General features: G+C 32.5%; 5 protein-coding genes across 9 annotated transcripts; 3 read left to right on the forward strand and 2 right to left on the reverse strand.

Annotated features, from left to right (window-relative positions):
- The first annotated feature begins 2,785 nt into the window (after window positions 1-2,785).
- On the forward strand, window positions 2,786-9,598 carry LOC7475636 (uncharacterized). Of its 3 annotated transcripts, none has more exons than XM_024586661.2 (10): window positions 2,786-3,151; window positions 3,503-3,810; window positions 4,045-4,279; window positions 4,651-4,820; window positions 5,689-5,831; window positions 6,033-6,210; window positions 6,303-6,882; window positions 7,234-7,346; window positions 8,690-8,933; window positions 9,108-9,598. In XM_024586661.2, exons 2-10 carry the CDS (start codon window positions 3,614-3,616, stop codon window positions 9,333-9,335), a joined length of 2,088 nt encoding a protein of 695 aa, XP_024442429.1. In that variant the 5' UTR covers window positions 2,786-3,151; window positions 3,503-3,613; the 3' UTR covers window positions 9,336-9,598. The 3 variants fall into 3 exon arrangements, with proteins under 3 accessions (XP_024442429.1, XP_002322059.1, XP_024442431.1); XM_002322023.4 differs by having other exon boundaries at window positions 3,597-3,810; XM_024586663.2 differs by having other exon boundaries at window positions 2,786-2,991; window positions 3,597-3,810.
- Window positions 9,599-10,732: 1,134 nt separating this feature from the next.
- Window positions 10,733-11,663, reverse strand: LOC7453876 (VQ motif-containing protein 20). Its single transcript, XM_002321440.4, has one exon. It carries the CDS (start codon window positions 11,507-11,509, stop codon window positions 10,907-10,909), a length of 603 nt encoding a protein of 200 aa, XP_002321476.1. The 5' UTR covers window positions 11,510-11,663; the 3' UTR covers window positions 10,733-10,906.
- Window positions 11,664-13,760: 2,097 nt separating this feature from the next.
- On the forward strand, window positions 13,761-24,050 carry LOC7475635 (uncharacterized). 3 transcript variants are annotated; one of them, XM_052447477.1, is made up of 14 exons: window positions 13,761-14,212; window positions 14,784-14,858; window positions 14,950-15,057; window positions 15,621-15,731; window positions 15,836-15,925; window positions 18,370-18,495; window positions 19,488-19,631; window positions 19,943-20,362; window positions 21,077-21,211; window positions 21,798-22,016; window positions 22,148-22,420; window positions 22,817-22,954; window positions 23,046-23,348; window positions 23,683-24,050. In XM_052447477.1, the coding sequence occupies exons 1-14, from the start codon at window positions 14,021-14,023 to the stop codon at window positions 23,902-23,904; spliced, it is 2,556 nt and encodes an 851-aa protein (XP_052303437.1). In that variant the 5' UTR covers window positions 13,761-14,020; the 3' UTR covers window positions 23,905-24,050. The 3 variants fall into 3 exon arrangements, with proteins under 3 accessions (XP_052303437.1, XP_002322058.3, XP_024442512.2); XM_002322022.4 differs by having other exon boundaries at window positions 13,762-14,212; window positions 15,699-15,731; XM_024586744.2 differs by lacking the exons at window positions 13,761-14,212; window positions 14,784-14,858 and having other exon boundaries at window positions 15,699-15,731; window positions 15,836-15,917.
- A 13,115-nt stretch (window positions 24,051-37,165) lies between these two features.
- LOC7453875 (NAC domain-containing protein 92) lies at window positions 37,166-39,892 on the reverse strand. The gene is made up of 3 exons (XM_002321439.4): window positions 39,624-39,892; window positions 38,170-38,435; window positions 37,166-38,050 (listed from the first exon to the last, which is right to left on the reverse strand). The coding sequence occupies exons 1-3, from the start codon at window positions 39,781-39,783 to the stop codon at window positions 37,511-37,513; spliced, it is 966 nt and encodes a 321-aa protein (XP_002321475.3). The 5' UTR covers window positions 39,784-39,892; the 3' UTR covers window positions 37,166-37,510.
- An 18,227-nt stretch (window positions 39,893-58,119) lies between these two features.
- On the forward strand, window positions 58,120-61,501 carry LOC7453874 (uncharacterized). Its single transcript, XM_024586543.2, has 6 exons — window positions 58,120-58,333; window positions 58,427-58,869; window positions 58,988-59,332; window positions 59,444-59,818; window positions 60,327-60,544; window positions 60,657-61,501. Exons 1-6 carry the CDS (start codon window positions 58,191-58,193, stop codon window positions 60,900-60,902), a joined length of 1,770 nt encoding a protein of 589 aa, XP_024442311.2. The 5' UTR covers window positions 58,120-58,190; the 3' UTR covers window positions 60,903-61,501.
- Window positions 61,502-72,089: the final 10,588 nt, after the last annotated feature.

The raw sequence follows: 72,089 nt of genomic DNA on the forward strand, positions 1-72,089 counted from the left end.
CTTACCCTTGAATCTCTAATAAAATCAGTACACCTGAGTTTCTTAGCGACCCTGAACCAAATAACTAAGTGACGACTTCAACAACCCCCCGACGCCACGCGTCCACATGCGACATGCAAAATATTAGAAGCTAGATAAAAAACAACTAAAGTTAAGCAAGCTGAAAACTAACAAGAAAATAAAGGATATAACATGATTTTGGAGCCTAGATTTGATACCAATTGATATGGACATCTTGATCACATGGTCAAACAAACTCCAACGAAGTAGATGAAAACCCAAAAAGCTAAAAATCAAGTTTGATAGAACTCTGACTTAGAGGTAATCTTGTACCTAAGTGCCAAAGGTATTGGAAAAAGACTTGGAACTAGAGATAACCTTGTATCTAAAAGCCTTAAGTATGTGAATGATGCCACAAAACTAGTTAATCTTTGATAAGTTAGTGTATAATTTTTGTCCCTGCAAAGAAATATTGTTTTATCACAAACAAACAAAAGAAAAACTCATGTTTATTCTTCAACTTGCTACCTAAATTTGCAACTAAAAAAACATAATATCACTGTTATTAAACCCGGCCCGGGACCCGGTGGCTGGACCGGTCCGGGTTTAACAAAAGACCGGCTGTGGCAACAGCCCGGCCAAACCCGGGCGACCCGGTGGGTTAACCCGGGCGAACCCGGACGAGACCCGATTTTTTTTTTTTTTTTCTCCTTCTTTCAAATGTGGGATTTGAAACACATTAGTATATATACTCTATGTTCCCAAGAAAAAAGTCATGTTTTTTCAATGTGGGATAAAAAACCTTTTGGTTTAAATACTTCAACTTAAAAGGATAACATAATATTTTTTCAATGTGGGGTTTGAAACCCTTTCATATATATATACACTATGTTCCCATGAAAAAAACCATGTCTTTTCAATGTGGGATAAAAAACTTTTTGGTTTAAATACTTCAACTTAAAAGGATAACATAGTATTTTTTCAATGTGGGGTTTGAAGCCCTTTCATATATATATATACACTATGTTCCCATGAAAAAAAACCATGTCTTTTCAATGTGGGATAAAAAACCTTTTGGTTTAAATACTTCAACTTAAAAAGATAACATAGTATCTTTTCAATGTGGGGTTTGAAGCCCTTTCATATATATACTCCATGTTCCCATGAAAAAAGTTATGTTTTTTCAATGTGGGATTCGAAACCCATTAGTATATATACTCTATGTTTCCAAGGAAAAAGTTATGTTTTTTCAATGTGGGATAAAAAACTTTTTTAGTTTAAATACTTTAACTTAAAAGCTTAACATAATATCTTTTTAATGTGGGATAAAAAACTTTTTAAAATATTCTTTTAAACTTCATAATATGTATAATCTATATTTACATGGATTTTTTCATATGAAATATTAAAACTTTATTTTTTTTTTATTTTTTCCGGGTTAATCCGGGTTGACCCCTGAAACCCGGGACCCGGCCCCTTGGCCGGGTCAACCCCCGGGCCGGGTTTAATAACTATGCATAATATAGTCTCTTCTAACTAGCTCTAATGAATCTCTTTTATGTTGCAAGCTAATGAGCCTAAACTAGTAATCAAGTAACATAAGTTCAATAATAAAATAAACACCTAAATAATGTCTAATGGGCCAGAACATACCCAAATTAAAAATAATTATTCAATATTCAATAAATAAACAAAATAGGATAATAATAACAAAGTCTTTATACTAAAATTCCTCTATGTAGTCCGAACTCTAATTTTTGTATATTCTTAGAAGATTTCAGTCATAACTTCAAATACATCGTTCTCTCTTGTCTGGGTGAATTATTGGGCCTACCATTTATAGTAAAAAAACTTTCGATGTCTAGTTTCCAAGTCAACTTGAAAATCAAGAAAAGTCCTCTTGTAGCTCCAGATATGTCCCAAATAGTACACGAAGGTCTAGTCTGTTAGATTCAAGATTTGTCTAGTAACTTCAACCCTGTAAAATAATATGTTCTCGAATTCCATTTGACCTGAAAGTTTACTACAATATAGTTCCATGTATCTAGTATCTCCTTGTAAAATTCTAGCTTGATCTAATGTACGGTTTGATAGATATGTTTGATCTCATAAAATTGAGAAGCAGACCTTTTAAGTCCAAATTCAGACTTGAATTGATTTATATTATAAGAAAAATCAAGTTTGGGACCAAAATTAATTTTTTTCTTTAATTTTGGAAACTGAAGGGACTCAATATCTATAATTTGTAAAGCATAGGGACTATAATAAACATTTTATCCAAATTTTTTAAAGCTACTCATTCCCTGCATGCTTTGTTTTTTACTTTGATTCCTAACATTTCAATCTCACCCTCTACCAACAAATTGACTTATAATTTGGTTTCATAAAAAAAAAATATTATGAATAGTTCATTCGCATCAAATGAGGGGATCCACATTACATTTTGCAGGGTGAATCCCCAAGGATTTTAATTTTTTAGTTAATACTTGGAAAATTTACATATACTTGTAAAATTAAATTATAGTTAATGACAATCTTCAAAAATATATCCATTATATATTTGATAAAAGTTCTTTTTATAGTTTTTAATATGATGATAAAATTATAATATTTAATATATAAGAGTATTTTGTTATTAAATTGAATATAATAATAAACTTGTAAGCAATTTATATCTTTTTATTATTATTTTAAGTGATATTTAAAATTTAGAATGTACATAATTTTTCTAAACATAAAATTAAATAAATAGAAGGTTGGATGTAATTTCCCTGGTGCCAATCAATCTTATGGATAGGTATGGTGGCGTGAACTGAGCACCACTGAGTTCGCGAGATTCTTTTCACCGCATCTCTCTTTCTCATATAAATAACATTCATTCTTTTCTCTTTTTTCACCCCTCCCCTCTCTCTCTTCCCCCTTCTTTCTGATAAACCCCAAATCAAGATAGAATCATTTCTAACAATAAACCACCCAATGTTGAACTAAAAGGTGCTTATCTTCTTTGCTTTTCCTTTTCTGCTTGTCAAATTTAATTTTGTTATAAGTCTGCATTGTCGGTCAAATGGGTTCTTGTAGAATGGTTCCTTGAACTTAATCCGAGGTGGGCTTGTGGAATTCTTGTCGATTTTTAGAGAATTTGATCGTCAAGGTACAGTTTCTTTTTGCTGTGGTATTGTTCTTCTTCATTTTATTGAGATAAAGATTGTGGTACATCCATTTTAGCACAAGTGTTGTAAGAATTGATATAATCCCTAGTTAAATATGAGATTTTGAGTTAAGGTCAAGGGTGTGGTTTGGTCTGGTGATTAATTGAAGAATGGTTTTTGGGTTAGGTTGTTGGTGAATTTAGTATCTGGGTTTTGACGATAATAGTCTGTGTTGGGCTTTTGACGAGCTGTTCAGATTAGATTGCACAACTAGGAATTTGTATTTTGGAAACTGGATTTGGATAGAGTTGAATGAGTAATAAGTAGTTTTGCTAAGTGTTTTGTCTCAATAGGTATATGTGCTGATTGGAAGGATTTTGGTGGAATGTTTATGGGATGAGATGACTTTGATGGGCTACTGGCTATATTTTCTCTTTGATCATACAGTTAGGTGAAGATCAGAGATGGCTAGCCCTACGGCAAGCAAAACTAGAAGTGTGCTTGAGGGTTTATTAAGAGAAGGATCATTTAAATGGCTACTTGGAAAGGGAAGTTCCTTTAATGAAGAATTTGAGGAGATGGAAAGGTCTCCATCAGCTGGCAGGAATTGGATAGCTGAGCTCTCTCCACTTGCTAATGTGGTTGTTCGTAGATGCTCAAAGTAAGTTGTGCTACTCTTTTTGTGTTCTTGCTTGTTCTTTTCCCATGCTGTAGTTTCTGTGCAAATTATGATTCAGTTGATTTGGGAACTTTCTATATAGTTTGACTTTCTATATGACCATCTTGTAGGCTGGTGTTCCCTTTTCACTTAGACAGTCTGATTGCTAACTCAAAGTATATGAATTTCCTTTCTACTGCAATTTTCATCTCCTTATGGTCAAGGGCTATGATGCAGAATCCTTGGCATTTCTGCTTGTGAACTTCAAGAAAGCTTCAATGCAGAGGCTTCTGATTCCTTAAAGCATCTTTCCTGTTATGCGAGGAACTTTTTGGAATACTGTTGCTTCAGAGCACTGGCTTTATCAACTCAAGTAACTGGTCATCTAGCTGATAAAAAGTTCCGACGGTTGACATATGACATGATGCTAGCTTGGACGACTCCAGCAGCTGCTAGCCAACCATTGCTCAATGTAAAATTCTCCACTTAATCATGCTGACCTTATTCATTTGTATGTCACTAGATGTCCAAAAGAACATCAAGTTTTTTTTTTTTTACAACTAAGCTGTTTTTCACAATTTTGGCATGGAGATTCACACTTGCTCCCTTCTTGCACGGATATTGTAGAAGGTTTAGAAGAATCCAATGTTGAATTCCAAACATACTCCCACTCCCCCATCCCTCTCAGCTCATGCATGCATGTTGGTCTTTGTGTGCTTGTTACTAGTATCTGCATTTTACCCTGTCCTTTTGAATGTTTTGGCTAATATGGAGCAATTTTATGTAGAAAGTTTATGGCACCTTACTGTTGATTTGTTAACTGTGGATGTTATTTCCTTTTAGGTAGATGAGGACTTAACAGTTGGTCTAGAGGCCTTCTCTCGAATAGCTCCAGCAGTTCCAATCATTGCCCATGTGGTTATCAGTGAAAATCTTTTTGATGTGCTTACTAAGGCAACTGATGGCCGGCTTCAATTCTCCATCTATGACAAGTACCTAAGTGGACTAGAAAGGTAACTTTTCTGTTCCTTAACTGATGGGATGTATAGTACATCGTTTCCAACAAGATCCTTTGTCTGCTTTTAGTTTGTCATGCAGTACGAGCACCTGTCATTTTATGATGTAGTTGCCCAACCAACAAATGCTGAAGTACTTTTGTTTCTCTATATTTATTAAGTTTCTTACTTTTTAGGTTTGCCTAGAATGCTCCTTTTTTTCTCATTTATTATTTTCTGTCTGCTTTCTTCCCAAGAACTGAATTTTTTTCATGTACTTATTGTTTGTTAAATCACACAGGAAGAGACTATATCGCAAAATACATCACAAAGAAACAATATGGATTATCAAGAAAGCATACAGCCTTTCTCACAACCCTACCACAAAAATTATGTCTAAGGAAGGTCACATAAATATCTCACATATCCATTACCACATAGTGAAACATAAAGCTAGATCAGCTAGCAAATATTCTTATTAGTTGCATTTTGCATAGAGCTTTTAATAGTATGTCAGGCTTGTTTTGAGTTGATGCCTTTTTTCTTCCTTGATGTTTTTTTCTCGTTATCCTATCAATCTATAGAATATATCAGGTTGGATCTTGTTAGGTGTTGCCATAAAAGCTGACTGAATGATGTGACTAAGATGATGTTTCATTCAGAAATGGCTGTACAGTTTTATTTTTGTTTCCTTTTTGACAACCCGCAATATGTTCTCTTTAAATTATACCTGATTGTAAAGATCATAATATTTCATGTAAAGATTGTGCAATTTACAGTGGCAATTTTTATGTTCAGTAGGATCAATATCTTTTTACACCTGTAATGTTATGTTGTGTAGGCACATGCATCCAGGATTTATATTTTATGTTTATATTCTCTACAGGGCAATAAAAAAGATGAAGACTCAATCAGATTCATCACTCCTTTCTACACTGCGATTGTCAAGAAGAGAGAAGATTCTGGAAGTAGATGGAACAGTGACAACCCAACCAGTTCTTGAACATGTTGGAATATCTACATGGCCAGGTAGGTTCATTGTATAAGTGATTCGGTAAATTCATTGTATTTGTTCCCTTCTCTTTGGGAAAAGGAAATCAAGGTAAGGTGTAACATACATTCAAAAGAGGTTATGATATAGACAGATGATAAAATTTCCCCCTACTTCTGATAACTATATGCTGTGCAATATTTGCCTAATTTCTTCTATTTACTGTCATGTGCATACAGGTCGTCTAACTCTCACTGACCATGCACTGTACTTTGAAGCTCTCCGTGTGGTATCCTATGACAAGCCAAAAATATATGATTTGTCAGATGACCTAAAACAGATTATTAAACCTGAATTGACTGGGCCATGGGGTACTCGTCTTTTTGACAAGGCAGTCTTCTATAAATCTATTTCCTTGTAAGGCATGATTCGTGTTTGTTTTCCTTTCCATTGATGAAACATATGTTTTGGACTTTATTAGCATTAACCTCTAATTGTTTCTCATGTAGATCAGAGCCAGCTGTCATTGAGTTTCCTGAGCTTAAAGGCCATACTCGTCGTGATTACTGGTTGGCAATTATTCGGGAAATTTTATACGTTCACAGATTTATAAAAAAGTTCAAGATCTCTGGAGTTGAACGGGATGAAGCTCTTTCAAAGGCTGTGCTTGGAATTCTGCGACTTCAAGCAATTCAAGAAATTAGTGCTGTAAATTCTGTTTGCTGTGAAACTCTTCTCATGTTTAATCTTTGTGATCAACTTCCTGGTGGAGATTTGATACTGGAAACCCTGGCAAACATGTCCTCCATAAGGGAACTAGATCGGACTAACAATTATAAGGCTGGAGGTGGGATGTATTCAATCTCTTCCTTGGCCATGGTTTCCAATTTAGGGTTTGTGCTAGGAACAAGTTCAAGTGATCTTAATGAGGCTGGGCTTGTTGTTGGTGAGATAGCTGTGGGAGAGATGAGTTCATTGGAGAAGGTGGTTAAGGAATCTCAAAACAGCTACAAAAAAACTGTGCTAGCACAAGAAACAGTTAATGGAGTTAAAGTAGATGGCATTGATACCAATCTGGCAGTAATGAAGGTGATGCTAGTTATAGTACTAAGTAACTCTGAGTTTCAATTTTACCAAGCACATTTGCTTCCTTGTTCCATCTGCCTCTATTCCTTTCCATCATCAATGTCATGGTAAAACATTAGAATGACTGGAAATGGAGATGTTTGCTGACAAGGCTAAGAACTATAAATTATCCTAGAGGAATTAGTAACGGCTTTTTTGTGCCTGAATTCTTTCTGCTGTTTACATTATTTGAAATAAAGTTGCCAAGAATATATTGAGTTTTTTTGTGTGACAACAGGCCATTTTCTTAAGCTCTTTTATATAGTACCTTCAATAATCTTTCTAATATTCCTTGTAAACATCTGGTGTTCGCAGGAGTTACTTCTCCCTGTTATGGAAGTTGGGAAGTGGCTTATTTCCTTGATACACTGGGATGACCCTATGAAGTCTTTGGTGTTCTGTTTGGTTCTCACTTATGTCATTTGGAGGTAAGACATTAATTACATTATTGCTTACTGTTGGGCTTGAGTATAAATGTATGATTATTCAGAGACTATAATGATGCAAAATCATCAAGTTATCCTAATAGTAGTGGAGTTTTTGTTTATCGACACTGCTGTGTAGTTCATATAAATGGCTTAAGGATTAAACATGGATGGAAATCACTGGTTATATTTAAATGCGATAAAGGGTGCATTTGATATTTTAATTTCTTTGGCAGTGCTCTCTTTAGACGATCAAAGCTATGAATGGAATATGTAGTATGTTGAATTCCTTGCTGGATTACCTAGAATTAAGAAATCTAGCCTGCCCCTTATTTGCCTGTCCTTTGGGCTCTAAACCAAATTATGCCTTTTCATTTGCTTTGTACAGTAAGTAGGTTGGGATGATAGTTCTCTTCAATCTTCAAAAAAAAAAAAAAAACAATCCACTTCTTTTTCTCTTTTCTTGATTTGCGAAGACCTCAAATGCATTAACCTAGCTTGAAAGTTTAGGTTCTTTATCTTAATTTACCTTCACTACTAGTTTTCATCATAAAAAACAAATGAAACAAAATCGTGTTAAAGAACAAACTTTTCATGGTCAACTGTATTAGAAACCGAATCAAAACAATAATTTTATGTGATTTCCAAATACTTCCAACCTGCCCCAGTTTAGCTGTTGGGGACTGGGATTTTGTTAGGATGGAAACATGAATTGCACAGTTACTGACATCATCTTGTGTGTGAAATGGTTTATTCATGGATGCATTCTGTGCACCAACAGAAGATTGAATTGCATAATGGGGTTTTTTTTTTTGAAATACAGATTTGGTAGCCATTTCAAATTTGCCTTCCATGAGATTTGAATATGATGGTCATGTCAGAACTCTATCTTTTTTTCCCACTAGAGGTTTTTTCATATGTAAATAATGAATGGTGGGACTCTGGTTATTGCATTCAGAAAGAGCATTCATTAGCTTTCTCCCATGGATTCCTATTTGATTTCATAGCCCCTCGAAGCCACTTTGAGAAATGTGCTAAACTTATTTATGGGTGAATCTTTCTAAAATATCAGCTAGTTATTTATCTAATCATATATATCAAAATGTTTCTGGATTAATAGGAAGCATATTTGATCTTGGATGAAAACCTAGGTGCAATTATGCAAATTTCTTTTTGAGAGGTATATATATATAAGGGTATATACATTCACAGTTGTTGAAAGAGAGTGTCACAGAGGAGGAAGTTCCTGAAAGGGGGAGAGATTTCTCTGTAGGATGCTGATTTCTCTACAATGTTACGGAGACAGTTTTTTCCTTTAACAAGTACTTACTGGATCTGCATTTTAGGGGATGGCTGAGCTATGCCTTTGGATTGATGACCATCTTTCTTGCTATCTTTATGGTGCTCACACGATTTTGTAACCAAGGAAGGCCTGTTGATAAACTCAAGGTAGTAGCACCTCCACCAATGAACACGGTGGAGCAGCTTTTAGCTGTTCAGAATGCTATTTCTCAAGCTGAACAGTTCATCCAGGATGGAAACATTATCCTCCTCAAGTTTCGTGCCTTGCTGTTGTCCATTTTCCCACAGGTTACTCTCTATCACTCTCCTTGCGGGCCAGCATGTCTTATCTTTTCTAATTTTAACCTTCTTCATATGTCATAAATCATAAGTGCATTAGGAGTATAATTACACGTCATTTCTCCATGTTCTATTCAAATTACTCAACTGCATGCTGCTTTTGGGTGTTTATGTAATTACAAGGCAAGCGAGAAATTTGCGTTCACTCTCCTGTGTGTTGCTTTGATCGTGGTTTTCGTACCTAGCAAGTACATTACTCTGTTGATCTTTTTGGAGACATTTACAAGATATTCACCTCCAAGGAAAGCAAGCACAGAAAGATGGACAAGGAGATTAAGAGAGTGGTGGTTCAGTATACCGGCAGCTCCTGTTGTTCTTGAAAGAGAAAAGGAAGACAAAAAGAAGAAGTAATGGTGTTCCCTTTTATACATGTACAGTTATGTTTCCACAGAATCATCTGTGCGAGTGTAAATCTCAACCACGGAAGAAGAATCATTATTAGGAAAACAAAGAGTTTAAAAAGTTCATGCTTTACTACTACGTACAAGGACTTGTTTAGTTTCAATGAATGCGTGTTTGCTGGAAAATGGTTATTTTTCGGGGTTTCCATGTAAAGTGAATTATTTTATGTTCTTTATTAGTGTTTTAAAAAATGAATTGTGAAATATTTTTTATTGTTTGGTTGTGTTATGAAAAATAATTTATTAATATTTTATTTATTTTACTGTATGATAGATGTATGATAGATAATAAAGTTAGAGGATGAAATTGAAAGAAAATCTAATTTTATAAATTATTTTAAATAAAATAAATAACAATTAAAAGAATAGAGAGTAAGTATGATATATAAAAGAATAAGGATAAAATTTGATAAATAAAAAAATTCAATTAAGATAAAGATAAGAGAGAAAAAAATAAAAGAATGAAATTGAAAAAAAAATCAAAACGAAATATAAAGTAATTAAAAAATTAAAAACTAAATTTGATATAATAATAAATAACAAGATAGTTTTGAATTTTTCATGCTTTTTAGGAAGTTTTTCATGCTTTTTAGGAAGTGTTTTTTCGCTCAATCAAATTTTTCTTCGACTAAAAAGCATTTTTTATTTTGATTAACTTTTCTAATATTTTTTTTTGTTACAGTTTCTAATAATAAATAAATAAATAAAAAATAATTTCTAAAAAATTAAGCACTCTCCATAACCACATTAGTTTCATCATCTGGGCATCTTATTGTTCCTTTAGATTGAGTATAGAGCTAATTAAAGCTAAATCCAAAACTGGTTCCTAAATAATTTAGGAACACTTAGCTTAGCTAACTAAAAAAAACAAAGAATCTGAATTCGAATTACACTTGCATGGAGAAAAACAGCTGTTCTGAATCTTTGTCTTCTCAAAGAGTAGATGTATATATGTTCGATTCAGCAATATATGTATTATTTTCTAACTGTAATTCCCACTTTAATTACTTGAGGTGAAATCAACTGTACGTAAAACATTGAAACGGCACGCTTTCTTTTTGGAACTGTATGTAGCTGCCGTTATCCTCATTGAGCTGTCGTCATCTTTACATAATCCATAGCTTTGGTATAATTTAAATTTGAAACCAACGTAAGATTCTCGATATGGTTTTCTTTTGCAGACATGAACACACAAAATAATTACTACCTCATGCAAAAACATACAAAAGCAATGTTCAGTATTTTCCCTTGATGATGGAGCAGCTATATAATATATATATGGTAAAAAGGTTACAGGCATTAATTCTCAAGAACAATTAGCAAATCTCAACTACTTATACACAGAACAAAATGAACATCGTTTAACACTTTATTTCTGAAATTGAAAAAAAAAGAATGAATAGGTACGTATCAGAGCTTTTATTGACACTAAAACCAGAAGAAGAAAAAGATTCTGCCAAGAGACTGTCTTCTCTCCAAAATCAGAAGAAAGAAAACTAATAATACCCGCAGAATTACTCACTAGTCTTCACCTCCAAGGCAGAAGTTGGTGAGATCATATTTGGAGAAGGAAAGAAATAAAGGATCCGTAGTATAGTTATTATAGCATGGCTGGTTTGCGCATAGAAACTCAGCTAAATTAGGTGTAAAGATTGGAATATTAGTCATGTAATTAGGATGGCGAGGCATAAAACATTGTCCACGATCACCAATGCTCCCATAATTCTCATGATCAGTAATGGCTGAAGACGATTCATTATCATCGTTAATCTTAACCTTCTTGTTTTCCTCCTTCGCCACCACCCTATAACCATTTTCTTTCCTTACTTGAGGTGCCGACGGGTCAATATCCTCGGACTGCGATAAGCCCGTTAGTTTTTGCACCAATGCCATGAAATCCTTAGGGTTTGTGTGGATGATTTTGGGCGAGTGGGTGTAGATGATCACCGGATGGGGCTTGATGGGACCTGTAACAGCTAGCGAAGACGCGGAGGATGAAGATGACGACGGCGGTGATGGAAATGATTTTTTGATCATGTGAGAGTCCTTGTTGACTTTCAAGGGTGGTGGTGGGTACATATCCTTGGTCTTTGCTTTGTGATCATGGAGATTTGCTGGGCTCATAATCCCTTTTCTTTTTATCACTCTCTAGCTAGCTAGGACAAAGGGAGAGCCAGCTTTGAGGGGTGAACAAAGATAAATAAATTAATTATTTTGCACCTGAATTTGTGGTTTTGAGCGGTGGTGGTGGTGGTGGTGTTGTTGTTGTAGGGGAGGAGGTGGGGGCCAACAAATAAATATTATATATATATATATATATATAGACTGAGACAGAGCGCGTAATTTAGGAATGACAGGACGGGTATTATGGTGATGCCAAGTGGATGCGGGAAGGGTATTATGGTAAGTTTGAAATAGGCATGTGAAAAAGGAGTTAGTTGCCTGTTAAGGAGGATGTTAAAACGGGAGTGGTGATGTTAACACGTGTTCAGGCTACCGGATATTTCGGCAAATCTATATCTGTTTGTTGATTTCTAGGAAGCAAGGATTTCTCCTCATTTTTAAAATTTATTTTTATTTAATTTTATTATCATAAAATGGAAAATCTCTTTACAAAATTTGTATTTTTTTTATTTTCACACAACATGTCTTTTTTATTTATTAAAAAAAATGCTTTTTGTAATTAAAAAAACCAGGTAATTAAAATAAATATTTATAAGAATTCTAAAGAAAAGATGTATTTATTGAACAAACACTCTATTTTTTTTTACAAAAGAATATCTTTTTTTTTATTAGAAGCATATATAGTTTTTTAAATAAAAACTAATCATGAAATGTAAAACTCAACAAAAAAAAAAATCATGTTTTGATAATTTTTACACAAATGTATGAAACATTAAAAGAATAGTTAATTTTTAAAAATATATAAAAATATTTCACAATAAAATATAATATATATTATTCTAATTTAATATCCATGTAATTTTTTTTAAAAAAATTACATATTAGATTCATATATAATTATTCATAAAATAATTGCTAATACTATTATAAAAAACTCAAATTATATTTAGAAATTATGGTATAGTCATATGATGTATTTCTTGAAATATACTTTCTTTTGAGTCTAGTTTTTTCATCTTATGTATAGCTAAAAACAAACGATGAGTCATTTTCATAAGCTATCTCTGTAATTTTTTAATGATTTGAATCAAGGAGAAAAAAGTGTATTTCTTGAGCTAAAACTCCCTTTTCCTTATATATATATATATATATATATATATATATATATATATATATTATTTTGACAAAAGCATGTCTTTATTAGAATAATGGTATTTAAAATAAAAAATAATCATGATATGAAAAGCCAGTTTTAATAATAAAAAATCATATCTTAATAATCTTTGACCAATTAATTCAAGAAAACTATATAAAAATTCATAAAAATTAGAAGGATATAATATACTTTTATTAGTAAAATTTACGGGGACAGTAAAATATATCTCGTTGTTTTGTGTAATATGTGTTGGAATGAATTAAGGATAAGAAAGTGTTACAAATTTCTCTTACCTCTCTTTACATCATGAATATAATTAGTGAAAATATTGTTATTGAATTTGTAAAATACAGGATGTTACTGCCACATTTTTCTAATATATTAAAAATTAATTTAAAATTCTATTAGTAAAAATGCTAGTTCAATTTTATAAAGAATACATAAACAAAAATAATTGACTTTATTAACTTTTTTTTTTTATTAATGTGGATGTCCGGACCAGTTTGCGTGTACCTCAACTAATTTCACGAGTCCTGAAATTAATGACTATATAAAACTCTAGTAATTATCATATTAGTAATTATAGTACTTAAATTTAAAATTATATAAAAAATAAATCATTAAATCTCAAATTTTTATTGTTGAGCCACTAGAAAGTTGACTTTGATCATAAATAAGGATGATTTCTAACTGTCCAAATCGATATGAAGAATTAAGACACGTGGACCACGTTCACCAATAATAAATTCTTGATGGGTCCGACCGACCACTAAAGATCCGAACCATATACATTAATTAATTAGAGAAAGCAAAACTCAAATGATAAAAAAACTGAAATTTAAATTAGGACCGCCAAGTTTATCCTCATTTTATTTTTTTTATGAAAAAAATCATTGATCGATATATAAACAGGTATTTTTAATATGGAATAAAAATATAATTTTCAGGAGAAATTTGGGTGAGATTAGTATTAAATAAAAGAAAATGAGAACACAGCATTGGTAGTTGTTCGGACAAAATAAAACCGTTTGTTAACTTGTAAACAAAGTTCGTTAGCTTAGAGGAGTAAAAAAAAAAAAAAACGAACGCCTTTTCTTATTTTCTTGCTGACTTGTGGACCTTTCATGTTACTCTCTCTCCACTGGAAACACAAAGTCCAGTCTCTTCAAGTTCCCATCTTTAACCGTTAAAATTTCCTTCCAAGTGCTTTTTGAAGGTAACAATTCTCTCACACTTTCCAGGAAATTAATGGCCTTTTTGTTTCATGGGGATATACAGTTAACTATGGATCATGGTATATGAGGATATTATAAACAAGGAAAGTGAAGCTGTAGGTTTTGTATTTACTTAAAAAAATGGGAAGAAGAAAGGGTAGGGCCGGTTTCAAAGTTAAAGAGCTTTTGGAGTTCTTTAATCATCTCTTGGAGGAAAAGCCCTCCATTGCTTTCTTAATCCCCTTGCTTTTGGTTTGCTGGGGTATTGAGAAATGGGTTTTCTCTTTCTCCAATTGGGTTCCTCTTGTCGTCGCTATCTGGGCTACTTTTCAGGCAAGTCCTTCAATTCACTTTTCTCCCGTTTTAACTTGATTTTTGTTGGTCTTAAATGTCTATTTTGGATGGTGATGCAGTTTTGTCTGATTATTATTTTCTTTAGTTTAGATTTTATTTCATTTGTCATGAAACTTTTGTACTTGAAAAGTTTTATATGACGGGATGTTAAAATTGGGATATACTTTGTTGAATTCTTGAGGTCTCATGAATCTCTTATCCATTTATTTTCAAAAAAAGCTGCTGCATTTAGGTGTGATTTACTAGAGAAGGACAACTTTATCGAGTTGAAAATCTTTAAATGCAAGTACAGTTTATATTTTCTAAATTATGCACAGGCTTATCACTCTTCCCCCAGTGTAAACAAATGTTGTGATCACTGTTTATTGTTGCCCACCCTTTTCCTTTTTTCGGTTAGACTTTTAATCTAGCAGTGGTTCCTAGATTAACAACATTACTTGCATCACTTTTTAGATAAATATGGGTTGCCATTGCAGAGTTAGGTTCCCCTTGTTCTTTCAGCACAGCATGTGAAATGCGGTAAAATGAAATTATTGTTTTCCCTCTGTAGTATTGCAGTCATCAACAGAGACTTCTTGTGGAAGACCTAAACAAGAAGTGGAAGCGAGTTGTATTGAACACCTCGGTATCTCTTCTTTCTTTGTTCTCTTCTGTGATTACCCAAAATTTCGTGTTAACTAGGTTCAGTCTAATAATCTGTTCACATATTCGCATAGCCAATTACGCCATTGGAACACTGTGAGTGGATGAACAAGCTGTTGATGGAAATTTGGACCAGCTATATGAACCCAAAGCTTGCAACAAGATTCTCATCCATTGTTGAGGTAAGGATTTGTGGATCGTTTTTAATTGGCTTGTGTCATATAATCACTTTTACTGAAAATTTTCTATCCTATGCCAAGGTTTATTTGTTCATTATTGTCTGAACTCCAAGATGTCTGCTGGCTGTGTTTATATTTATGCCATCTAAATTTCCTCATGATCTTCTTGTTTAAAAGCTAAAAGAAAAGGCACATTCCAAATGTCTGCTCTTTGTGGGGTTTTGTGAATGACACAGTGGCAGGACTACAGTTGTGCAGTGGCTTTCTTATACCACAAGAAAATCATCTAGGAAAATGAAGCTGCAATAAAAGTGATTTCCCATCACACTCTTGTTTCCTAACTTACTAGAAAGGGGCTCCAGAACTCTGAATCATTCCCACTTTGTCATAATTTCTTGGGAATCGATCATAAGAATACATAATCATTTGAAAAATGGTGGTTGACTGATTTGGTATCACACTTCCATTTCTTTACTACTAGAAAGGGGGCCAAGGCATTGTTCCTACCTTTTGATATTTGTTTTTGCTATTTTTTGATCTAAATGAACTTTCTAGCATATATGAAGGTGTACTCATGCACACACTTGCGTGTATTTATGGTTCTTTGTGAGATCAAACAAAAAGTTAAACATTTTTCTTTGCAGAAACGTTTAAAACAACGTAGGTCGAAGCTCATCGTAAGTGATATACTTATTTTCTCCTCTATTAATTTCCATGAATATATAAGTTAAGATTAACATTATTGTACATGTTTCCTGAGAAAATATTACCCTTCATGTAGGAAAAAATTGAGTTGCAGGAATTTTCACTTGGTTCATGCCCACCTTATCTGGGTCCACATGGGACTTGTTGGTCAACTTCAGGTGATCAGGTTTGGTTCCATTTTCACTCTCTGAATTTTGTTTGCCATTTTATCCCTTCGTATAGCTTGGAAGATATCTACATATAATTTACCTAATGCTTGCTAATATTACCTTACAATTAAATGCTAATCAACAAGGTCAACCACTGTTTTTTTTCTGTTTATTGTCTTACAAGCAACCTTATGTTTCTGTGCCTTTCGAAAATTTCTGATGCATTTGGTGGATCCAGTTATTCATTTAGTGCAAAAGACAGTTGGAGTATGCAAGTGCTCGTGTTGAAATATTACATTAATGATGTTAAAGATTGGCCTATCGTATATGTTCTAGTAATCAACAGTGTGCATTTTGACATTGACTTTACTAAATATGTGGAATAGCAATAAAGTTCCAACAAGAAATACTGAAGTTCATAGCAAAGAATGACTTAGTATCACAATAGTTTACAAAATTTAAGTCTTTTGTGAAACTGCATGGAAAATGTCAATCTAGCTTATCTTAATTAGTTCATTATTGATTCACAGCAAAGAATGACTTGGTATCACAACAGTTTACAAAATCTAAGTCTTTTATGAAACTGCATGGAAAAAGTCAATCTAGCTTATCTTAATTAGTTTATTATTGAGCCTTTCATGAGTTGAATTTAGTTGTTCACTAGACAAGTTCATCAATACATTCCAACTAGACTTGTTACTATGAAACTCGTGCTAGTTCCAAACAACAAAAATGACCTCAAAGGAACCTTCAACAATCAAAGAGAAACAAAATTATGGAGTTTGTTAATTTGATTGCATCCTGAACCCATATTGGTATGAATTTGTAAAGAACATGCAATTGTCTCTTCTTCAGTACTCAATGATGCAAGTATAGGAATGGAAATTGCTTTAGAGATACGAGGAAAAGTTATTCCATCGGGGGCCTATGATTCAATGGGCATTGCATTTTGGTCTGCATTCTGTTCCACTTTGTTATGGACGTATGAGTTAGTGATTAAGCTAGACACGAGATGATGAGAAGTGAGAACCGGTGCTTGAAGTGACTAAGCAAAGAATGACTTAGTTTCACAACAGCTTACAAAAAGTTAAGTCTTTGATGAAACTACATGCAAAAAGTCAATCTAGCTTATCTTAAGTATTTCATTATTGAGCCTTTCATGAGTTGAATTCAGTTGTTTACTAGACAAGCTCATCAATACATTCCAACTAGACTTGTTACAATGAAACTTGTGCTAGTTCCAAACAACAAAAATGACCTCAAAGGATCCTTTAACAATCAAAGAGAAACCAAATTATGGAGTTTGTTAATTTGATTGCATCTTGAACCCATATTGGTATGAATTTGTAAAGAACATGCAATTGTCTCTACTTTAGCACTCACTGATGCAAGTATAGGAATGGAAATTGCTCTAGAGATACGAGGAAAAGTTATTCCATTGGGAGCCTACGTTTCATTTTGGTCTGCCTTTTATTCCACTTTGTTATGGATGTATGAGTTAGTGATTAAGCTAGGCACGAGATGATGAGAAGTGAGAACCGGTGCTCGAGGTGACTGATTGATGAAACTGCATGGAAAAAGTCAATCTAGCTTATCTTAAGTAGTTCATTATTGAGCCTTTCATGAGTTGAATTTAGTTGTTCACTAGACAAGCTCATCAATACATTCCAACTAGACTTGTTACTATGAAACTCATGCTAGTTCCAAACAACAAAAATGACCTCAAAGGATCCTTTAATGAGCACAGAGAAACCAAATTATGGAGTTTGTTAATTTGATTGCTTCCTGAACCCATATTGGTATGAATTTTTAAAGATCATGCAATTCCCTCTGCTTGCAATTGCTCAGAAGATGCAAGCTAAAGTTATTCCATTGGGAGCCTATGATTCAATGGGCATTGCATTTTGGTCTGCCTTCTCTTCCACTTTGTTATGGACATTTGAGTTAATGATTAAGTTAGGCACAAGATGATGAGAAGTGAGAATTGGGGCTCAAGGTGATTGAGTCTGATGTAATTAAGGTGGCTGATGAGCCAATTGCCAAATGAAAATTCAATCATCTGACTTCTAGGGTGTTTGACATTTAAGCTGAAACTGCTTTTCGTCAAAATTTGAATTTTTTTTGCGTTAAATTTATTTTTTTAGTGTTTTTGGATCGTTTTAATGTGTTGATGTCAAAAATAAATTTTTTTTTAAAAAATAGTATTTTAATGTATTTCCAAGTGAAAAGTAACTTGAAAAACAAAATCTATCATACTCCCAAACACTCTCTTAGAACAATGACTGAGCATTTCTGTTGAAATGTAAGGTGTTTAATGAAGAAAGAAAGGGGAAAGTTAAAGCACAATATATAGGTTATATAGATTGTTCCAGTGATTTTTCTAACTTGATGTGTTATTCCCCCCTTCAAACAGTAATTTTTTCTCATATTTTGACGTTGCATTTTTTATGCATTTTGACAGCGAATTATGAATTTGGGTTTCGATTGGGACACCAGTGACATGAGCATTTTGTTGCTGGCTAAGCTGGCAAAACCATTAATGGGAACTGCTCGAATTGTTATAAACAGCCTCCACATCAAGGGTGAGGTATGTAAAATCATTTATGTTTTCTGCACTCTAAATAATTTTGTGTTGGCACTGGTTGATTGATCAAAATGTATATGGCTAATGGCTTGATTTTATGTGTTCCTCATGGATATCGACACCAGAAAATGAGTGAAAGAGAACCATCAAGTATCTTTTACGTGACCTTCCCTCTTTTGTTTGGCTGGATCAGTTATTTGTACGTAATAGTTTTTTTTTCCCCTTTGGTACACTCTCTCTCTCTCTCTCACACACACACACAAAAAAAGAAGAAGCAAACACACACATGGCGGGAAGCATTTCAATATTAACATCCAAAAGTAAGTTTATAAGTTGGTAATGATGGTCACATTCTCTCAGCCCTATGATTTTTTGTTACATCATTTCCTATGTTAGCCTATAGCTCCTTTATATGCCACCATAAACATTCCATGATCTCATTCCTGGGGAACAATTTGTAAGTTTGTGCCCCAATTCTTTCTCACTCTTTTCCTCTCCTCTGCTTCATACTCTTCTTCCTTTCTCCCTCTTCCTTTCCAACCACTTTAAAATTCGAAGCTCTAAGTAGTTTTGAAGTGCTTCTAGTAATTGTAAAAAATGCTTCTTCTCAACACATCCATATCCTTGAGATCTTCCACTCCTTGCTTATTGCTTGGGATTTATCTGCAAAATTTCGCAAAGATCTGAAAATTCATTGCTGTGGGAGATGAACATTTGGAAATGCATTTTCTATACTGTTTACAATGTGGAGCTACTCAAGGGAGAGGATATAGGTTCTGTACTTGGGAGATATGCAAGCATGGAATACTTTTTTCAAACATTTTTTTATTAATATCGTTGTAATCCTATTTGGGACTGTCAATTTTTGTTGTGCATTTAATTTCTTGTTTCTTAGGCGAGCTATTCCTAAATTTTGGATTTTATTTGGCTTTCAAGTGCATCAGTTTTTTCCTTTTGAGGTTGCTTTTTAATCTCTCATCTTTTTTTTTTAACAGCTTCTCTTGATGCCAGTTCTGGATGGGAGAGCAGTTTTGTACTCATTTGTGTCAACTCCTGAAGTAAGAATAGGAGTTGCTTTTGGAAGTGGAGGAAGCCAGTCACTACCTGCCACAGAGCTGCCCGGCGTTTCTTCTTGGCTGGTGTTTTTTATTTTTTATTTTTTATTTTTTAACTTATTGTATTCACATGAATAGGTAGTAAATTTTATATTATTTCTGTTTTCATTATTATTACATGGAATTTTCTTGCCTCTATTCTAGCCTCTTGAATTAAGTATTTAGAATTCATCATGTTTCTTTTTAGCTACCTTACGACATGTACGGTATTTAGTAGTTCATAATGATGAATCTTGCTGTACTTCCTTAATTGTGTTTGTTCTATTCTGCCTCTATTCTAGTTCTTCCAGTACTATTGGTCTTATAAGTGTTCTTCTTTTTCTTTAAAATTTCAGGTCAAGGTTTTAACTGACACCTTAGTTAAGACAATGGTTGAGCCTCACCGTCGTTGTTACTGTTTACCAGCAGTAGATTTAAGGAAAAAGGCTGTTGGTGGAATTGTATATGTGTCAGTCATCTCAGCTAGAAAACTTTCTAGAAGTAACCTGAGAGGAAGCCCACCAAGAAGGGAACAAAGTCATTCGTTAAATGGTAGTTTGGTAGAGCATTTTGATGATGAAGATCTGCGAACATTTGTGGAGGTCGAACTTGGACAGTTAACAAGGAGAACAGAAGTGAGACTAGGCTCAAGCCCTAGATGGGATTCAACATTTAACATGGTCTTACATGAAGATACAGGAACTCTTCGATTACATCTTTACAACTGCCCACCCAACAGTGTGAAGTATGATTATCTAGCAAGTTGTGAGATCAAGGTACATGCTGACTCTTATTTTGTGTAAATTATAGAGCAACAGGTCACTTTCATTGGGTTTACTTATTGTGTGAGTTTCAGCCTTTTGTCACATGTTTTAAACATTAGCCAAAAGTTGGCGTACAACATGCAATTATTTTTTGTTATCGTTGTAGGAGATTGAGGTTTTCAAATGAGGGGAGGTTTTTTATTTCTTAATTAGTTAAACCATCATAAGCACCCTATATTGGTCATCACAGGATATTTTTCTGAATTTTTCATGAATAATTTCATCGCAAAAACTTAGGAGCTTAAATCGTATTGTTCTTTATTAAATTACCACTAAACTTTAATTGATTGATTTTATTTGTCATTGAGTGATTTTTTTAATACACATATTATGTAAATTTGTAAACTACATCATTCATGCCTTGTAGATTGTAATGCACGAAGTCAAAAGACTGCAATGTTAAAATGCGTTGCCATTGCAGCCAAGTCTCCTAAAAGAAAGACTTAACATTTTCAAGCATTATATATATCTCCAAAAATGAAACAAAAGCAGAGCCAAGTTTCAGAAATAAACGTGACTCTAAAATCATGGATGCAACAAGAGTGTGTGCTTTTGACTTGTATTGCCTGCAATTTGTTCATCTAGACATCCCTGATTTTTTTTCTTCAGAAAAATTTCTGTGTTCCAATTAATTTAGCATCTTTTTTTCTTGGTTTGTACAAGCAGATGAAGTATGCTGCAGATGATTCAACAGCGTTTTGGGCAATTGGACCTGACTCTGGTGTAATTGCCAAACATGCTGAGTTTTGTGGAAACGAAGTTGAAATGGTGGTTCCATTTGAGGGAGTTACTTCAGGAGAGGTAGCACATGAAAATTTTTAGTGTGACTAGTTACTTGTTTTTGAGTTGCTGTGTTGTATCGATATATTTCTCTTGTTGTGCGTAATAGAAGCTAGTTATGATGGAGTATTAAAGCCTTGACTAGCCTTAGGTCATCTTTTGTTGCATCAATTGTAAAATTTTTACTGCGACTAGTTACTTGTTTTTGAGTTGCTGTGTTGTATCGATATATTTCTCTTGTTGTGCGTAACAGAAGCTAGTTATGATGGAGTATTAAAGCCTTGACTAGCCTTAGGTCATCTTTTGTTGCATCAATTGTAAAATTTCAGCTGCTGTAGATACTAGTTTGAATCCGATAAAATCAAATGTGGTTGATTTTGTTTCCTTTTGATGGAGTTCTAGACTAAATTGAGATACAACTTTGCACCCGCACAAGCATAGACTACTGTTGGTTTCAAATTTTGAGTATTTGATAACATGCAGTTTTTTTTAAACTTTCACTGTGTTATATATGCAATTGATGTCAAGCAACTCATTCCAACTTGTGTCAGTAGAGGATTAAATGACGATAACTAAGCCATTTCTCTTGTTTATATGCATGTGGCAGTTGACTGTCAAGCTTGTAGTAAAAGAATGGCAGTTCTCTGATGGTTCCCTTAGCTTGAACAAGTTCAATGTTAGCTCTCTGAAGTCGATGTATGGATCATCAAATCTTCTTTCAAGAACAGGAAGGAAGATTAATGTGGCTATCATGGAGGGAAAAGATCTGATTTCAAAAGAAAGATCTGGAAAGTGTGATCCATATGTTAAACTGCAGTATGGAAAGGTAGGATTCTAGGTTCTTCATATATGGTGAATTTGAACCTGAAGTGGACCCATATGTATGGGAAACTACATAAATGCTTCATGTGAGTATTTATGTTTGATTCTGATCATGCTTCTAACCTATCTCCTCAGGTCCTACAGAAAACACGGACTGCACACAATTCTAATCCTTTCTGGAATCAAAAGTTCGAATTTGATGAGATAGTAGATGACGGATGCCTTAAGATTAAATGCTACAGCGAAGAAATCTTTGGAGATGAAAACATTGGTAGTGCACGAGTAAATTTAGAAGGTTTGCTGGAGGGATCAATCCGGGACATATGGGTTCCCCTTGAAAGAGTGAATTCAGGAGAATTAAGGCTTCAAATAGAAGCAGTCAGAGTCAATGACTCTGAAGGATCACGGGTATGATTATATCATATTTAAGGTTTAACAATACTGTATTTCCTGTAGTTTACTAAAAAGCATTTTGAAAATCAAAAAGCCATTTCATGGCATTAAAAATTAAGGCAGTCACCTGACCATAATAATGTTTGAAAGATGCAAAAGCTATTTCATCTGGACATGTGAAGGTGTGTTGACCTGCAGACATGTAAAACATATTAGGCTGGCTTGCTTGCTTGCTTCACTGATGTATATCAGTCTTTGAAGTTCAGATTTGTTCATAACCAGCTTGTTTTTAAGAGTGCAAACAAGCTGTAGTATTACCAAGCTATTACGAACAGCATGTTGTCAGCGATCTAATGTTCTGAAATCCTTATAGCTAATGATATTGTTTTTTTGTTCCTCGAATATGCTTAGGGTTCTGTCTCAGGTTCATTCAATGGTTGGATTGAACTTATCCTTGTTGAAGCAAAAGATCTTATTGCTGCTGATCTTAGAGGGACAAGTGATCCATATGTGAGGGTACAGTATGGAAGCTTGAAGAAGAGAACAAAGGTATGTGGTCTGGTTTATGCCCTGCTGTTGCTTCTGTTGGATGCTACAACACTACAATCACTTACCTACCGTGCCTTGTATTGCTTTTCAGGTTATGTACAAAACTCTGAATCCTCAATGGAATCAGACCTTGGAGTTCCCTGATGATGGCAGTCCCTTAGAGTTGCATGTGAAAGACTATAATGCCTTGCTTCCAACCTATAGTATAGGTGATTGTGTTGTAGAGTATCAGGGATTGCCTCCAAACCAGACGTCTGACAAGTGGATACCTCTCCAAGGAGTAACAAGGGGAGAGATCCACGTTCGGATAACTAGGAAAGTTCCAGAACTACAAACAAGAAGCAGTTTGGAGGCTGATGCATCTTTAACCAAATCACACCAAATTTCTAACCAGGTGATGATAATGTGTTACAGGATGATAATCATGTACACCACACCACCTCTAGACCAATCAATTTGACATTCTCAAGCTCTTTATTTTGTATAATCACTGATGCTGTTTCTAAATTTAAGCTTTCTACAGGATCCCTTTAAGCTAGTGACCAATATTTAACGATGCCATGTGATTATCTCTTTCTTTGCAACACATTGAGTTCTTTTCAGTCCATACTTTTATTTTTGCTCTTTTTATTGGATCCATGATGAAATCTTATCTGATTATTATGTTTTTCATGAATTAACATATGCTTTCAAGTCTGAAGTTGTTTCTTTGAATGGGTTTTGACCAGATGAAACAATCGATGATCAAGTTGCAGTCTTTGATTGAGGATGGCAACCTGGATGGTCTCTCGACAGCCTTGAGCGAGATGCAAAGCCTAGAGGACATACAAGAAGAGTACACGGTACAGCTCGAGACTGAGCAAATGCTTCTTCTTAACAAGATAAAGCAGCTTGGTCAGGAAATTATGAGCTCATCATCTTCCTTGAGCACAAGATCTTCTGGATTTTGATGAGCCATGTTAGTTTACTGGCTACTCATAATTAATTACACCTTAGTATTAGAGGGGGGGCCAACCCTATAATTGTATATTATGTGAAGCTTATAAACTCAGATCAGGAGTATCAAGTAAAGAAATCGGGCCTTCATGTTTCACAATACTCATGCCATTCCTCGTGTTAGATTTTATTATAAAAACAATTATTTTTTAAAATATTATTTTTTATTTTTTTAAATTTATTTTTAACATAATTACATTAAATGATCTAAACTCAATAAAAATAATAATAATTTGAAGCACAAAAAAAAAAAAAAACTTTTAAATTTTTTCGAACACTTTAAAAACACAAAAATAATATTGTCAAAATCAAAATTGCAAATGAGTGACAATATTAACTGTGCATTTCAAATGAGTTTGCTGGAAGAAGTATTTTTGAAGCTTAGACGAAATGGTTACTCTAAAATTCATTTATTTTTATTGACTAGAAGGTGTACTCAAACATCAACCCAGAACCTGAATTGCTTTTTGACCTTCATATACAGCAATGTTTTCTAAACAGTTGAAATGAAAAAAAAAAATCAGTCAAAGTTAAGACAATAACAGTTCATCATCATCTTATTCAATTCCACTAAGTTTTTGATGGGGCTCGGTGGAATATGTTTTTAAAAATCTCTCAAATAAAAAAAGTATATTTAAACTTGGTTAAAAACCTCTTGAATAAAAAATATATATTTAATCTTAGTTAACAGTTAAAATATGATTTGGAGTTAACTAAGATGACATGATTTTCGAAAGAATAATAAGAAAAAAAAACACCAAACCATATTCCTTTTTAATAATTTTCAAAAGAGAAGAAGAAAGTATTTTAACTGATTCAAGCCCAAGACATCCCTACAATGTAGTTTTTGTCCAAAATGTTACCAAGTTTCAAGACCTATGTCACATTTCACCTAAGAGAAAAAATACCTGCAGAATTCCGACAACAAAAAATCTTACCATAACTGTCTTCTCTTTCAACCTTCTAGCTGAAAAACACAATAAAAATCTCTTTAGTTCAACCTCTAGACATTCTCACCTTCCAAACAAAAACCTCTTCGGATAACACATGAAACACAAACTTGTAGAAGAAACATCATAAAATGCCCTTCACAACTGCAAAATTAACAAAATCACAACTATGAACTAAAACCCCTACATTTCAATCCCTAAAAAAACCCTTCACTATTTCAATTTCATTTTAACATATAACTAACCGAATCCCTAAAATCCAACAAAAAAAACCCTAATTGGATCTTCAAATGAGACCATTTTGTTAGGATACTGGCATGCAAATCCGATAAGACAAAAGACAAGGGACATGATAAAATGAGGAATGAGACACACAAGAATTTACGTAGTTCACCTAAATTTGGCTACATCCACAAGTAAGTATAGAAGGATTATACTAAGTAATGTGAGAATTACAACATCTCTCTATTAATAGGAGAACAATTGGGAATCTCTCTATTAATAGGAGAAAATACCTCATTTACTCTATGAGATTAGTAAAGGAGAGCAAGGATGGACGACTTACAATGCTTATTGAAGAAATAAATAAACTTATTGTTAACTTAAGAGCTATATCCTAATGCTAAAAAGATACGAAACATTTACATGGTGTTGAACATTTAAAAGAATTGGAAACTAATTTACTTGAGATGGATACTTCAATGAATGAAATTCCACTTGACTCATATCCTAAGAAAGATGACATCATTGATTGTGATCTTAATGATGTCATTGTTGAATGTAGGCTATTAATGCTTCCTTTTAAGAAGCTATAATAAAATATAAATAGACCTGCTAGTAATTCAAAGATGTCAAATTCTAAAACTAAGAGTAGGAAGGCTAAAAATTTGTTGGTTTCTGATGACTTATTGGAGAAAGTGAAGGGCAATAACTTAGTGAATAAAAAGTATGAGATGTGATTAAATTACTTCATGGAGTTCTCTGACAACGTATTTAGAGTTGTTATGGATAATTACATGAATGATGATGGTGATACTGACATTGCTCACCATGATCATGTATTTGGTGAGTTAGCCGAGAGGAGAGAAAAAAAATAAACAGACCATTGTGAAGAAAAAATTAGTGTTGAGGGAAAAACAAAAAAAAACATGAGAGATTTTATGCAAGTGATAGGGTTATAAATAATGCTTTTTTATACTAACAAGCCTATATAAAAAAATGTTGTTGATTCTTTATTGCATGATTATTTGAACATATTGCCCATTAATGGTGTTTTTATTGTTGATTTGAAGACTAATCCTTTTGAGAAAAAGAAGAATGATGAGAATCAACAAGTAATATCAAAGGATCCATTAGAGATATTAATTAGGCCTATTAAAATTATAAAACTAATAATATCAAAGATGAATTTAATGGTTTAAGTCAAGATGTTTGGGTTAAAAAGATGCAAATTTGCCAAAAATAAACTTTCATGTATGTTTTGGGCCATATCTCAAGCTAAAGGTACAATTTTTTTGTGATTTCAATTGGTTTGAAAACTAGACATATTAAGCTTTTTCATTCATATATGGTAAGCTCAGTAACTCATTCATATGAAAAAGAACGACGTGTTTGAAGTCAAACTTGAAATCTACCAGTAAACAAGGGAAGTTAGAAAAAGATTGTTTTCCATATTATTTGTAGATTCTTACAAGGAAATGATTTAATTACATGTTGAATCCTTATTTTCAAGGATTTCTTACTTTCCAAGAAGATCAATTAGGAAACAATTTTTATTTTGTAAAGATTCTTTAAGCACTAACAATCGTTATTTTATAAGGACAATAAAAACAGTTTTGATCTTATTTTTTCTAATGTATATTCTTACATAAATAACCATAACTTTTAATCCAACCATTGAATCAGGTTAAAATCTTTTCCAAAAGAGTTTAAAAGCCTTTTTTTTATAGGGTTGAAATTTTATAGAAATCAAAGATTCAAAAAGCATTGTGATAAAGCGTAGAAGCTGCTGTGCAAGAATTGCATTATTTCCCTAATTGATTATTTTTCCTATTCAATTTAGAACTCTTTTGTTATTCTTTTAGCCTTATTTAATATGTTTTACGTAGTATAAATAAAGTTATTTACTTTGTATTTAGTTTTTTTTTAACATAGTTGATTTTATTTCAAAATAATATTATATATGTGTGAAGTTGCTCATACTCTTAGTTCCTCGTCAAACTCTTTAGGACTTATCAAATATTAATTTTCTTTATGGTGTTCTTCCTTGTACTTTTAGCTCTTGATTCTCTATAATCAATGGGACGAGGTCTTTCATCCAGTAACTTTGGTTCCTTGGTTAAGGTAATAATTGGGTTATGATTTTTTATCAATCTGATTTTAGTTTTCTTAGGTTATTTCTATTTTGTTTATGGTTTCAAGGGTTCTTAGCCTCCAGACTCGCATCACCTTGTTTTCACCACCTTCATTGTAGAGAGAGCATTCTGTAGTTGCGGTAGGTACATGAAGAGTTAAGATTAGTTGAATTAATCTATTAGTTAAATAATAGTTTTTTTTTTTTATCTCTTAGAAGCTTTCATTACTCTATTCAACTAAGAAAAAGTAAATAATTAATGAAACTTTGGATTTTTTGGTACATCAAGGTCATAATGTTATAATTGAAACTTCAAATGAAGTTTCTCTTGCTCACTAAAATCTTTAGGATAAAGCTTTTTAGCCAAATTGCATACATCATCAACTTTGAATGAGATATAAGAATTTTAAGGATATAATGCTGAACTTAAAATATAAAGCTTAATTGTTTGATCACAAAATTTATTAACTCTTACAATTGAAAATCAATTGCAGCTATAAATATATCAATTTTGAGAAGATGTTCTAAAGTTGTGAGAAATTCACTTTTATGAGGAAACCTGTCATAAGCTCTTGTATATTGTGCTTTAAAATTAAGAATATCAATATCATTCTATACACAAAATACTTTGACACTCTGAAGTAAAGGTTCCCATCCATCATCTTATAATTTTTAGCGTATATTGTTGAGGAGATCTCAACATTTATCTTATACTATTTCAAACCTCATTTGAGAACGAGGATAAACCGTGTTCCACGGCATGATGATGGTGGTGAAGTGCATTCAAGTGAGAACTTGTCAATATTCTCCAATCCTAGATGACCCATACCTAAAAATGCCGTGAGGGGAAGATATTTGTTTGAAATAGAGTTCAGACAAGCACACAATTATGTCCTATTTAACTGTGATGAGCTGAGACCTTTTATTAAGTAAGTAGATGTTCGACTTAAACTTTGTCAAGAGTGTACTATTTATGTTTTATGATACCATACACTCATATAATTTGGAACAACCTTGCAGGCAACATCGACGATACTTACTGTCCAATAACTCACAGCTGACCGAATCCCAGATCTTTCAATTACAAGATGAACAATTTGCCACATGGTTTAGAACACATGTAAGTCCTATCACAAACTCATTATCTCTTGCAATGTAATTAATTGTAGTCAATGTTATATAATATCCGTTTATTGATTATTGTTGTATTTAATTTACAAGCTAGGTTTATCAAATGGGAGGTAGTGCTGCTATTTCACTGTCTTTACTATGTCTGGGCCCTGAAAGAAAAGTCAAGTGCTATAATGGGTATTTTGTCAATGGATATGTCTTTCATACTGAAGAATACGGGCATGGAAGAAAGACATACAACAACGGTGTTTGTATTAAGGGATTGACTTCTAGTGAGTTTGAAGTTGACTACTACGGTAAATTGAAAGAGGTCATCGAACTACAATATCATAGCGAGCAAAATAGAGTGTTTTTATTCAAATGCTATTTGTATGACACAACTGACAGAGCAATCAGAGTAGATCCTCACTATGGTCTCGTTGAAATCAACTCAAAAGCTAGACACCGCAACATAAACGACGTCTTTGTTTTCGCAAAGCAATGTTAACAAGTTTATTACACATACACCCCTTCCTTTAGAAAGGACCGATCAAGAGTTGATTGGTTATCCGTTTTAAAAACAAAACCCAAGGGTCGTGTCGAGGTTGTTCAGGATGAGAACGAAGACACAAGTGTGATAGATGAAGTCTTTCAAGCTAGTCAGTTGGTTGAACCATACCGAGTTGCTCCGTCGATTGACTTAGAAGAAAATTTGAATTTTCGTGTTTTCAACGATAGTCTTGTTAATGTTGACGCAGAGGAGTTGAATGTTGTTCTGAGCTCTACTAGTGGAAAAAAGAATGTTGTTGAAGAAGATGATAACGAAATTGAAGAGTGCGATGAAGCTGATTATAACAATTCAATAGAGGACGAAGATGAAAATTTCGACTAACTAAACATGTTATAAAGCCTTATTTTATAATGTAATAATTTGAAACATGAAATATTTATTCTTCTTTAATGGTCAGCCCTTGTTATTGTGTTGTGTGTGCTGTAAGATTGCAATTCAAGATTTTTTGACAGGGTTACATAAAAAAATAAGAAAAATTTACCGTTTCACCGACGGGTATACCGACGGACTATAACCCGTCGGTATTTCACAGAGAGTTGCAAAAAAATTACGGGATTGTGCCACAATTACCAATGGATTTGCCGACGGACTATAACCCGTCGGTATTTCACAAAGAGTTGCAAAAAAATTACGGGATTGTGCCACATTCACCGACAGGTTTACCGACGGAGTTACCGACGTACAATACCGGCGGAATCACCGACGGATTTACGTACATCACGAAGCGCACGCATGTCTGACACGTGTTCGTCTGCACAAATACCGACGGAGTTACCGACGTCCAATACTGACAGAATCACCGACGGCTTTACGCACATCTCGAAGCACACGCATGTGTGACACGTATCCGTCTGCACGAATACCGACGGATCGAAAAGTTTGGCGGGATTTTCGAACTTTTTTTGGTGCGCATTTCAATTAATTTCTGACGGAATTACCGACAACAATTAATTTCCGTCGGTAATACCGTCGGAAAAATTGCTATATATAACCCCCCATCCCCCCACTTGGTTCATTTTCTTCTCTGCTTCCGTTTCTCTTCTCCTCTTCTCCATTTCTCTTCTTCTCTCGTTTATATTTAGCTTTTAGAAGGGATTTTATTGTTTTGGTGGTAGTTTTAAAAGGTATGTATTCTTTTTTCTCTATCTTTGTATTTTTTTTTATTTTAATTATGATTATTTTTTTTGGTGTTCTTTGTTTTGTGTATTATTTGTAGATAAAATCTTAAATTCAACACACTATTAAGGTAAGCATTTTTTATTCCCAAATTTATTTTGAATTGATATAGTGTTTTTTAGTTTTGTGTATTGTTTGTTTTGTGTTTATGTTGTTTTGTGTAGTGTTTTTTAGTTTTTTAATTTTATTTATTAATTTTATGATATTATTGTTTGTATTGCTATAATTGTTATTGTTGAATTTATGTTAAAAATGTTAATTTATATATATAATTGTTATTGTTGAATTTATGTTAAAAATGTTAATTTATATATATAGAGTTACATTTAATTAGTTTATCTTAATTTAGGATATTATTGTTTGTATTGCTATAATTGTTATTGTTGAATTTATGTTAAAAATGTTAATTTATATATATAATTGTTATTGTTGAATTTATGTTAAAAATGTTAATTTATATATATAGAGTTACATTTAATTAGTTTATCTTAATTTAGGATATTATTGTTTGTATTGCTATAATTGTTATTGTTGAATTTATGTTAAAAATGTTAATTTATATATATAGAATTACATTTAATTAGTTTATCTTAATTTAGGATATTATTGTTTCCATGTCATTGTTATTGCTTGTTATTACATTTTTATATTTATGTGTACACGTTAATTTCTATTTTGAGGTCCATTAGGGTCGATCGTGTTAGGAATGATATTGATTTAGTTATCTTTTGCTTTTGACCATGTAATTATTTATAAATTAAGAGTCTTGTCTCCTAAAACTTGAAATGTAATATTAATCCGTAAATTTGAATGTATGACTTTAATCTAATGTTTGTAACTCTAAGTACCAATTTAACAATGAATGTTCATAGTTGAAATTGATTCTTTTACTTGAATATCATTATATGATGTTATTGAATAAAATGTTGTGTTGATGATGATGAGTTGGGTTGAGATCCAGGATGATTGGATCGGGATGTGAAATAAAATTGGAAGTATAATATGATTTTGTCGATAACTTGGGACCCCCCAGTATAGGGGAGACTGTCAATTTTTTTTTAAAATAATCGAAGTTAATTATGTAATTATTCGTATAAATTTGTGTAGATGCGTAGAATGAAATCTACAGCACGTCGTCAGAAGACGGTTGCAGCTAGTTCTTCTAGCAGCGAGGAGGACGTATCCTTAGGTGCTGATCACGGCGAGGAATCTACGCCAACTTGTGATGCTGCCTCTTCTAGCGCGGTTTCACAGCACATAAGCGGTGTGCCTTCACAGCGGGGTCAATTCACTCGCAAGTACCAGGCACAATGGAAGGATGACCTCTCAATGTAAGTTTGTTTAGGTTTTAGTTTTTTTTTTATATACTTATAACATAATTTATGAACAACTAATTAATATTACTACTTGTATTTAATTTCAGGTTCACAAACATTGAGGCTGCAAGGACTATAACATTGGCGTTTAAATCGTCGATGGAGATTCCATTGTTTCAATGGAGCCAGGTTTCCAGACATCCTGAGTGGAAACCTAATATCGATGCATGGTTTAAGCGATTTCAGGTCAGTGTTAATTTTTAATTTCCAGCTTATTTTTAATAAATGATTTTTATAATTTTATATCTTGTACTATTTTTATTTTATATGAATTATTTATATACACAGAACAAATTTGAGTGGGATAGGGCGGACAACAATGTTGTGAGGAGGGTATGGGAGAATCACGCGGCAACTAGGTAACATCGAAAATAATATTTATTTTTGTTTTATAATTTTATGTTTTAAATTCTAATTTGTTACTATGGAAGTAGGTTGCGTGATTTTTGGTATGACACCAAAAAAAAATCAAAAAGACATGCGAGGGATAACGGTCTTGAAGGATGGAATGAGGTGGCGGTTTGGCAGGAATTCAAACCGCCATTCATCTCGGGGGAAATATGGACGACATATATTGAGCACGTGACCTCAGAGCGGTTCTCACGGCGCTCACAGTCCGGCGCCGACAACCGAAACCGGCAAATTCATGGTTCGGTGACCACGCACACTGGCGGATCCGTCCCTTTCAGCGCACATGCAAAGCAGATGGTAAGATTAATTTTAATGAAATATATCGTTAATTAATTTGTCGTTCCTTATAATATATTTAACTTTCAACCTATTTTTTCCTTACAGGCTGCGTCTCTTAGACGTGAACCGAGTCCAATGGAGCTGTTTGTAAAGACGCATGTGCGGAGTCAAGACCGCCAAAAGGGGGTGCAGCAGTTCCTGGACAACCGTGCTCAGCACTTCGTGGTATGTTCGTTCATTCATTTTATTTTGTAAGTTATTATTTTCTTGAATTGTATCTTGAATTGCATTTGATGATTTTTTTACCGACGGAATTTTCAGGAGACCTATAATAGCCGGTTGAGGGAGAGATATGGGGACAATTCGTCGACCCATCCAGATTTCGATCTAGATTTGTGGATGGAGGCGGGATCGTCTGGTGGACCTGATAAAAATCGGGTCTACGGGCTCTCCAACACTACGGCTGAAAACTTGCGTTCGGCTCGTAGTGTCTCAACTGTTGGAAGCTCTCCATCAGTATCGAACACCCAGTCTGAGGAGTTCATTGCGTTGAAACAACAATATCAACAACTCTCGACGAATTATGATGAGCTCCGTCAAATAGTCATGGAGATGAGATCAAAGATGGGTGACGATACTTGTGCAGCTTCTTTTTGGCCGTATGGTCCTGGGAACAACCAGCCTCCTCCTCCTCCTCCTCCTCCTCCAGCTCCGCCGCTATTCTAGTTTAATTTTGTTTTTTAAACACATTAAATTTGTAATGAATATTATTTAACATTACTTTTATATTTTTAATGTTTAATCCATTTTTATTTGTTTATTAAGGTTTTTTTACTATTAATAAATTATTTTTTTATATATTTTAAATATATACCGACCGATAATATCCGTCGGTATTTCACAGAGAGTTGCCAAACAATTACCAGCCATGCCATAATTACCGACGGAATATATCCGTCGGTGATTAAATACAAACGGATTTACCGACGGATACTGTCCGTCGGTATTTCACAGAGAGTTGCCAAACAATTACCAGCCATGCCATAATTACCGACGGAATATACGTTGGTACTTACTGTTGAAATTGCAGACGGATTTATTTCGTCGGTAATGTTCCCGCGGGAAACTTTTTTTTGGCGCGCGCGTATCCGTCTGTAAGACCGTCGGTGTTCCGTCGGTGGGTGTTTTTTTTATTTGCGACAGACTTAGCGATGGAAATGGAAGTTACTGACGACTGGTATACCGACGGACGTGTTCCATCGGTGAGGCCGTCGGTAATTATTTCACCGACGGATTTCATTGCTGTCACCGACGGAATTAGTCTGTTGGTAAAACTGGTTAATGGTGTAGTGATTGAATACATGATAATTATCTTTCTAATTGGTATTTTTAAACATTCAAGTAATTAAAACTCAAAGGAATTCAATTTTATATAATTCACAAAAATCCATCAAAACCTTAAATGCAAAGAAAATAAGAAATATAAAATTCCACACACCAAAAATTAAAATTATCTTAAATTCTTATTTGGTTGTGTATTTGTTAAGAAAATAGAAACTATAGTTTCCTCCCTTGATACAATTTTACAAATAAAAACAATTAAGCAAGTAAAAATCACAACTCTAATTGCTATCACGAGAGAAAAATAGAATATCGAGAGTTAGGATTTGTTTGAAGAATCAGAGAATGATTTTATTTTTTATTTTTATAATTTATACTGGAGAATTGGGCTAATTATATTTATTTACTTAAGAATGTTTTGGATCCAAAATCTTAATATACCTATTAGCTATTAGATTATGTTTTAAGTTAAAAGATTTTTTTTAGATGTGCTAATAGAAATTTTAAGAAATTACATAAAACATAATATATTTTGATTTAATTTGCGATTATCATTTCAAAAATTACTATATTTACATTATGAAGCACCAAAAATTCTTCAATATAAATTACATATAACAGATAAAATCCTAGGGGTGAATAAAAAACACTAAAAAACCGATTAAACCAAGAAAATCAAAAAAACAATAACAAAAAAAACCGAACAATGAAAAAAACTGATTAAACAGATTAAAATTTTGAAAAAACCGACCAGTTCGGTTCTGTTTCGGTTTTACACGTCTGAAACCGAAAAAACCGAACCGAACCGAACCCAAACCGGAAAAAAACCGGAAAAAACCAAGCCAAAACAAAAAAACCGAGCCGAACTGAAAAAACTGAGTCAAATCGATTTGAACCGGTTTTTGTCCAAAAAACAAACCGAACCGAACTGAAACCGGTCGGTTTGAACCGGTTTTAAGTTTTTTTTTTTTAAATTTCGGTTTGATTATTATTTTTTATAAAAACCAAACCAAATCGAAAATGATCACTCCTACCAAATCCTACTTGTAACAAACCGAATCCATCTAAGGCATTCTATCAAACGTCTTATAAGCATCATCAATTCACCACCCCTGTCATTCAAACAAAAGAAACTCTTCCGTATAATTAGAAACTCAAAAATTACCAAACTCGTTAGTGCAATGAAAAATCACCAAACTCTCAACAAAATCCAAAAGTGTTTTTAATCAATTGTAAGAGTGATCCGAGGAGACGATTTGTTGTTCACCAGAATTGAACCAGAACTCTTCTCAAATTTTGACCCTTTCTCTGTACCTATTTTCTTTGTAGTTTACGAAGCTTTAAATGCAACTCCACTCACATATGCCATCTTACTGTACTGGCGCTTATCCAACTCCTCAATTAGACAATTACCAAGTCAAGCTCAAAGAATAGACTCCTATGATTCAGACACTTCATCAAGAAATTGACCATTTGGATAACTGATAATCGTTTACAAGTTTTACTCTTCAAGACTGGTTCAAGATACGCAATCCAGATTGTATCAAAAGTCTTGCATATGCTTCAACTATCAAAGCATTATGCTTAGCCAAAACCATTACTAAGGCCATGAGCGAATTAGTTTCTCCCTTCCTACCACCCTCACCTCTAACAAACCTAGAAGGAAAAAAAGAAAGAATTACTGCAGCAACCAGTGGCAGAAGCTAACGATTGGCATCGTACGCATTGTCTGAGAGGAGGATAATGAATGCGTGTAAATGCATTTGTCAATGGTGATTGTTGTGGGTTTATGGTTTGAGATCGTGGTTGGTGAGAGAACATAGAGAATGGAAGGTGGCTGTTAGGCTTCGTGTCTAGGGGAAGAAGATGGGTGGAACAACCAGGGTAATATTTAATATACGAGATTAAAAGAGTATTTTAATCTTGAATAATAATAATAATTTTGTAAATAATTAAATAATTTTTTATTTTTTTTATAGGATGATGAAAAATGTTAGCACGTGTATAAAATTTAGAATGTAAAAGATAATTTTTTAAATTATAAGAGTAATTATAATTTTTGAATTGTAATCTAGTATGCATTGTATATATGGTTTAGTGTATAATATTTTAAGATATGATATTATATATTTAGTATCTTATTCTATAAAAAAAGGTTTTGATTAAATATATATACGAACACCAATTAATAACTTAATACAATTTAATTAAGTATCAATATTTATTAAAGGTGTAAATTGAAAAATATGCTCTTGTATTTATAATATTATTAAGTGAAAAATACATAATTAAAACCTAACAGAAGATTATTGGAATATTTTGTAATGAATAAAAGGAGGGAAAAATGCCCCTCATAGAAAATAATTAATCCCTCGAAAGTATTTATAAGAAATAGCTTCTAGTAGTGGAATTTTGTTTATGGGTTTCAAGGTGTGTATGTGTCAAAGATTGGCACCTTTACTTCCACACATGAAACTAAAAAATTAATAATAATGTTAATTGTATTTGACAAGAATTCAATTTAATTAAGAACAAATTTGTTATTTATTGTAGTTTTGTTTTAAGTTTTACAAATAAAATTGTTATCACATTAAACCAGCTAATTCTCCGATTTTTATTTGATATGCTATTTGGAAACGCGGTGCAAATCGTGTTTTTTTTTATATATAAAAATAATATTTTTTTGGTGTTTTTAGATTATTTTAATGCTCTGATATTAAAAATAATTTTTTAAAAATAAAAAAAATATTTTAATACATTTTTAAATAAAACACTTTAAAAAACAATCACAACTACATTTTCAAAAACCCTCCAATTCCCTCAGACCAGCTTAATTACACGTTACCAAGACTAAATTTAACCATTTTATATCTTTGAATTAAGCTGATAGTTAAGAAACTGTCTTCTCCTGAATGAATAACAGGTAGAGCGTTCATTATAGTTAAGAGATAAGGATAGAACCTATACGAATTCAAAGCAAGTATAACAGTAATGAAACTGTATCCCTTGTTTGCTTATATGATAGTCACTGAAGGCTTACATGGTCGTTAATTTCAAGATCCGTGAGATTAATCGAGATGCACGTAAGCTACTCGGATACCCACATTAAACTAAAAAAAGAAAATAAACTGTATCTTTAACAGCTATCACATGTCACGTTTCAGCTACTACAACAGCTGCTGGTTTCTTGGCCTTGGTTCCCATGCTCTCCTTTTTTCACTCTGCTATAGGGACATGTCCTCATATTTCGCATATGAACCTTATTGCTCTAACGGGATCCATTTATGTACAAAAGGCTTCATAGTTCTTATGTACGGTAATCGAAGCTGGCAGGTGAAAGTTACCACTGTTCTGAGAAAAAACATTTACTAAATTAAGACATGAATACATCCACGTTTCCACCTCTTCGTGCTTGTTTTGGAGTGTGGAAAGCACCCAAAACAATTCCAAACGCAATTCTTTGTGAAAGTTAGAATTTGATGATCCATCGATTAATTCATTAATTAGGGATTTCCGTAGTCCTAGATTGTTCAGCTTGCATGGCGCATGCATTTTTCTATGGACACTTTGATTATAATTTCCAATAATTGCATGAGAAAGAGGAATCGAATTATTTGATTGACAGAATAAAAGGATAAGGCAACAAGGTTTGCCTCTAAGAAGATGTTGGTGAAATATTAATTTACATTGAACATTTTCGAATAGATAGAAGTGTTCTGAAGTGGAACATGAGCATATAACAGTGACGAAGAACAAGGGATTTTCCCTCACTTCGACATTGAAGTAAAATTACTGCTGCACCAACTCGACACTTGAAAGTTAGGAAAACTTCCCCTACTTCACAAACATATAAGAAAGATTTCCAACGTGTACAATATCTGACTACAACATTATTCTAGGGTATGAGCTGTTTGTCCTGAGTCACAGTTTCAAATACCCCACTTGAAGATAAAAAAGGATAGATGTTAGTTAATTTTAACTTTAATTACAGCTTCACCAAATGGAGTCCAAATTGAATGGTTGCTCCTGCTGTGGCTGTGGCACTGAGTCTAAAACCTTAGAAGAAGAAGATGCTTGGAAATTTGAACCTAAATCAGTCCCAAACTCATGAACGATATTCCCATTTGTCAGAAACGAGTAATCAGTAGTTGTAGCTTCTCTTTGTTGATAACTCCTGAGTTGCAATGCCTTAAGCAACAAAGAATTCGTTGTAAGGTTTGAGCTTAGCAATCCTGGAGGCCATGAGAGTGAAGGGAGAGTTGTATGCGCTGCTTCTCTTGCTGCAGCCCAATTCATGTTCAAGTTCATATTTACATTGCTTTCGTTGTTGTATGTGTGCGCCGAAATATTACTGAACCCACTTGATGAATTGGCAATACGATTTAGGTTTGGTAACTCAATATCTCCATACTGATCATTGACAATTGAGTTTGTATCACATAGAGACCCTAGAGATTGCTGAGAGGATGGTTCCTGCTGCGGTTTTTTGACTGCTGTGCTCTTCTGAAATATCCTACAAACTACCCATTCCTCCTGTGACAATGAAACACCCAAGAAATTAGCTAGTCTTATAAAACACAAATAGAACATGGCATGGACTGGTAACAAAGCTGTAAGGATTGGTCAAATTATGCCAAGTATATATGCATTACCTTTGTGGACTTGAAAGGATGCCTGTTTTCTAGCCTGTACTCATGCATAACCCAGTTACTTTTCTCACCCCTCGGGGCTCTACCCTTGTAGAACACTAGGGTTTTCTTCATTCCTACCAGCACTCCTGCACGAAAGATTTCCCTGTCTTTCCCTGTGGTTTTCCAATAGCCTGCTTCAGTGGCTCTGTTGGTTCGAAGTCCAGTTGGGTATTTTCTGTCTCTCAAGCTAAAAAAGTACCATTCTTTCTCCCCCATTGATGCCTTGCCTGCACCATGTATACATGTTAATTTTGAATTATGAGGTGAAGCTGTTCAGAAAATAACACTTCAATTTCCTGGAAAAGAGAGATTAAATTTCTTTGTTGAAATGAAAATATAATATAAATATTTTCCTTTTTTTTGTGTTAACAATATAACTTGAAATGAAATAAAATTAATATTCTATAATTCCATTACCACATGTACACAATATTAAGATTAGTAATATAAATTAAATTCTTAGTTCTTATAAAAAAAAAATAGCTGTAATCTTGATATATTTCTCAACTTTTTCGTTGGAAAATGTTTTCTTCATTTTTAATAAAGGAACACATTTTCTATTTTTCATTGTAAAAAGGAAAACTTGAAAATGAAAGAAAAACTAAAAACAGAAAAAAATATATTTTCTTATTAGTTAACAGATCTTTGAGTTTTCTTCTGGATTCATCTGATTTCTCCACTACGAAACTACTTAATCAAAGAAAAAAGAAAGAGAGCAAAGAATATATAGTACTTATGTTTAGCTTGAATATGCATTGCCGTCAATGATCTCCTAATCGCTTATGGTTTATGAAAGTAGTCCTTAATCCGTAGCCTACTGGCATGTCTCCTCTATTTAATAAAGTTAATTTCAGGTTTGAATTCACAAAACAGTATACTTGTGAAAACGGAGTGAGAATTGAGTTGAGAAAAATCGAGAGGCATATATATATATATATATATATATATTCCACCTCCATTTTCATTTCTTTCTATGCAAAATAAACTAATTATCATTAGAAATACTTGTTAAAGCGTGTGTATCTTAATGAAATTTGGTTGGAAATAATTATTTGATGCTCGGAGTTTATAAAAAAAATTAATATTAAAAAGAAAACGACAGGAATTAATAAGGGATGGATTTTTAAAATTTATGCTTCTAAATTAAGTTATTTATCTCTTGAGAAAACGTGGGATATATTTTATTTTTCTTTTGTCCACGATATATTCTCCATTGATCATCAATTTTTGGAATGACAATAGCGAAACCATATATATATATCGGAGAATATTGATCAAAGTGCAAACACCTTAACCATTAATGGAGAACAGGAGGCAAAATTAAGCAGGAGAAAAAGTTTAAGAGAAAGATGACTTGATTCCAGACATGCAAGGAATAAAATAGCAATAATTATAAAGCAAGAACTAAGAAGTACCTGGGAGATCCCAGGGTTCACACTTATTGAGATCAACATCCACAACAGCTTTGGAGGTGAAGCTGATATCAGAAACCTTGCGAGTTAAATAACAAGTAATTAGCTCTTCATCTGTTGGATGGAACCTGAATCCAGGAGGAAGACTTTCCTCCATTTTCATTGCTGACACTGGCTAAAATTAAGCAGACAAGACAGTATTAAAAACCCCAGAGAGTACGGATGATGCTCGCAGACAAAGCCTTATAACATCAATAAGAACAAGAAGAGGGAGATGGTCCTTTTATAAATCATCCTTCAAGGAGAAGCACCAATGGGTAGTCCATTTTTTTATTTTCTTTTTTCAATCATGACAATACTGACAATGAAATCTTGATCTTCTTACGACAACTAATTCTCTAAAATGCCATTACGATGCATGGACTAGAAACTTGGTTTACCAAAACTGTCACTAGGGTTTTAAGGATATTACAAAAATACCATACATTTGTGGCATTGACGATGATGATGAGACAAAGAAGTGGGATATTTTTACGGCAAAATCTTGGTGCGAGAGGGGTTGAGCCTTGGTTACACCAGATTTGATTATATGTTTCTTCCATGAACTTACTTGTCCAACCACCTTCACCCATTTCTACCAACCCAACTCTAGTCCAATGAGAACATTAGGTCTTGATTTGATCACCACTATACCCATCAATATATTATTAACACTTGGCGGTTCTTGCATCATCTCTCTGTATGTTTGTGTGACATGAGAGTGTTTTAGTTTTTTTTTTTATTCGTAATATTATCGCCTAACATGTTTGATAGATATTAATTATGGAACTATAACTTTTCTAAATAAAATATATGACAAATAATTTTACCCCTTTTTATAAAACTTCATCTTCATTTATCTTAATGAAGATGGATATGGAGAGATTTTTACCTCCATATATGGAGATGAAGGTGGGGGCAGATAAAAAAAAACACCAAACTTATTCAAGAATGGAGGTGAATAGAGTATTCTCTAACTTGATAAACCTCCACACCTGAATTTATATTTATATATAATTTATTACATTTATAATTTTTTAATATATATGTAAAATCATTTTTTGATAAATATAAATGAAACTTTTTTGCATGTGTATTTTATTTATTGAAATTTATCATAAAAATGAATTTTGATCTTCAATTAAAGTAGGTATGAAGAATTGAAGATTGTGTGCAATATAAATGAAGGCATGAATGAAGATTAGGGGGGGTCTACAAAGATAAAGGCAGAAAGTAATGAACCTCCATTACCATCCCTAATAAGAGGATGATGTAATCAAACTAGAGAAATGTTACGTACATCTAATTTAAATCAGTTTAATCCCTTAACACTTTATAGTATTCAAGAAACTCATTTGTAATCACCATTTTATATTAATATAATAATAAAAACATTAAACATTATTCAAGATAACGTAGTTAATTACCATTAACCCATGTTTTTTCTTTGTATAACTTGTGAATTTTCAATTTTTATGTCCTCCTATGCATATATAAACACCTCTTCCTATAAAAACAATAAGGATTCTCGTGGTCTCAGGTTTGAGCCTTGTAGTTGCTAATATGATGACCACTGGAGGTTTACATGATCATTAACTTTAGGGTCTGTGGGATTAGTCGAGGTACATACAAGCTGACCCGGACATCTACGTTAATAATAATAATAAAAAATAAGGATCCTTGTGGATAAATCCAATATAGCTAACGTGAATTGTCGTGATTAATTAATTTGAAATCGTGAAAGGCTAGTGGCGACTATCCAAATAACGTGAATTATTTGGTGACTATCCAAATAGGGTAAAGATATATCCCAACAACTTAATTTTAAAATAAATTAAGTTAAGGTAGATTTTCTTTACCATCGAAATAATGATTGGCATATAAAAGTTCGGATGATGACACTATACATTAAGACTTTAATTAGTTGACTGCTTCAATTTAGTGTATAGTATTCTCGTAATTTAAATACATGTGGATGAAGGTTTCCAAGAGTGGTTAAAATGTTCACCAAACCTGGAGACTGTATCTTTGGTAAGAATTCCTGTTGGGTCTTAAATTTCTTTCATACTTGCCCGTTTGTCTTCGAAAACCTCGTGAATTTCAATCCTAACTAGAACTTCAATGTACTAACTTCATCTGTATATATGTTTTTTTTCTCTTGCATTTAAGCTTCTAGAACCCATGCGATGTACAGATTAAGAATAATTATCCATTCCTTTTATGCACTAATTTCATGTGAAGAAGGAAGAGCAGTTTAAAGAGGGTTTTCCTAGCTATAACCATAACGTACACAAGAAGAACTTTGATTATATCTCCAATAATAAATCCGCACGCCAGTTGTTTTAGAAATTCAATTCTTCTTCCATAGTGGGTTTTATGTCTAGTCTCCAATTTATCCCTATAGATTTAATTGCTTCCATTCTGTTTTTATACTTTAGTTCATTCTTTAATTTATCATTCTAGTCTATATTTACATATAAACTAACAAAAACACCCTCAGAAGAGAAATTTAAATCTAATCTAATTTATTAAAAAATTAACCTTGAAAAATATGAATTTTAATATTATATGACAAATCATATTTATTAAGTTAGGATATTTTTATATATCATTTTGTATAAAAATATATATGTATTATAAAAAATATATTTTAAATGATAATAATGATGATAATAATAATAATAATAAATTATAGTTTCACGAGTGGCCTGATTGGAAGAATGAAGTAAGAAGTCCACCAGGTTATGTTACCCTAAACATATGATCTGCCGAAGTGGAATTAAAACGGGCTTGTTTTTAGCAAAATTGGCTTTATGTTTTATACTTTTTTTCCTCCAGAAATGGACCCACACAGCTATGTGGGTGTTAGTTGGATCTAAATATTCTTTTTTTATTCGAATAATATTGATTTTATGATCTATCTAAATTGTCCCCAAATCTATTGTTATGTTATAAGAGATTAAGCATTAAAAGATTATCATAAAATATGACCCAAAAAAAAATTAATGGTAATCTTTATTAATCAAGTAAATTAAGATTTATATATCTCGGTGTTTTTTATGAAATAATTAAGTAATTAATCCATTTATGAAATAATTAAGTAATTTAGCATTAAAAGTAATTAATCCCCAACCTATTTTTGAAGATTAAAAGTACTAGCTTACACAATTATAAAAAAAAAACATGAGAATTACATTATGATGACCCAAAAGGAAATATAAATGTGAAATTTAAAGAAAATGAAACAATTCATTCCTAAAATTTATGGTATAACTTTTGATCTTTGGTTCTACGGAACTAAAAATATCTATGTTTTTCATGTATCTAATTGAAGACTACTCTGTACCCATAGCATTTCTATGATCAGACAAAGATTTGGTGTAATTAACTAAGGAACAAAAGGCATCAATCGAGACATTTCTATAGTTAACAAGAAGCCGCAGGTGATGACCCCACGTCTCAGCTTTTTGAAAGGCTTTTCATCTCATTAGAGGCAAAGAATACTCTCTTTTGCATTTAACAACACTATCAATTACTTCCAAAATCTCATGTATTTATTATATATTTCATCACCTAATTTCGGCCTCTTGTTTTTCAATAAATTCCAAAAAGTATATATATATATATATTTCGTAATTTTTTACCCTTTTGCCTATTTTTTTATATGTTTTCAGTTTTGATAAAAAAAATCAGAAATTAAAAAAATAAAGAAAGAGAGACTAAAAATGGTGAAGAGAGAAGAGGGGACGTGCCTACAACGTGGAAAGGAAAAAAGAAAAAAAGAAAAAAGAAGTACACTTGTGTAGGATGAAAGGGGGAAAGGAGAAAAAAAGAAAAGGAGACACAACCTTTCCCAACTCCATACTTGATGTTAATGGGAGAGATCACTGTGGTGGTTTTGAAACACTTAAGAGAGATATAACAATCTGTTTTATTTCAAAAACTACAAGCTTACATAAAATCATAAACTCTCAAACTCTCACCCTCTATTTCTCTCTACTATTTCTCTCTTTTATTTTCCACGCTCAATAACATAAACTTAGTTATCTATTTATACACAAAATAAAAGCATGAAAAATTAAAGTTTCATGTGTGAAAGATAATGGTAGATGGTAGTGTGAAAGTGATTAGTGGTTGTGGTTGGTGGCTGTCGGTCAATGGTTGGTGGCTGTCATCCTTAATCTTTTAGATTGAGTTAACTACAACAAATTCTCCTTTTAAACTCAATTGAGGGATGTCACTCCAAGCATGAACTTTAATCTAATAAAGCCTCTCCCTTTAATGACTTTATAAAGATATCTACAACTTTATCATTTGTTTTGCAAGATATCAGTTCAACTTTTTGTTCTTCACATGCTTTCGGATAAAGTGATGATGTATATCGATGTGTTTACTTCTTTCATGATACACTGGGTTCTTTTCTAATGCAATCACCGATCAATTATCAATATAAATCTCTATAGGATTTTCTTGAGGAATTCTCAAATGCTTCATCATATTCCTTCACCATATTAAATGGCTTACAATTGAGTTTACATCAACATACTTGACTTCACAACTTGATAAAGTTACTATTGATTGTTTCTTGGATGACCATGTGAAATATGTATCTCCAATAAAAAAGACAAATCTTATTATGATTTTCTTTTCATCTAGATCTCTTCTCCAATCATTATCTGAGTATCTAACAAGATTGAAGTTTTTACTTGAAGTATAAAACATACATTCATTCATTGTTCTTTTGATGTAGCAGAAATTCTCTTGGCTGCATTCAAGTGAGACTGATCTGGTGTCTTTATATATCTGCTGATAAGTCCTACTCCATAGAGTATATTCGATCTAGTACATGTCAAGTATCGGAAGCTTCCTACTAAGCTTTTAAAGTAAGTTAGATCAATATTTTCTACTTTGCTCTTCCTCAATTCCACTCCATTTTCAACTAAAGTTGACACCAAATTGCGGCTTTCCATCTTGAACTTTTCAAGAATATCTTTGGTATAACCACTTTAAGATACCAAAATCCCTTCTTCTTTTTGTATCACTTCTAGGCTAAGAAAGTGTGTCATTAGACCAATGTTTGTTATCTCAAACTCTTGCACCATGCTTTTCTTGAAATCCTCAAACATGATAGGATTGTTGCCAGTGAAAATCAAATCATCAACATATAAACATGTAAATAGTATGCTTCCATCATCTTTTTTCTTTACATATATTACATGTTCATATGGACATTTTTTAAATCCATTTTCTTGAAAATACCGGTCAATTTTAGTATTCCAAGCATGCAGAGCTTGCTTTAAACCGTAAAGGGCTTTCTTCAACTTATATACTTTGTCTTTATTATTGGCTTCAACATATTTAAGTGGTTGTTCAACATAGATCTCTTCTTCTAGAAAGTCATTCAAAAATGCTGACTTCACATCAAGTTGATAAATCTTTCATCTATGTTATGCAACTAGTGAGATCATTAGTCTGATTGTCACTAGCCAGGCTACATGAGGAAATACTTCTCCATAGTTAATGCCTTCTCTTTGCTTGTAGCCTTTTGCCACTAATGTTGCTTTATATCTTTGTAGTTCGCCTTTTGCATTCTTCTTTATCTTATATACCTATTTGACACCAATTATTATCTTGCTTTCTGATAGATTAGTCAACTTCCAAGTATCATTCTTTTTAATGGCATGTATTTCTTCATCTATTACTTCTATCCATTTCTTTTATGTGAAAACTTCATTAAAGCTAAGTAGTCACTATCTGCAAAGAAATAAAATAGAGTTGTATATTTCATGACTTGAGTGACATCTTACAAATCTTTTAGATTTCTCATCATTTTTTGTTCTTCTTATAAGGATATTGATGGTGATGATCCTAATGTTGACGTGTTTTTTCTATTGAATACATGGAATCTATATATCAGAATTTGTGGCTCGTCTATTTGTATTATTGGACCTTCTATAAGTATTGTTGGTACTTCCACTTCATCTTCAAGGATCATATCAATATTGATCCATTTGACTTTTTCTTGATCCTTATTTCATTAGCAACTTTTTTATCTTCTTCAAATATAACATCTCTACTCATAATCACCTTCTTTGTGATGAGATTAAACAACTTGTATTCCATCCTTTTATCATTATATCCAATAAAGATGCATTTCTCGCTTTTATCATTGAGTTTGGTCCTTCTTGCATTTAGGATCTTTGCATAGGCCACACAACCAAAGACTCGAAGATGAGTAACACATGGTTGTGACCACACCATGCTTTTTCAGGAGTGACAGCTTGCAGATTTCTAGTTGGGCAGTGATTTAGTAGATACACTACACATAACATAGCTTCGACCCAGTATTGTTTGGGTAACTTCTTTTCTTTAAGTAGGTTTTTTTTCATACCAAGAATATTTTAATGTCTTCTCTCAGCTACACAATTCAACTGTGGTGTATAGGATGGTATTGTCTAATGCTTGATGCCTTGTTGTGTATAAAAGGCTTAAAAGACAACTTCTTTTCTTTAAGTAAGCTTGTGATAAATATACTCCACCGTAATCAGATCTTAGAGTTCTAATGTTATATTCATTTTGCTTTTCAACAGTTGCTTTAAACTCTTTAAAGTAATTAAATCTTTCTACTATAATTATTAATGAAAGTAAGGAAGTACTTATTATATCCAGTTGACTTTGGCTTTATAGGACCATACACGTCGGTGTGCACTAACTGCAATGGGTTTTTTACTTTTCAGTTGGCCTCTTTGGCAAAACTAGCTCTGTAATGCTTGCTGAGGACACAGCTCTCATAGAATTCATCTAGATGATCAATGTAGGGCATACCTTTGACCATCTTCTTGCTTGCTAGAATCTTCAGACTTGTAAAATTCAGATGTCTAATCCTTAGATGCCAGAGCCACTCTTCATTGTTGGTGATGACACTCAAACACTTTGATGCATCATAATGGATGTTTAGAGGAAACATCATATTCTTGGACATCTTCACAAAGGCAATTAATCTTCCATTGTTGTCCTTGACTATAAGATGACAATCCTTCATGAAAACAATATAACCTTTCTCTAGAATTTGGGCCTACATTCAACATGTTATGCTTTATGGTTGGAATATAGTAAACATATGCAATGTAGCTATGATCTTCATTCTTCAACCTGATTGGGATGTTGCCTTTACTTTCTACCATAACTTTTAAGGTATCTCCAAAAGTAACTTGTCCTTGTACAATCTCATTGACATCACCAAACAAATCTTGTTGTCCACACATGTGATTGCGAGCTCTAAAATCTAGATACCAAACATTCTCATGATTCTCACCTAGTCCTTATTGGATAAATAATGCAGCTCATCCTCTTATAATGGTATCTTTCTTTGCATAGTTGGCTTGTTCATGTACCTCTAATGAAGCTTTTTTTTTTAATTCAGTGTTATAGTGCCCAAACTTATTGCAGCTATAACACTGTATATTCCTCTTGTCATAATTATTCTAATTGCCTCATGTTCCTCTAGGAGTAAATGCTTGCTGTCCTCGTTCTCTTTTAGTGTTGTTTCTAACACTTCTGCCTCTGAATCCTGTATTCCAAGATCCTCTTCTTTGAAATCATTAAAACCTCCTCATCTTTATTGACCTCTTGCTTTAGTGGTTTATCCACTTATTAAAGTCTTTTTTTGTTTGTACCTGTCTTTTTTAGGGACAATTCTGATTACAAGGCATGCTCTATTGCCTTATCTCTATTTCTTTTCACAATCTTTTGTTCATGTACCTCTAATGAAGCTTTTTTTCGACATTCAGTGTTATAGTGCTCAAACTGATTGTAACTATAACACTGAATATTTCTCTTGTCATGATTATTGTAATTGGCTCCTCTTTCTCTAAAAGTAAATGTTTGTTGTCCCCATCCTCCTCTAGTGTTGTTTCTTACATCTCTGCCTCTGAATCTTATATTCCAAGATCCTTTTTTTTTAAATCATTGAAATCCTCTTCGTCTTTATTGACCTCTTCCTTAAATGGTATATCCACTTGTTGAAGTCTCCTTTTGTTCATATCTGTCTTTTTAGGGACAATTCTGATTGCAAGGCATGCTCTATTTTCTTATCTCCATTTCTTTTCATAATTTTTTGTTCATGAGTTTGTAACGAACCCATAAGCTCATCCACCATCAACTTGTCCATTTTTTTGAATTCTTCAATAGTGACAACAACATAATCAAATCTTGGATTTAGGGATCTCAAAATTTTCTCAGTAATTCGAGCATTTGTGAAGGCTTCTCATTTCTTCTCATCTGATTGACTGTCACCATAATTCTTATGTGATAATTAGAAATAGATTCTGAAGACTTCATTTGCAATGATTTAAATTCACCTCACAAAAATTGGCGATGAATCTTTTTAATTCTGTCAACACTTTTGTATTTTTATTGGAGAGCCTCCTATATTTCCTTTGAGGTTTATACGGAAGCGATGATCTTAAATGTGGCTTCATCAAGACCTTGATAGATAATGGTCTTAGCTTTGTTGTCTTTCTTTTTATTAGCTTTGAGGACTTGGTTTTGTGTCTCTTGTAGACAATCTTCTGCTTCTTTAAAATCTGGTTCATCATAACCATATTCCATAATCTCTATACACTTTTGTGAGCCAAGAAATTTCTTTAGTTTGATACACCAATTATGATAATTGTCTTTGGTTAGCTTTGGGGTGAGTGTTTGTGCATTTTATGTAGTTATTTTATTCTTTGAATGACTATATCACATTCTGAGAGTTGAATTTGACAAAACAGACACTACAGATGAATCCAGCATAGTCAAAATAGTAGGAAACCAATCTGACCTTATTGAAAATAAGTCAAAAATAGATTGAACCGGTCAAAAAACCGATTTTAAATGTCGGTTAGTTTGCTAGGGTTAAACCAAGAATATTTCAAGAATATTCTTTTATTGGCGGCTTGATAGCTCGACTCGGCTCAACACGGATCATAACTCAACTAAACAACTTAGAGGCTCGGCTTAGGTGGCTTGACTCAAGTCAAATATGGTGTGCGTGCATGTCAGTTGTCTTCTTTCTCTAGGCATGTGGGATGCGCGTGGTTGTCAGAGGCAATGGTTGCAGACAGTGTGTGTAGTGCACCCCTTGCTTCAATGAGATTGATTTTTGCACCATTGAGTTCTTATTGAAGAACACTACACCATGAAATGATAAAAATATGTTTTTGACAACTTTAAAAATTCAAACGTATTTAAAAAACTACTATGTTTTTAACAAACAAGGCTGCGGTACCAATTGTTTGTGGGAGAGACCACTAATGGTGGTTTTGAAACACTCAGTGAAAATAAAACAATTTGTTTTATTTTATAAAAAAACAAACTTATATAAAATTACAAACTCTCAATTTCTATTTCTCTCTAGTGTTATTTTTTTTATTTAGCTCACTGAATAACATAAACTTATATGTCTATATATACATAAAATAAATGCATGAAAAATCAAAGTTTTAAATGTGAAAGATAATGGTAGATGACAATATAAAAATGCTGGTAGTTGTAGTTGATGGCTGCTGAACAATGGTTGATAGCTATCATCTTTGACCTTGTACATTAAAAATTTACTTCAACACTTCAGAAAATCTCATAAAAATTTCATAACAAACCTCTTTCATAAAAATTCTCTAGCACAGCAGTGTAATAGCTACGCCTCCATTAAACCGATTTTCCCCGACTCCAAAAATTATGATATTATTACCTAAGCTTCCTGACATATTTGAGAAAGCCTCGGAAAATCTTCATAAAAAAAAATTCCTTCATATGAGCCTTGAACAGACCTGAAGACAGTAGCTGATGCAATAACTTCACTAGGACAGCAGCTGTACAACAGATCTTCACTCCCATGAATCATGATTTTCTCAAATTATAAAAGTTACCAAGGTTTCCTCACATCTATTAATACATCCTAAACAAATTTCATCCCAAAATTCCTTATCAACAGACCTGAAAAGATGTGAAAATAGAAGCTCCAACAGATGTCTTCAGGGAGACAGCAGCACACCTTCAATTATCCAATTCCAAAATCTGTCCAAACCTACTCTAAAGACTACCAAAATTTACAAGAACCTCTCAAATACATTCAAAATCCTCTCGGTCAAATTTCAGCTGAAAATAAAATCGGGATCAAAAGCTTTGACAGAAGCTTTGACAGTGATTGCTCTTGGTGTCAACTGCAGTATCTTTGTTTTGCCAGCTCCAAAAGTAGTCCAAACGATATCTAAATATCTTCAACTTTGGACTAAATATATATCATTTCATCTTTAATGCACACTAATAGCCCCATTTCCATTTGGATGCAGGAAAGAAGCACAAACAGGAGCTGACACAATGCCACTGCTTCTTCAAAGTTCCAGCAACTTTCGGCCCTTTTCCAGCCTCCGAAAAAGGTCCATTTCGGATTGCGGATGATTTTTAATGTGTTTGTTGTGATTATTATTTAATTGAGATGATTTGTAAATATGATTGATTGTAGGGTGACTGAGTTAATTAATAAAAGAGAATGGATGTGTGTGTTGTATTTTTTTTCTGGCAGGTGTTAAATGAATGTTTTTTTAAAAGAAAAAAGATAAAAAAACATTATTGACCAAGTGTTTAAATTTGTATTTTGTTCAAGCTTTAAAAGAAAAGAAATACAAAAAAATTATTATTATTATTATTATTGCATAATTTAGTTGTCTTGTTTCTAAATACCATGTTTAGCATAAAAAAACAAACAAAAATATTATTTTGCATTATAAAAAAAATTACTTATGTTTTGGGTATTTATAAAAATTGTATTTTTGTTGTAACTATTTTTGGACTTTTAACAAGTTTATCAAGCTTATTAAAACCTTGACCAAAATAAATAGCATATTGGGTAAAAAAAAAATTTATTTTTTGAATAAAATGAATCAAAGCCTATTTTGATCATTCTTGTGGGTCCAAAGGCCATTTGTGTCATTTCTACAAGTACAATGCCTATTTTTAGCAATTTTTTAACAATTTCAGCATAATGTTTTTTTCATGATTTAACGTCAATATTTTTAGCAAATCTTCTATTTTTAGGGTTCTAATGTCATATTTTGACATATTTTCAATTTTTAGGGACTAATATCCTTTAAAGCAAATTGTGAACAAGCTCAAAATATTTCAACATGTGAGTAAATTTAGAAAAACACAAGTAATAGTAATCTTTCATCTGAAATGATACGTTAAGGTGATGTCTATCTTCCTTTAAACATAACAAACTCAATGCCTGAATATTTGAAAGACCTATTAGGATTTTTAATTACTATAAAATTAGGTGACAACTCCTTTCATATATTTTATCGATTTACACATCAGCTCACCTGAATGCCTACATACGATAGAATAATGACTCTACTACGGATATAAGGTTGAGCCAATTACTTGTGTTTGCTTTTAATTTATTTATTTTTATTTTTGTTTATGTTTTGAGTATTTGTTTCATTTACATTGTTCATTTTATGCAATTTAATTTCTCTATAATTATTTTAATTTGTTGGATTGTATATATATGCATGTTATTTATCTGAGTTTTCACACACTTCATAATGAATCCATAAAAGGTTTAGACTCGAGTTCATCCCTTATAAGATTAGAAAGGAAGATTCAGATGACAAATGTGACTTATATCCACTGATGCTCACTTGGACTTCCACTCAGATTGAAACTCACTCTATGCACTAGGTATCGTGGAGTCTCTCCCATGCTTAAGTTAGATAAGGATAAGAGGTCACTTACCCAGTGATAATTCAGGGAATATAGGGACTTGAGAAAGCTTTAGGAATAGACAGGACGAGCTCAAACCCCTATAAGTTAGATGTTATCTATTAGGATCTACCCTTGTTGGGACGCAAATGAATAACATATATGTATATTCAACTCAGCATTTTGCATCCACTTGTTTATTCTATTTATTTGCATAATATCTTGCATCCCTTTATACATTCTATTCATTTGCATGGCATTTTGTATCCATTTGTATATTTTATTCATGATATTTTGCATTTATTCGTGCATTCCATTAGTTTGCATACATTTGAGATCTTAAGAAGCTAGACTGAGGAGAAAAAACTTCAGCCTACGCAGAATCATGTAGACATTTAAAAAAATGAAATGACTTAGCTTTCTGATTTTTTAGAACAAACCGTTCGTTCTGAAAGGTTTGAAGGAAGCCCTCCACACACATAAACTAGTCTTATAATGCCCATTATAAAGATGTCTCCCTGTTTCACCACACATAATTAGAAGAGAGTGTTAGATGCCTATCCAGTTATTCAAAGCTTATCATTTGTTGCCTCGAGTGCATCAAAATCATCGAAGACTTTTGCATTCATGCCTTAAAATCCATTACAATCTTGATCATTTGACTTTTTTTTCTTTTCAATTTTATCCACCTACATTATATTAACATGGTTTTAAATTTTATAACCTCTTTCAATTTGAATATTCTAGCATATTTTTGTTGAAACAACAAAGACCAAAGTTAATGTTAAAAAAATCCCTTTTTTTTAATGTTCATGATGCGAATCCAAAGGGTAAAACCTCTTGAAACCATAACGAAATTCAAAACAATTCCTGAAACGCTAAAATCAAGTTGCAAATAAAAACTTTGACCCAAAGATTACCTTAATCATAATACCAAAAGTATTGGATGAAACTTTGACTCATTGATTATAAGAATCAAGAACCAAAAGTATAAAAAGAACACCAAAAAGTTAGAATTTTTTGTTAAGTTTGAAAAATTCATTAAAGAACCAAGAGTAAGAGTTTTGCTCATAAAAACACATTGGTTTATTAATCACTTAGCTGCTGGAACTTTCAGCTCAAATCTTAATTAAATAATCCCATAAAGTAACCCTAATGGACCATTTGGGTTGTAAACCAGAGGCCCAAATAAAACTCAAATCAATAAGTTGTTAAGAAATAAATATAAGTGTATGGTCTTAAAATAACCCAAACAAAAAGTAAAAAGATCTAAATCCTTTAAATACTTGGACTTTCTAATCCTTGTAAATAAAGATTCAAACCTATAAATAGGAAAGAAAACCCAGCTTCAACCCTAATAATTGCTGCCCAAACTGCCACTTGCAGTTAATGGCCCATACCAAACCAAAATCAGCCTAAACCAAACTACCCAAACTGCAACTATCCAGACCAAATTTAGTCTGGTCCAAACCAAATTTGAACCAATCTAAATAGGCTAGAAAAATAGTAACCCACAAGCCCTAATGAAACCAAATTATGCCCAATCCAAACAGAACCAAAAACCCAATAAACAAGCTGGAATCCTGCGGGTCACTATCAAGCTTGACCCAAACCGAATCTCCAAGAAATTATGGTTTGATATGTAGCTTTATTGCACATTATAAAAGCACAATCTGAATCTCTTCATCCCATCTCTCTTTAAAAAGATTTTTCCTCGAATCTGCAACATGAGGGATGCCATCTAGGGTCAATACACCATTATAATCTTATAGTAAAGAAACACCAAAAATATCTTCATAGGATTTTTAATATAAAAAATGTTATGAATGAACCTCTCTCTCATGAGTAAACTATCTTTCTTTTTTATATTTCTCTTAACTTTCTCAAATTTGTTTTCTCTTCTTATGGCTAGCTTATTATTTCCCTCTCTTGGCTAAATCTGAATTCTCACTGCCCACGACCAATTTAAACTTTCTTCTTTTTTCACTACTCTCATCTAAAGTAAGTATTTCACTCCCTATACTATTATCGACCATACTCTCTCTCTCTTTCTAGTTTCATTGGATCCTCATATTTTTTAAGGAGTTAATGATATAAGAGTTATAGATTTACCATTCTTTACAAATTAATATTTATTCTTGAAATTATCATGCATAACTTTTTTATCAAACTGTCATGGTTTACCCAAAAATAAATGACTCACATATATAAGAACAAAATCACACAACACCTCATCATGATATTTCCTAATATATAGTGAAACTAAAACCTATTTTGTCACCTTCATCTCATCACAATCATTCAATTATTAAAGTTTTTAAGGTCTATAATGCTTTGTTGTATGTAAATTTAGTTTATTCATCAGAATAATACTAGCTATATTAGCACAACTCCCACTATTTATAATCATGCTGCATAACTTATTCTTAACATGACATCTTGTATGTAAGATGTTCTCTTTTTGCTCCTCCAATCATTCTCCTTAACCTGCATATTTAATGCTCGCCTAACCATAAGTGACTCTCCTTCAACTAGATTCTCAACATCGTTATCACTTGCATCTTCAAGTGGTGACATTTTTTGTTACACCTTTGAATGACTTTTTATAACCATAACTCATTTATTTGGACATTATGAAGTAATGTGACCTACTCCCAAACAACAAAAAACATTTTTTATCACGGTTATAAAGGGTTTGAGTTTTAGATTTACCCCGATTATCCATGTAGATGTCTTTCTTATCTTTATAAGATTTGTACCTACAACCATATTCGACTTGGATTGGGAAGCCATTTCCCTTCCTCTTAAGTTGTCTTTCCATTTTGTTAGACATATACACCATATCATTTAACTCCATATAGTGTTGTAATTTCATAATGCTTTTAATCTCACAATTTAACTCATTCAGAAACTTAATCATGGTGGCTTCTTTATCTTCCACCATATTCACCTAAATCATTACAATCTCAATCTTTTTGTGATAATCATCAACACCCTTCAATCCTTAGGATAAACCCTATAATTTCTGATATAACTCTCTATAGTAGTGACTAGGGACAAACCTTTTTTCATGATTGCCTTCATCTCCTCCCAAGTCTTGATAGGCCTCTCATGATTTCTCCTTATGCTCGAAACAAACAGATCCCACCAAATTATAGCATAATCAATTAACTTAATAACAACAAGTTTTACCTTTTTACCTTCTTAATTATAGAATGTCACATATACGATTTTCCACACCTGTAGATGATTATGTCACTGTGAATGAGGATGAAAATATAAATAGATTTTAGAAGGCTTCATTCAGTCAAGAGGGAAGATTTTGGCAACAAAAGGGTTTTAAAGATTGAAGGTTTAGACCAAACATGCACAAGGGGTTTAAGCATGCTTTTAGGATCCATAATGGTTTAAATAGAAACCTAGAGAGCATCAAGATAAAAATTCATGCTTTTTAGGGGAGGAAAGATCTAAAAGCATATTTAGATGGAAGATGAAAGTCCTTCTTACATATTATTAATCCTGGTTTCTTGTTGATCTACCCAATATATGATCTCGCCAAACATCAACTGTATTCACTCCAGATGTTGTTCAATGGCTTTTAACATAAAAGAATTATCGGCCTTCCCCTCTTGGTATGACAATTCACTTTTGGATGAAATATTGAAATTTGAAAAATAAGTCAGTAAGAAGAAATTATATCCCTCACACACTCTCTTATATGTTTACAGTTGAATAGATTTCACTTCACTTATGTTTCACTCAAATTTTAGCTTTCCATGATAATATACCTTTTCATCTTTTACTTCTTAAACACTCCTCCTTAGCTTTTTAAAGAACTAAACAAAATAGCTAGTAAAATCCACATTGCAATGTTCAACCTAATAAAAACAATTAAGGAAAACATGATGGAAACAAGCAATAAAATTTGAATATTTGTTTTGCGTTTAAAAAATTGATCTAACCTGCAGTATAGCCAGGTTGACTCGGTTCTTTTTATATTCTTTTTTTAATTGGATATTTTTTTTTCAATTTCATCCTTCAACATTGGGTTGATTGAAAATTGGACTTTATAATTATTTTTTTATATTTTCTTTCTATGAAATTATTTTGATCCCTTGACTTGGGTTTGATAGGTTAACTTAGATTGTCTTGGGTCATTTTAATATTATTTTTTTATTTTTTTCAATTTAATACTTCTACATTGAGTTGATTGAGAATTGAGCTTTATAATGTTTTTTTTATTTGTTTTCTATATGGTTATCATATTCTTATGGCCTGAGTTGCGGGTTACGTTGATTGACTCAAGTTTTTTTTGTCTTATTTTAGTAAAAAAAAAATTTCAGTTTCATTCTTAAATATTGAGTTGATTGTGAATTACCCCTTTATAATTTATTTTGGTTTGCATTCTATAATGTTATTTGATCTGATGACCTAAGTCATGGATGTGGTCGATTGACTTGGGTGGCTTTTTGTGTCCTCTTTTTATTATTTTTTAATTTCATCCTTCAACATTAGGCTGATTAGGAATTGATCTTCGTAACTTTTTTTTATTTGTTTTCTATTGGTTTATCTTAGTCTCGTGATCCAGGTTTAGCAGGTTGACCTGAGTTGGCTCAGCTTAATTTTTAGTTGAATTTTATTTTTAATTTCATCCTTTAATATTAGGTTGATTGATAATTGGATTTAATAATTATTTTTTAATTTGCTTTCTATATGGTTCTTAAGTTCTCATGATCTAGGTAGCATATTTGACATATTAACCCTAGTTGATTTGAGTCAATCTAATATGTTGTCGTTTTAATATTTTTAAAAAAAATTGTTGTCTTGAGTTTTTTAGTTAAACTATATTTTTATCGATCATCCGAGTTATCTTTAGACTTGTTAAATCAACCATGTCAATCACCATATAGTTTAATTTTTTTATGCTATAAAACTGGTATGTCGTCGAAACCTAAAAAAATATAATTTTGACTTTACTATTACAAATAAAATAATTTTGTAATATAATTGTGAAGACCAAGTTAAACCCAAGGAAAATGTTGTTTAATCTTCCTACAAGATTCTGAAATAAAAAATGATGGGGGATTTGAATAATTAAAAAAATGAAATTTTGAAAATAAAAAAATGATAAATTGATAAGTTGTTAACTCAGTTCAATGATCCATACATCTATTGTTATAAATTTGTTGATCATAGAAGTAAAAAAAAATATTCTTTCAAGTCAAACAAATAAATTCAATATTTCTTAAAGCTAAAGGGAATCGAGGAGATTATCATTTAATTAATTAGACAAAGCTTTCTAATTAATTTATTATCATCAAATGAATTTAATATTGAAAAGAGATTCTCAATCACTCATTAGTAGCCTTAGGAGCAAAGTCTATAAAATTTATTTTAAGCAACCATTCAAAAGTTTAACAATTTAACTTAGTTTATTCTTCTATAATAAACTAAAATAAGAGATGCAATAATCAAGTTAATTCTTTTGCTTCTTACTCTAATCCTTAACAACAATTACGGATTGGAAGAAACTAGAAAGCATACATGTCATCTCAAAACAATATCTTGAACAGAAATCAATAACATAATTCTAAAATAAAGAAAAATAAGTACTTAAATCTGAAAGAATTACAATGTCAACGTTACTTCTAACAACTTGATAATGGAGATGGTGTCTATTCCTCTTAAACTAAAATGGAGAATTAGTTGCTCATGGTCTTTGAAAATTCCAACAGCAAAGATGATCTCTCCCAAAATTCCCGTAGACAAAGAACATCCTGGTTGTTTTTCTCTTCTCCTCTTCGTGTCCCAATAAACAACCTTTATGATAAGCTATTAAGGATAAAGATTAAGAGGTTATAAGTTGTAGAGAAAATCCATCTAATCCTATAAGATTTCTTATTAAGATAAGACTCTCAAACTATTAGTTTTTAGCAGATCAGGGGATAAAACTTGTCTTTTATCTTGCATTAGGAGATTTGTCTTGAAAATGATTTTGTCTAACTTGGAGCCCTTCATAAAAGTTATATCTCTAAATGTGTAGATGAATTTGAGCTGTTGAATTATCTTATTTTGATATCTTAAGTTCAAGATATGTCTGTTTGAATATTAAGTGTGGAAACATACAATTCTGTTGGAAGTAGGTTTTCGGCCCGATTTTTACAAGTCTATTTAGAGGTCCAAATGAACTCGGATTCCTGTCCATATGACCTTCCTGGAAAGCTTGATATGTGTACTTCAACTTAGATTACGCTCACATTCACCTTGTAAAACTCTAACTTGGTGAAAAACCTGTCACAAGAAGCAAGTTTCAAAACATAAAATACATAATTTCTTATCTTTTATCAATTAATTAACAAAGTCTCTTATGTATGTTAAATTCATAAAATACTTTTAATAAGCTCAAATAAACTCAAAACACCTTAAAAAAAAAAAAACAAAATGTAAGAGGAGTATATATATATCTCGCACTTATAAAAAATACATTAATAACACTGGATATTTTTTTAATGTCCCAAAAACCTTAATCCGAGCCGTGGTGTATCACGGTTAATCATTTAGTCACAAACCATCCATGATATATGATTAGGCCGCTATCAAGGTAAAGCACTTGGCACTGTAGGACATATAGGACATTTTGAAGTAAAGAATAACCAAATTAGAACAAGAAGCTGTAAGAAAACGTTACGACAGCTAACCAAAGAACACCTTTTTTTTTTCTTCTAGGAGTTCACTTTGCTCTTTCAAAGTTTTTAGGTACTCATTTTTGGAACAAACAACAAGAAAATGACATGTTCAAGAGAAGCTCTTGCTAGGTTGTTCCACAATGTCTCAAGCTCCTCCTTCCTTCTCCTTCTCTTCCTCTACTTCTCCTCCACTTTGCTCCTTAAGCTCATCAACTTCATTGGCAGCTATCCTATAATCCAAAGGTCTCATGCCAACTACACCTCTCTCCCTCTGAAAAAATAAATATGCTAACTTTGTTTGTTTGTTTGTTTGTTTGTTTGTTTCTTGTTCTGCAGAAACCAAAATGTATATGAATTTAATTTCTCTGATGAAGAGGAGGAGGAAGAAAATGAAACGTATAGCTACTATGCTCAGTCTATGGAAAAAGATAACCTTGTGGCCGACATAATCCATGGCTGTGAATATGAATCAGTAATTCAGGTTATGCCTAACAACAGCACTCATACAAATCATAATCATGTTGAAGATTTCGTAAGCACACCGGAGGCCGTTCTTGAAGAGCAAGATGATAGTTTTGCTAGTGATGAAATGCTTTCTGTCCTTGCCTCAGCAGGTTCAGAATCAGAACATGGTGACGCAGATATGGTTGAAGAAGAGATGCAAACAAGTGATGCTGATTCGGTTCATGATTCTGTCCCAAATCAACAGGGCCCCACAGCTCCGATCACCAAAGACCTACACAAAAGTGATTTCATGGACGGTGACGAAAACAGTGGCGGTATTTGGCTACTTGCATCATATTAGCTTCTCTAGGAAAAGTTTGTTACACTAGTCACATGTTGAACTTGTACTACTTCCATTTTTCCTGATATTGCTTATGTTGTTTTCTCTTGCAGAAGACTGCACTAATCAAGAAATTGAAAATAAGAAGCTGAAGGATACAAATTTATCTGTTGATGAAAAGTTCCTGATTTATGCGCCAAACCGATTGGAACTGGGGAAACTTCAAGTTCAAGAAAAGGATGAGGAAGAAATATTTGGTGACTCGTGCACAGTAGGCTCAACTTCTAAGAGCTCCTCTGAATGGAGGAGCTTAATCAAGGACTCAGGAACCGAAGATCCATTTTCTTCTTCGTCGCGAAGAAGTTGCCCCAGGTGGGAATCCTACACAGTGTTCCAAAAATATGATGAGGAGATGATGTACCTAGACAGAATTAGTGCTCAAAAGCTTCATGAAACAGGTAATTTTATTTGAGTACTATTGAATGTAATGTTTCCTGCATTAATTATAGGTTTTTGATCCATACTATAGCAAATTACTAATTAATTTCAAACGTGCTACCTGTTTTCAGAGTCTCTAAAGTCCATCCATGTGAATCCAAGATCAATTTCAGATAGGATTGTTCACAAGTTTTCTACCATAAACAAGAAGCCTTCCGACAACTGCCAGAACCCGTATCATGAATTGGAAGGTGCCTATGTAGCTCAAATTTGCTTAACATGGGAAGCACTTAATTGGAACTACAAGAACTTTGGACTAAAAAGAGCTTCGCAGTGCGACTTTGATCCTGGTTGTCCAGCACATATTGCACAAAAGTTTCAGCAATTCCAAGTCCTTTTGCAGAGATATGTCGAAAATGAGCCTTATGAGCAAGGCAGGAGACCTGAGGTTTATGCCAGAATGAGGCTTTTAGCACCAAAGTTACTCCTGGTGCCAGAATATCGAGGTATGCATTCAAGTAAAGCCTAATCCTCTGTATACATTTCATCATCTTAGGAAACATAGAAAAAGAAAACAAAAGAATCGAGTCCATTAGATTAGGTTAATTACTCAATCCTTCAAAAGGCTTAGAATTTGGGTTCATATCCAAAGCATTGTCACAATTTTCTTTAATGGGTAGGGAGGAATTTGTTTTTTCTTTTTTTAGTATATAATTCATTGGAAGGCTCACTTGGCCTTTAGATTAGACAGGAGAAAAACCTTTTTGCATCCCATTGAACTCCTACAACCTCCACTACAATGAGATCTGAATTCAAGATTTGCGGTCAAAATTTCTATGTTCAAGCCATTTACATGTAATTTTCACAATTTCGTTGCTCTTTTTCCTGTCCCTTCCCTTTATTCATCTGAAATCTAGATATTGGATCTTTAGTATGGCTACAGGGAACTTATTTTTCATTTCTGTATCTTTATTTGCGTAGCTTTCTTAATTTCTTTTATTTTGTTCTTTCAAGATTCTGAAGATGATCAGAAAGGTGATGCTAAATTTGGCTCAAGAATTTCGTCGGCTGCATTTCTAATGATAATGGAAGACGGAATCCGAACATTCATGGATTTTCTCGAGGATGATAAGGAGAAAACCTGCCAGATTCTGAAGGCATTCTTTAGGCGAAATCGAAGGGGTTCAGTAGATCCTGTTCTTCTCCAATTAATGAAGAAAGTTAATAAAAAAGTAAGCTTAAATAAACATAAAAATAATCCTACTTTTCACTCTCATGTAATGGTATATGAGCATATCATTTTGAAATTAATCCATGAATGTTCTGCATGTTATATATGTGCAGAAAAAGATGAAGCTTAAAGATCTTCGCCGAGCTCGCACTTGCATAAGGAAAAGAAAATTAACGGTGGAGGAAGAGATGGAGTTCTTGATGGGACTAATAGACTTAAAACTTGTCTCTAGAGTATTGAGAATGGCTGACATGAGTGAAGAAAAATTGCATTGGTGTGAAGAAAAAATGAGCAAAGTGAGAGTATTGGATGGGAAACTTCAAAGAGATTCCTCACCACTTTTTTTCCCCGCACATTGACCCACATCATATTGTGTTGCTTGATGACTAGATCATGAAGGTGCCATGACTGCTCAAAAATGAATATCCTAGGCGCCCTTCTGTAAATACTGTAAAATAATGTGCATGGAAGAGGGCCTACAAATCAAAGTGACTACATGTTCGAGACATGGGTTTCGAAGATTAGGAATCCAAGAGAGAAGAGTAAAGAGAGATGTCTGCAAGAATATGTGAACAACGAAAGTGAAAGACCAGAGACAAAGCAAGGGGTATGAAGATAGAGAGAAGGTTAGCTTTAGTTAGCTTTAGCTTTTTAATTAGGGTTTATCTACAACGGATTTGAGTTGAATCAAAAGAAGAAAAGAGAGAAGCTTTTACACATGCATGGAGAGGAGGAATAATAAAAGGAAGCACATGGTACACTGAAAGAATTGTGGCCTCAATGCCACAATATTTGTGGGGTAGAAAAATAAAGGAAATAGGTTTATTTAGAAAGCAAGATCTTACAATATTATGAAAAGCTAATCTTGTAATTGGGTTATTATTAGATGAATGTATCCGACTCCGAAAAGAGCATTGACTCAAAACATTATACACTCAAAGATGTGATGTGCATTTCATTTTCTTGCTACTCACAATTTAGAAGACCTGAGAAGTCAACTCTACTTAATTTGCATTGCCCTTTGTAACTTTTCTAACCGTTGAAGAAATACTATAAATTCCTTTGTATTAATTACCAGTTTGTGTTGCATAAACCCACAAAGAGTAATAGCAGATATACAAAGCTTGCAAAACTTTATTAACTAAATCATAGGTAATGGGGAGTTCATTTTGCTTACCAACGATGGCTTCCCATGTCATGTGAAGTCCTTGCCACTTCATCCTCGACATAAATGGAGTAATGAGGAGCTCTGCTCGAGGGACCAAGCACAACGCTTCGAGGCGGAGATTGTGGAGAAGCCTATCTGCCCCCAACATTTTATATATCACTCCATATTGTGTCATCCTATAAGAAATCATCTAGGTAGTGGTCCAATAGTAAAAATTTGGGATCAAGAGATTTGTTTCCTCTATGGTTTCAGGTTCGAGCCCTATGATTGCTATGATGGCCACTGGAGACTTACATAGTCGTTAACTTCAGGGCCCGTGCAATTAGTCGAGGTGCGCGCAAGCTGGCCCGGACACCCACGTTAAACTAAAAAAAAAAAACATGTTTTTTCCAAAAAAAAAACCAAAGAAGAAAATATATTTCAATTTCTGTTTTTGGCTTTTTTTTATTTAATTTAATTTATTGTTAAGAAAATTATTTTTATTTCAAGTCATACATGTGGTACTTACTAGTTCTTGATTTAGTCAATTAATACTTCATAGTTAATATAACATAAAAAATGGATGTGAGGTTTAAAGTAATAAAAATTTGGAATTAAAGGTTCAATTTTGAATAGTAGAGGGATAATTGATGATTTTTAAACATAAATTAATATACAGAACTTATAAAATCTAACAAAAGTATTAAATTTCAAATGGATCAATTCTGTCTCTTTTAATTAAATTACTTATTCTCAAATTACTTAAGTTTATGAGAGGTTTTCTCGTTTTAAACCTATTAAAAAGAACTAAAATCCTTGGGAAAATATTGTAGCTTAAGATCTATTATTACTATTTACTAGAACAGTATAATGATGATAGAGACAAGTATTTAAAGCAAGAAGTAGATAAAACAATGAAATTCCTCGAGAAGTACAAGCTAAAATGGAAAAAAAAAAAAAACAAGTTGTAGAATAATGTATGATGAATGGACATATAAGAAAAGACGTTCTATTTGCAACTTTTTAGTTAATAGTCATTAAAGGGATAGTATTTTTTTATCATCGATGGATACCTCTAATATGTTATAAGGTATTTGAGATGTTGGATGCTATTGTTGAGAGGATTGGAGAGGAAAATGATGTGCATGTAATCAACGATAATATTGTAAATTATAAGGCAGCAAGGCAATTGTTGATGGAAAAAAGAAAAAAAGTTATTTTGGACACCATGTGATGACCATTGTATCGACTTGGTATTGGAAGATTTTAAGAAGAGGCTAGAGTTCCATCAAGTAACTATTGCTAAGGAGCGGAGAATCACCTCATATATTTATTCAAGAATTGTTTTTATTTTCATGTTAAGGCACTTTACAAAAAGAAATGATTTGATTTGGCCCGCTACAAATCGATTTGCTACTACATACTTCACTCTAGGATCTTTGAATGATTATAAAATGCAACTGATGATTATGTTTACTTCTAAACAGTGGAGGTCATGTAGGTTTTCAAGAATATAAGAAAGGAAACAAATTCAAAGTTGTGTTTTGGACAATAGGTTTTGGCATCATATCATTATATGTATTAAGGTAGCATATCCTCTAATTAAAATTCTTTGATTAGTTGATTCAGATGAGAAATCAGTTATGAGTTTTATATATAAAGCAATGGATCAAACAAAAGAGAAGATACAGGTGAATTTTGGTTTTGTGAATTAAAGGTATCTATCTTACTAATTATTTATTTCACATGTTGTCCTCTACTAATATGATGTCTTTAGAGAGATACTTTCAATTGATATTTGCCTAGATTGTAATGATATTCTTATTATTTTTTATAGTTATATACTTATATGGAATATTGTTGATGCAAGATGAGAAATTTAACTTCACATACCTTTAAGCTTATTATTTGAATCCTCATTATTATTATAATCTTAATTTTAAGGTTAATGCCAACATTAAAATTAGATTATATCAATGCCTAGAAAGGATTGTGCCTAATGCAATTGAATTGTGCAAATTTGACTTACAACTTGAATCATTCAAGAATGTAAAAGAGTTGTTTAGCATTGAGGCTACTTAGACAGTAGGGGATAAAAAAAACTCGAGCTCAATTGTGGGATTCTTATAGGAATGAATTTTCAAAATTACAAAGGTTTGCAATTTGAGTTTTAAGCTTGACTTGTACTTTATCTGGATGTGACCATAATTGAAGTGCATTTGAGATGGTGAGTTTCTTTTATCTTATTATTTTTAATCTTTAAATTTTTTATAAGAATCTTATAAGTTATAAATTTGAATTGCTTATCTAGGTTCATATAAATGAAAAAATCATCTGCATAAAAAAAAATGAATGACTTGGTATTTTAATGTGCAATCTGAAATTGAATGACAATTAAGTCAAAAAGCAAGTTGATGATTTTGGTGTAGTTTTAGATGATTTCTTATTTGATGATGATTGGTTAGCTAAGAGAGAAAAACATAATGGTTCATCAAACTTTGATTTGCTTGGTGTCATTAATAGCGCAACATGAAGAAAAAATTGTAAAGAAAATGAAAGTGATGAGGAAAAAATTTCTAATGATGTTGAAATGGTGAGTCGTGGTATTGGAAATGTTTCGGAGATTCAAATTGATGTCAATTTGGTGAATTCAAGGAGTTTTGAGTAAAATAACATTGAAAATATTGGTATTGGTACTAGTAGTAGCACTATTGGTCATAATATTGGTATTGGTACTAGTAGTGACACTAATAATCATTTAGATGGTAATAATATTGATGAATGTTTGAGGAATAACGAGGAAAATAAAGGCAATGAAGTTGGTTTTAGTTTATATAACACACCAGCAAATTGTTAGTTTTAAGTTTGTTAATTGTTAGTTAATTAAAATCTATGGACATGAATAATTGTATTGTATTTTTAAGTTGCTTAAATTATGTATGGATTTTATTGAATCATGTATTTTAAGATGCTTGAACTATGTATGAAAACAAATTCCTTATGATTTTACTATCTAAGTTTATAATGCATTTTATGTGTTGTGGAAAAAATATGTTTTTGACAACCTTAGTTCTAAGAACTTTATCTTTACTCTAGATTCATTAATCAAACATAAATTAATATTAAACAGAAGAAAAGCATGTATTAATAATAAATATGTTTTACATAAACAAAATCAAAGTCACACGTAACCAATTGATTGGCTACAAGTCATTTATAATAATAATTATTCCTTGATAATAATTGTTTTTATTGTTAAGCTCAAATTCATTTAAACCTTTTAATGAATAAAAGACCTATGATGTGTTATTTGTGAAGGTGTTCATTAATGCACTTGAAAATAGTGGTTTAGTGCTCACTAACTGGTATTTCAACGCTTCGTTGTGTTGTGTGGCCTTCACGATGAACATATAGCTCATCATTGGCCACAATGAGGTGATCACGTCTACATAAAGAAGATAGGCTATAAGAAGACTATTCTAAATAATAGATTAAAGAAACCTAGATTTTTAACAAATTTCATTGCAAGTAGCACATAATAACTTTTTTATATATACATCTTGAATGAAAGGAGTTCAAATAAACAGGAGTTACAAAACAAATTAGTTTTAAAACATAACTCAATGAACAATTATGCATGTAACCTATTTTTTCCAAGTTCTGATGCCATAATCAAATCCTTATTGTGTCACCACTTTATTGTCAAAATCCCTAGTGAGAAGATATAGATGTCTTAAGGCTTTATGCATAACAAATTCCAACATAATTGTCACCACCATTCGCAAGTAAACATTTCAAAAAACTGGATAATTATGAAGATCTTTGAAGCTAGGATTCAATTTGACAATGAGAACTTTAGCTCTCTTTTTTAATAAATGTCTTGCTTGGAATGTTTATGATAATTGCATTTAAAAAACTTAACATAACCAAATCAAACATTCCTAAGACTTACATACACTCATTTAAACAACTTTAAAAACAATAACAATAAATCAAACCAATTCTAAGAGCAATCATAAATAGAAAATGAAACAATAGCTATTTTAATTATATTACAAATTTTTCCCTATGTACCATCCAATGATGGTAAAAATAGTTTTCTTTTAACTTCCTAATAACAACATAATAAATTAATAATTAGAGCTTAATTTATGAATTTCAAAATCTAAAACAAAGAGGTCATGGCAACCTTTTCTTAAGTCACAACAACAAAAGGGTGATAGGATTCATAGCCTTCACAATAATGATTATTAAACTAATCTAAGAAAATAACCAATCTCATAAAACAAAACAAAAATTAATAGAAATGATAAACTAAACATGAAGACAACATTTCTTTGAGCATTACATGAAACACATAGCACAAAAAATATTCACTTCCACAATTAATAAATTAAAATAGAGAACAAAAGGACTACCTTAACTCCCAAAGCAACCTCCTTGTGCTACTAAAACTGAAACAAAATAACAATCATGTCCTGTAGAATGTGCTCCTTGTTAGACTGAGCTTTTTGTTTCAAGTTTTACAGCCTTTCTAAAGATTTAAAGGTCTCATTGTCAAATTGAATTTTGCTTCTTCTTCTCCCACCAACCAAGCTCCAAGAAATTAAAGTCATATTTAAAAAACACGTCACATCCATAATGAAACAAAATTTCCCCACCTTTTATTACAACATGTGTAAATAAAGACATTTTTATAATAACCTAAAACATTCTCATCTATAATTGTTAAGACTTTTATCTATTAAAGTTGAGAGGTGATATATTCTAAGGCACAAATCTATTTTCCACTCCTGAAACGCCACCCATGAGAGAAGATAACACAAAAAAATAATTTCTAAATTTTGATCAATCAAAAGACTTAGTCCAATTGCAACAATATGATACATTGGTGTCCAACGCTAAAGCTCCATATAGCTACAACTGTTTCAAATCATATTTCTCTATAAACGACAATTATCACCTAGTTTGAATAACTTTGTAAATAATTGAATGGTACTTTACATGTAATCAAATTATGAAACTTGCAGTCACAAAAAGATCCCTAATACCAATTAGTTTAATTTATTAACATTATGAAATTAAACTAACCATCAAGAGTTGAGATTGACCTAATACCTAATAATAAATAAGATATATATCAATTGATTGAACACTAAATATTGAAATTATAGTTTTTCCCATCAATCTTAACCTATTAAAATCAACAAACAATGAATAAAAAACCCAATATAACTTGAAGCTAATCTGAGAATAAATGAGTTTTTTTTATGAGCAAATAGGAGAAAGGGAACAATAAAAGAGAGGAAGAGACAAAGGCTTGGTGTGTGTTTTTTTTTATTTTATGAATGACAAAGAAATATTGTGTTTTTAGTCCTTGGCTTAAAGATGCCTCTAGGTGTCTTAATGTTTAAAGAAATTATCTTAGGGAGGGGGTGGAAAGGTGAAATTGATACCCTAACCCCTCTTTCTATGAGTTACTTTTAGTTTTAGTTTTTTGTTTTTTGTTTTTTTTGGAAGGGTGTTTTAAACATAGATGAAAGGTAGGTTTTTTAATTAGAAAAAAAAAAACTTCAAGGAAATCTAAAAGAATTGGGTAGGAGTTTTAATATTTATATGAATAGTGAAGCCATTACAAAACTCAAATCTTTTAATTTTTTTAGATAATATAGTACATATTCTACCGCGCTATATTAAGGGAATGACTCAAAGTTAATTCTTAAAGTAAAGAGAGATTATGTCAACATTGTAAATGTGTTTTTTTTATCATATAAAATTTTTGCATATAGAGATCATGAAACAAATTCAAGCAAGTAATGAACAATATAAATTTCGAGTTGATTTACTTAAGTATTATGATGCACTTAATGTTGGAGATTATTTCATGATACAGATTAGACATGAACGGTGTCTTTTGGAAACCAATCATAAATTGCAAGTAAGTAGTGCTAGACCTTCAAAGTGTTGCAAATGATTAAATCAAATAATTATGTCATTAAATTGTCATTAAACTTTGATATTAGCTCTACTTTTAACATGAAAGACCTCAGTATTTATAAAATACGACCTATTCATGATGCTTCTTTTGATACCCCTACCTCACCATCCATATCTTTGGCACAAAAGGAACATATTAATGCTACTTTGAATGCACAAGTTGTTTTTACCAGGGATAATGAACTTCAGCAAATCCCAGTATATGGGCTCGACTACCATATTCAGACTATACTTGGATTATCAGAAAGACATTAGAACAGCTTGATTATTATCTTTGAGAGCATTATCGGAGTTGTCTTGACCTATACTCGACATGGTTGAGTTCTTCCAACCCCGGGAGAATTGATGGGGACACCAAACCAGAAACATTATTTACGCACGCGTATGATCATAGACGATGGAAGATAGCCCAAACCATTGAGAAATTGGGCTTTAGCTTATGTTTTTGGGCTTAATTTATATGAACTTTTAGTTAAGGTTTATTAATAAGGTTTTATTTGTTGGGTTTGATTTAATTATTATTGGGTATTTTATTTAGTGGGCTATAAGCCCAAACGCCTGTTCTAGTTAGGGTTTTAGTATTTATATATTACTTTTCTAAATGTTAGACACTTTTGATGATTAATGAAAATTTACAGACTTTGCATATCTCTACTCCCCTTTCTTCTCTTCTTCAGCTTCTTTCTTTTCTAAAGCTTCTTTATGTTCTTGCTTTAATTTTATTATTTATTGTTCCGCATCATAAACATAAAATTACATGAGCTCCAAATAGATGAAGAGAGAATCAACCAAATGCAAAACATTTTCATTTAATCTTCTGATACTGAGTCAAACCCTTCAGATACTTCTGAAGAAACTTTCCAAGTTGATGAATTGGCAACTGCTAATTCTGATTTCGAGACTTCATCCCACTCAAAACAACTCAATATCTTAACCAAAGACCAAGAATTCATACTTGAAGCCATAAAAAGATGGATGATCCCCAACTATAAAATCCTATCAAGATAAACTATTGAATAATTTCAACAAACTTGAGACATCTCACCCTGCCTAAAATCATTCCATTCTACCTACAACCAGTACCAATACATATGACCTTACAAAAATCCTCAACAAGAAAAAAAAGTCCAAACCTAAAGCCACTATCCCAGAATTACAGTCAGAAATTAAGATCCTCAAGACTGAACTACAAACCCTTAGACAAGCTCAACAAAAAGATTCAGCTATACTACAACACCTTTTGTCCAAGATTGAAAGTCAGACAGATTCTGAAGATCAAACCCTTGAGACCCATGTATTATCAAACATTAAACATATTCCTGATGATTTTTTAAATGTTTTAACACAAATTACTTCAAAAAAGTATTTGATAAAACTTACTCTAGTTTTCTCCGAAGATTACAAACTAGAAACTATTGCCTTGTTTGATACAGGTGCTGATTTGAATTGTATCAAAGAAAGAGTAGTGCCTAAAAGATTTCTCAAAACTACTTCTGAAAGACTTTTTGCAGTAAACAATTCCAAGCTTCATCTTTTAGGAAAGACACAAGCATCCATTCTTAATAATGGTTTTTATCTTAAAAATTTCTTTGTTGTTACAAATGATATAAATCATACCATTATTCTTGGAACTCCTTTTATCGACATAAGCACTCATTACAAGAACAAACACAATTGCATAATTTCAAAAATTAATGGTGTGCGACTTGTTTTTCCTTTTTTAGAAAGATAAAAAACCAGAAACTTGAATTTAATCAAAGCATATTCTATACATAAATACCAGATCAATGCCTTGATTCATGGAAAACAATTTCGTCTACATGATTTACAAAATGACGTTTCTTTACAAAGAATTAAGCATAGTTTTTAGACCCGGCCCGGTCCAAGGCCCGGGTTCGGGGTTTTGACCGGGTCACCGGGTTTTAACTGGGTCAATTTTTAAAAAAACATTATCAAACCGACGTCGTTTTAGTAAAACAAAAAAAAACAAAAGTCAACAGGTTGCAACCGGGTTTTTGACTGGGTCTTGCCGGGTTGCCGGGTCACACCGGGTTTTTCCTTCCCTTGTTTATTCTTCAACTCGACCCGGTTCCAGCCCGGGTCAGCCGGGTCTCAGGTCAACCCGCCTGGCCGGGTTTTAAAACTATGGAATTAAGCATCAATTATAAAATTTTGTTTTACAAAAAAGAATTTTAGATTTCCAAAATAAAATCGAGCATGAAATTTGTTCTGATCTGCAAAATGCTTTCTAGAAAAGAAAACAACATGTTGTTGATCTTCCCTATGAAAATAACTTTTCTAAGAAACAAATACCTACAAAGGCGAGATCCAAATGAATCCTGAATTAGAACAGCATTGTAGACTCGAGATCCAAGATATAGAGTCAAAAGGTCTCATCCAGAAGTCCAGATCACCTTGGTCGTGTGCCACATTCTATGTTAACAAAAAAATCTGAAATAGAAAGAGGCACAGCTAGACTTGTGATCAATTACAAACCACTAAATAAGGCCTTGAAATGGATCAGATATCCAATTCCAAATAATAAAAAAAAAAGATTTATTACAAAAATTGCATTATGCTTTCATATTTTCGAAGTTTGATATGAAATCAGGTTTTTGACAAATTCAGATCCATTCTAAGTATCGTTACAAAACTGCATTCACAGTCCTATTTGGTCAATTTGAATGGAACGTTATGCCATTTGGTTTGAAGAATACACCATCTAAATTTCAAAGAATAATGAATGACATATTTAATGCATATTCCAAGTTTTGCATCATTTACATTGATGATGTTCTTATTTTTTCAACATCCTTAGAACAACACTTCAAGCACTTACACACATTTTTTCATGTTACAAAACAAAATGGTTTAGTTATTTCCAAATCAATGATTTCTCTATTTCAAAATCAAGTCCGTTTCCTTGGCCATTATATCTGCCAAAATACTATTATACCATTACCTTTGCAAATAAATTCCCTAATAAAATCCATAATAAACCACAGTTAAAAAGGTTCCTAGGGAGTCTGAATTATGTTTTAGATTTTTATCCTAATATTAATAGACTTGCAAAACCCCTTCATGATAGATTAAGAAAAAACCCAGTCCCATGGTCTGATGAACACACTACTCTTGTTCGTCAGATTAAGAAACAAGTCAAAGAGATTCCTTGCCTTTATCTAGCCAATCCCTTAACTCCTAAAATTATTGAAATAGATGCATCCGATTTAGGATATGGGGGTATTCTCAAGTAAGTTCAAAATTCCAAAGAATAAATTCTTCAATTTACATCTGCTCATTGGAATGACTGTCAAAAGAATTACTCTACTATATAAACAAAAAGGGAAATTCTTTCAATTGTTCTATGTATTACAAAATTTCAAAGTGATTTATTAAATTAGATATTCATTTTATGCATTGATTGTAAATCTACTAAAGAATTTTTACAAAATATTGCTTCAAAACATATTTTTGCCCGATAGCAAGCTATTTTAAGTATTTTTTATTTTGATATTGAATATATAAAAAGAGATACAAATTACATTCCTGACTTTCTAACTCGCGAATTTCTCCAAAATAGGTCTTGATGCCTCCCAAGTCAAAAGATAAAAGCAAAGCCTCTCAGTCAGCATTTACAACAAACCCATAAAAACCCCAAAGCACTTCAAAACTTATGACTTCTGCCATATCTTCTACAAAACCAAAAACATCTTAGTATGATGCAGTCGTTGCTGAAGGAAAAAAACAACTCCTCCAACAATATAAAGTGAGAAAGTACAAAATTTGGTAGATATTCTTTCCAAATCTCCAGAATTATTTCTGGCTTTACAAACTCTCAACCAGAAGTCCTCCCAAGAGGATGAATCCTCTCATTCAGGTAAAACTTATAAATTAATTTCAAAACCCCAAGCAGAGTCTTCTTCCCAAAAACCTCTGCTTACAAATTTTTCATTTTCTCAAAGAAATTTCACCAAAACATCTCCTAAACTTAAATCTGAATATTTTATCAAAATTAATTTTCAAAATGTTTTAACTGTTGAAGATGGTTTTTACCATCTTGATCCTATGGTCACAACTACAAAAATCTTTTCTCCATGGTAGTACTTCAAACCTTGGGATACTGCAAAAACTCATGCTTACTACATGATCATCCTTGAAATTACAGGTTCGGTAAAATTCAAACATTTTAACCTCAAACAACATCATATTGAACCAGCTTATTCCACCTGTATCATAAAAAATATCCTACATCCAACTTATTGGAAATAACCCCTCCATCATGGAATTTGTTTTCCTATCAATTTCCAAACCAAACTACATAACCATTGTCAAACCTATTCCTATTGGGATTACCAACAAGCATGGTTTAATGCCTTTTTTTCTCCAAAACTCCAAAGGAAGC

This window comes from Populus trichocarpa, chromosome 15 (genome assembly GCF_000002775.5).
Source record: "Populus trichocarpa isolate Nisqually-1 chromosome 15, P.trichocarpa_v4.1, whole genome shotgun sequence".
Lineage (NCBI taxonomy): Eukaryota > Viridiplantae > Streptophyta > Magnoliopsida > Malpighiales > Salicaceae > Populus > Populus trichocarpa.

Coding starts and splice junctions, on each gene's coding strand:
- LOC7475636 (XM_024586661.2), top strand. CDS start 3,614: ATGGCTAGCCCTACGGCAAGCAAAACTAGAAGTGTGCTTGAGGGTTTA. Junction 4,821..5,688: donor TACCTAAGTGGACTAGAAAG/GTAACTTTTCTG, acceptor TATTCTCTACAG/GGCAATAAAAAAGATGAAGA. Junction 5,832..6,032: donor TGGAATATCTACATGGCCAG/GTAGGTTCATTG, acceptor ATGTGCATACAG/GTCGTCTAACTCTCACTGAC.
- LOC7453876 (XM_002321440.4), bottom strand. CDS start 11,509: ATGAGCCCAGCAAATCTCCATGATCACAAAGCAAAGACCAAGGATATG.
- LOC7475635 (XM_052447477.1), top strand. CDS start 14,021: ATGGGAAGAAGAAAGGGTAGGGCCGGTTTCAAAGTTAAAGAGCTTTTG. Junction 15,926..18,369: donor GGTCAACTTCAGGTGATCAG/GTTTGGTTCCAT, acceptor GCATTTTGACAG/CGAATTATGAATTTGGGTTT. Junction 23,349..23,682: donor CACACCAAATTTCTAACCAG/GTGATGATAATG, acceptor GGTTTTGACCAG/ATGAAACAATCGATGATCAA.
- LOC7453875 (XM_002321439.4), bottom strand. CDS start 39,783: ATGAAAATGGAGGAAAGTCTTCCTCCTGGATTCAGGTTCCATCCAACA. Junction 38,436..39,623: donor TGAACCCTGGGATCTCCCAG/GTACTTCTTAGT, acceptor TACATGGTGCAG/GCAAGGCATCAATGGGGGAG. Junction 38,051..38,169: donor ATCCTTTCAAGTCCACAAAG/GTAATGCATATA, acceptor TCATTGTCACAG/GAGGAATGGGTAGTTTGTAG.
- LOC7453874 (XM_024586543.2), top strand. CDS start 58,191: ATGACATGTTCAAGAGAAGCTCTTGCTAGGTTGTTCCACAATGTCTCA. Junction 58,870..58,987: donor CGGTGACGAAAACAGTGGCG/GTATTTGGCTAC, acceptor TTTCTCTTGCAG/AAGACTGCACTAATCAAGAA. Junction 60,545..60,656: donor TGAAGAAAGTTAATAAAAAA/GTAAGCTTAAAT, acceptor ATATATGTGCAG/AAAAAGATGAAGCTTAAAGA.